At 37.4% G+C, this 72,089-nt stretch overlaps 1 protein-coding gene across 4 annotated transcripts; it reads right to left on the bottom strand.

Moving 5' to 3' along the window:
* Window positions 1–26,504: 26,504 nt before the first annotated feature.
* On the bottom strand, window positions 26,505–63,606 carry LOC149233796 (protein yippee-like At4g27745). 4 transcript variants are annotated; one of them, XM_089379851.1, is made up of 3 exons: window positions 63,352–63,495; window positions 63,079–63,252; window positions 26,505–27,132 (listed from the first exon to the last, which is right to left on the bottom strand). In XM_089379851.1, the coding sequence occupies exons 2-3, from the start codon at window positions 63,178–63,180 to the stop codon at window positions 26,905–26,907; spliced, it is 330 nt and encodes a 109-aa protein (XP_089235977.1). In that variant the 5' UTR covers window positions 63,181–63,252; window positions 63,352–63,495; the 3' UTR covers window positions 26,505–26,904. The 4 variants fall into 4 exon arrangements, with proteins under 4 accessions (XP_089235977.1, XP_089235976.1, XP_089235975.1 ...); XM_089379850.1 differs by having other exon boundaries at window positions 63,079–63,267; window positions 63,352–63,376; XM_089379849.1 differs by having other exon boundaries at window positions 63,079–63,473.
* Window positions 63,607–72,089: the final 8,483 nt, after the last annotated feature.

Below are 72,089 nucleotides of genomic sequence, written 5' to 3'. Positions count from 1 at the left end.
ATGCATTTATAATGGGTCTAGATAACATGTCTGAAACCTTGTTATGTATGCCCTTTTTATATCTGATGACTAAATGAAACTTTTGTAGAAAACCCATCCATATGTAATGTCTTGACAGTTGCAACTTAGTTTGAGAGTGTAGGTATTGAAGTGGCTGATGATCAGTATTTATTACTGTTTCTTTGCCCATTAAGTAATGTTTCCACTTTTTCACACTCTGAACTAATGCATATAATTCTTTATCATAGGTAGGATAGTTGACTACTGCAGGATTAAAAGTCTCAAAATGATAACATATGGGTTTACCGTGTTGTGTCAACACTGCTCCCATGGCATAGTCACTGGCATCAGTTTGGATCTCAAATGGTCTTTGTAGATCTAGCAGTGCTAGTACATGTGTTGTACTAATTTTTTCTTTCAAGGTGTCGAAGGCTTTCTGTTGTTTGCCTCCCCACTGAAACACCTTGTTCAATCCTGTCAAAGCATGTAAGGGAGCTGCAATTGAGGAAAATTTTGAAATGAACTTCCTCCAATATTGTGCTGCTCCTAAGAAGCTTCTCACTTCTGTAGCAGACTTGGGTTTAGGCCAGTTTACAATGACTGCCACTTTAGAGGGATCTATTTTCAATTCACCTCCCCCTACTATATGACCCAAATAATTTAGAGAGGTTTTGCCAAATTCACATTTTGAGAGTTTAACATAAAGTTTTTCTCTTTTCAAAACATCTAATGTCTGCTTAACATGCTTTAAATGTTCTTCCCACGTTTTACTAAAAATCAGAATGTCATCCAGATACACAATAACAAAATCATCAAGAAAAGGTCTGAGTACATCATTCATTAATCTCATGAAAGTAGCAGGGGCATTGGTCAAACCAAAAGGCATAACCAGCCACTCATACAATCCCTGCTTTGTTTTGAAAGCAGTCTTCCATGCATCTTGCTCTGCAACTCTGACCTGATGGTATCCACTGTGCAAATCCAGCTTGGTGAAATAAACAGCTTCCTTCAATTGATCTAAAAGATCATCTATGCGAGGAAGGGGATAACGATTTTTTATTGTTATCTTATTCAGTGCTCGGTAATCAATGCACATTCTCCACGAGCCATCTTTCTTTCTCACCAAAACGATTGGTGATCCACATGGTGATGTGCTAGGCCTGATGAACCCTTTCTCGAGCAACTCCTGCACCTGCTTCTTGATTTCAGCATTCTCTAAAGCAGATAACCTGTACATCCCAATGTTATGAAAAGGAACATCTTGCTGAAAAATAATATCATGTACTATTCCCTTTTTCGGTGGCAGACCTTGAGGTTCTTGAAACAAGACATCATACTCTGAAACAATATTTTCTATATCAGCTTGCTGATCAGAATTACAGCCCTCAAATACATTGGTTTTATCAGTTTTCTTTTCCTTTACAACCATTAGTAAGAACTGTTTGCATGAATTTATCATTCTTTTCATCTGTCCTGAGTTTATGAGAGTATAATTATTCTTGAGCTTATGAGTCTTACAAAGTATTCGATTCCATCTTTGACAAGTAGATACTTGTTCTCAGCTCTATAGAAAATAGCCTTTCTATTATACAAGTAAGGACTTCCTAAAACAATTCCACATATATCCAAAGGAATTATATCTAACTCAACCTCATCTACAAATGCTGACCCAAAAGAAAACTTGAGTTTGCACTGTCTAGTCACTTGCAGTTGTGCTTTATCATTCAACCATCCTAATGGGTATGGCTTCTTATGAGGTGTAGTTGCTAATCCCAATTTCTTTACAATTGCTTCAGAAATCAGATTTACTTGTGAGCCACTATCAAACAAAGTATCAATCTTTTGGTTTTTGGAAACAACTCGAATATGGAAAAGCTCATGCCTTTTTCTCTCATGTTCTTCATCAATGACAGATTGAGCATAATTACTAGTAGATGCTTCAGAATTCTTACCTTTTATACCTGTGGCTGCAATGATTGTTTCATCTCCCGAGTCTGACCCCAAATCCTTCTGAATAGCTGCAGCAATCTTCTTCTTCTTGCCCTCGGACTTCTTAGGTCTCAGCTTTGGATGAAAAATCCAACAGTGCTCATCATCATGCCCCTCCTTTTTACAGTGAGTGCATGAAGCTTTGCCTTTCTGTGCAGTGTTAGCCTTCCTTGCTTTCCACTTCTGCTTTCTTTTCTCCTTGCTCTTGCTTACAGTGGGTTGTGATGGTCCCCCAACTTCTGGATTTCCATTCTTTCCTCTAGCTTCTAGATGAGTAGCTTGTACAGATACCTCATCTATACTAGTGGGATTAAACATGAGGATGGTATGCCTCATGTAGCTGTGTAGACCACCAATGTACTTCAAAAGAGTTTCTGGTGAGTCTAATGAAATACCCAACATCAATGCTCTCTTTCTGAACTCTTGAGTATACCCTTGTACACTTTTCCCTTTCAACTGCCGAAGAGTTTTCCAACTCATCATGGCTTGTTGCATGTAGGCCAATGGATAGAACTGTTTTTTGATTGCAGTAACAAATTCACTCCAGACAGAGATGGTCTTACCATGCTTCCTCATATCAGCTTGGGTTCTGCCTTCCCACCAAACCAAGGCAATGCCCCCTAGGCGAAGGCTTGCCAGCTGAATCTTGCTCTTGTCTGAGTCTATATTTTGTACTCTGCAATACACATCAATTTTTCTTATCCAGTTGTCCAACTTTTTAGCATTTAGCTTTCCATCATATATAGGCAAATCAAATTTAACATCTAACTTAATCAAAGATGCTTTCTTATTATGCACAGGGCTACTAGGAGGTGTAGGGAAGCTTTCTTCTTTCCCCTTTCCTTTGGAGTGGTCATGGGAATGAGATTCATCTTCTTCTTTATCTTGCTTAGAGCCTGATGAATCTTCACCCTTATGCTTTCTAAAGTCCCTATACATTTCTTCTACCATAGACTTTATACTAGGAAACTTTCGATGAATTAAGAGTCTGGCCCTATAGAACCTTCTTCTGACATTGTCTTCCAAGAATAAACTCTCCCAATTTCAGGATTAGTTTCCACCAACTCTCCTTCTCCTAATTTGAGCTTTGATTTAGTGAGCATCCACAGCTAAACCAACACAAGCTTGTCTAACCTTACAGCCTAGAGCTCTGATACCACTTGATCTGATAATCACCCTATGAGTGACCTCAGTTGAAGATTTATTAAACAAAAGGTATTACAGACCCATGTGCTGGTGTGTGTGTTCTATGTTATTGAAACAACGGATCGATCAGATTGCCAAAACACATAAAATAAATGGAAAGACAGTAGAGAAATACAGTAAGCAACACAAAGACACAAACAGTTTTTAATAAGGAGTTCACCTTATTCTCTAGGGCTACATCTTCGGTCCAGCTTCAGTGGTGGCCTTGTTTTATTGTGTCTTTCAGCAGAGAAATTACAATACAGAGACTCAATATGAGTTCTCTTGTAGCAGATTTTTTTTGGCAGGGTGGTTCTTGGATTCCCCAAGCCACTCGGAGTACACAGACTCTTGTTCTTCCTACCAACTCTGTGACCCTTGGTCTACAGTGGAAAGAGCCAACCGTGATGCTCAATCCGGACAGATTCCTCTATGGGAAGGCTTGATTCTTCAAGCTCTTTGGTGCTCGATGCTGCCTGTGGTCAACTCGGCCCTCTGTCTCTTCTACTTGGCTTTACTGCTCTCTGTGCTCAGTCCTCCTCTCAGGTTTCACTATTCACTGTCTTTCTTGGTCACTTGGACTCTTCGCTCTCTCTCAATCTCTGTTCAATTGTCTCTGTTCACGGCTTTATCCATTTGGTCTCCATGCTCGTTCGGTTTCTCTCCTACCTGCATCGATTCTCCTTCCGCCTATGTGCTTGGAGTTCCTTTTTCAGCGTCAGCATGAACGCTCAGGAAGTAGCCACGTGTCCTCATTGGAACCGCGCCAGCCTGCTCGTCGATTCATTTCTTCCATTATGCCATGGATACGTTCTTTCTCCACCGTGGCGGTCAACAGATTCCAAATCCCCTTAAATGGCAGCTTAATTTCCTGTCGATTTCGCTTTTGTCTATCGGGCGCAATCTCAACTGTCCAATCTGGGCTCCTCCAGATCCAACGTCATACACACGTCGAGCGCGGTTGACTCACTTGACCGATAACGCGCGATCACGGCGGTTTTTCTCTCACCTCCGCTGCCATGCGCCGATCGTTGAGTGGGATTGCTCCGCCCTCCTCCAAAACCTCTTATCGTTCAAGGGCGCCCCGATCAAACCGCCAGTTTCCAGGTTGTGGGTCCCACCTTCATACGATGGCGCTTTTCATTTCTCCGCCCACGGTCCTCTGGCTCCCAACGTGGCCGAGTGCTTAAGGCTCTACCATTTCAGCCTTGTTCGCCCAGTGATCGCTAATCGCGCATCGAAAATCAACTCCTTTTCCCATTCCAGGGATCCCAGGGGCTACTCGACCTCCTGTGCAGTCTCCATGGGCCTCGGTCAGCGCGCTTTGACCGAGGTCCTCGCCGTTCCGCGCCGGCTGCCATGGCCACTGGTTTAAGGTGTTTTGGTTTGTTGTTTTGGATTCTTCAAGGATTTGTTTCGTCCCAATATAGTCATGGTTCTATGACAGTCGTTTATGGATCCGATTCGGATAAAAAATGGATAGCTTCCTTTTAGATACTGGCTTTTCTAGGTGTCATTCTGACAATATTGTCTACACCAAGAAAGTGGGTAAGTCTCTTATCATTCTTGTTCTTTATGTTGATGATATTATCCTTACTGGTAGTGATCCCAACCTTATAAACCATGTGAAGTCTAGCCTTAAAACGTAGTTTGAAATGACAAACTTAGGACACTTGCATTATTTTCTTGGTCTTTAAGTCTTGCAATCCAAGGAAGGTATTTCCCTTTCCCAATCTAAGTATGCCTGTGATCTTCTACGCCACTTTCACATGGAAGGTTGTAATCTAGCCCCTTCTCCCTTTCAATCTGGAGCCAAACTTTCATTCACTTGTACTTCCCCTAAAGTTGATGCTACCTTATATCGTTAGCATGTAGGAAAAGTTTTGTATCTGACACATACCCGTCCTGACCTTTCCTTTGTTGTTGGACTTATTGCCCGGTTTATCAAAACCCACGTGAAAGTCATTGGAAAGTAGCTAAAAGAATACTTCGTTATGTTCGAGGTACAGTTCAGTTTGGGATTCATTATAGTGCAGAAGCATCTCCTCTATTCTTTGGTTTCACTTATTTCGATTGGGTTGAATACCTTGATGATCATAAGTCTACTGTTGGTTATGTCTTCACTCTTGGTTCTGGACCTATTACATGGGCTTGCAAGAAACAAAGTGTCATTTCTCTTTCTTTAGCAGAAGCAGAGTATCATGGCACTGTAGAATCTAGTAAGGAAGCCCTATGGCTTCGTCATATCCTGTCAGGGTTTGTCTTTCAGCAGCAGCATCCAACTACACTTTGGTGTGATAATCAAAGTGCCATTCAACTATGCAAAGATCCAGTCCAACATCAGCGCAGCAAACACATTGAACTACACATGCACTTCATCAGAAAGCTCATTCATGACCATGTTCTTGAAGTGAAATATTGTTCAACCGATGATCAAGTTGCAGACATCTTCACAAAGGCTCTCACAGAGGCGAAGTTTACTAAACTTCGATTTATGGTTGGAGTTCAGGAAGTTGTCACTAAGGGGGGATAAGCTCTAATGCCTCCTTCCTTCTCCTATTGTTTCATATTTGTAGATCCTTCAATCCTATCCCAATTTGTTCTTAAGGGGGGATGTTAGGATATTATGACACATAGGAAATAGTTAAGTATAACTTGGTCTAGTGTAGAGTTAGGTAAAGTTTGTTTCTTTACTATGTACTTTTGTAACTTACAATTTGATGGTCATGATATGTTCTAAACATGAAGTGATCCAACGGTTCATTCTCTCCTCGGTATTACCGACACTTGATCAGTGGCTTAACACCTGATTGGTCCATGATCTCTATTTAAAGAGCATGGAGGGTCATCTGTAGGGTGACCATTCATGAGAGAAGCTTATGTAAATTTTCTTTCTTTTATTAATAAATTGCCTGAAGTGGCCACGTTGGCTCCGGCCGTGGACTGTTTCCCTCTTTGAGGGTTTTAACCACATCAAGAATACTGGTGTATTGATCTGTGATCTATTTGTGAGCGGTGTCCTTTGGTGTTCTATCTGAGGAACTTACCTTGTAAATTCCTACAAAAGAGACATGCAAGTAGTAGAGAGCTAGCTAAATCACTCTTGTATTAGTATATCCTAAACAACCAACTTAAATAGAGCTTAGTGCATCGATACTTATATCCCTTAATAGAAATTCACAAGAGTTTAATCATCTCAACAGACTTAAATAGATCAAATTGGTTATTCAACTTGACTAAGAATTTGACCGACTTACAATACATTTTTTGATGAGTCAACTCAAATGGGTTAGTCAACTATGTCAACTAGCCCCTCCAACATCTCCCCCATCCTCAATGGATTATTCATCACAAAGAAGGGGGAGACTTGGAAAATCAAAAAATTTGAAAGAAGTATACTAGAATAAAGAAAGAAAATAAGATCAGGTTGGTTGAATGTTGATTATCATTTTGTATTTGATGGATAAGGTTATGCCTTGTATGTTGTTGTGTTGGTTGTTCGAGTAATCTTGAAGTGATATCATCCTTTGTTCCTTGTACTCATTCCCAAGGGATAAAAATATGAATTCCTCTTCTTTGTATTTACCCCAACGACTAGTTGGAGCCCTTCACCTCTGATTTTGGAATATCTAATTGTTCATGTGGCATAGATGGGCCACATTCTAACATTCTTGGCTCAAAATTTTGATATTTAGGATGAGGTAGAGTCAGATGCACTGAAGTTGTTGGAACAAAAGTTTCTCCAAATGTCGTTTCATATATCATGGGTGCAAGTGTTTGAAGATATTGGTCAAATATTGACCAGGCTTTCATTAACTGTTGGGCATGCACTTCTAGGGCTTTCATATCTTCCAAATATTTTACTTTTTCAGACATTGAGCTCTCTTGGGTAACAAGCATGTCAAGAGTACCTTGTTGCTATAATTTCTATATTTTCTCATTAATACTCTATAAGTACTCGGTAGTATTGGAGAATTCCATTTAGGCTTTCTTGTCTTCTCTAAGCCATTTCCTCTCCTCGTGCATAAGTTTTATTTTATTTATTTTCTTGTACGATTTGATTTTCTAATGCAGTCTTGGCCCGACCTTCAAGTGTGATATGATGTTGTTTCGATAAGTCTCAAATTAGCATATATATTTCCTACATACAACTACATGCATTTGATAGATAAGTCCGCCAATTATTGAGAATAGTTCTAAGTGTGGAATCCATGTCCAATGTTCCTTCCATCTTGTGTAAAGGCCTTGTATTCTTGTTGTATAACAGTCAACAATTCTTGATTCCCTTGTTCTCTAGCCTTCTTTTGTAACTGGGAAATCTTTTCATTCATTTGTGCATGGTTATCGACTAATTGGTAGAACAATTTCTGAATGGTAGCAAGTGGATCATTAATTTCATCAAGGATGTTGATTCGAAGTTTTGTTGTTGTTAAGCTCATGCAATCCAACTAGATCTCCTCTCTTGATGCTTCCTCCACCATAACTTAACATTGTTAATTGACTTCTTCTTCCATATTCCTCCAGATTCTTTCACTATATATGATATACAACGAAAGACATGTTTGTTATATGCATATATTAAGTCATATGGAAAGGTATTCGTTTTAGACTCTCCATGCACTTTTTGTTTTTTTGGATTTTCTGCATCCTTATGCTCATTGTTCATTTTCAATGAACATATCCCCGTTTTCTAAGCAGATGTATCTATTGGGGTCGACTGAGTAATTTTTTCTGTACCTCCTTCAACCCTGGTTCTACTTTAACCATGGTATCCTTACTCATATATGTTCGTTCGACCTACTCTAATGAGATCACTTGGGTGTCTACTTATTTTTCCTTCTATATCTTCTTCCCACCATTCTCCCCTACAACATATGTTGGAGTGATTGGTGGTGATTTGATAATAAGGTCAATCTTGGAGGTATGTATTTTATGCTTTTGAACTCCACTAGACTAATCTTGCATCAATTTTTGTGGAGGTGATCCTATTGGTACACTTGTTTTGTCAGTTCATTGTGTTGATATTCCCATTCTCGGTCAGCCAACATATTTTTCCTTACAATTTCAATAAATATTTCTTTCACCTGGCCTAGGAACTACAAAATATCGAGACGAACTGATAACCCCATAAATTCATGTGGTTTTTTCTGATTCCTTATGAATTTCCCTTAAGAGTTGTTTCCTCCAATACCTATTTTTCTATTGCATCCAGGTGTTTCTACAGCGTAGTAGGATCGTCGAGGGTGATGTACTTTAACACTTATTACCAATTAATTCATATTTCTTCTTCCTCTACCATTCTTTCGGCCTCCTTACTCGTCAGATTCTTAGAAGTCTTTCGAAAGGGGGTCGATAGGTCAACCTTAAATGGTACTATATATTTATCGACTTCTTTTTCTTCTTCTTGTTCACAATATCTAAATGGAAAGAGAACTTCATTTTTAGGTTCTCGGGTAGCTTCTAGAATGGGGAAGATGATATTTGTTTGCTGACTATAATTCATAAAAAAAAAATTGTATCGAAGGTTGGTATGGTAATCCCTTGAGTTGTACATCATCGTAATTAACATAACATACCTTCATGATGTTGATACCTAATTGGATGTGCGATGTGCTAGGTAGCATCCGACAAATCTGCTGAGACACTCACCACATATTCGACACCAATTTCAAATTAATTAACTAGTTTCTAAAAAAAATCATGTGATGATACCGACTCAGGGTACCCGACAACCCATGTGAAAAATAATTGTATTTTTTCATCAAAGGGGCATATTTCTTTGTAAATTAAACTTCATGGACTGGTGAGACCTGCATCATAGCCAAATTAAAAGAGACAAGAAGTGAATCGCCTTACTAGAATTTGGACATTCCTGGCAAGGTCTTTAGCATGTTCGCTACATCGTCTGCCCAATTGTATTGTTTTTGTAACCTTGTTATCGACCAATGGTTTCCAACAGGTTCAATTAGACGTCAGATGCTCGACCTGCCAAAATATGGCATGATGAGACTATTATGAAAGCCCATTTCACTTTAGGGTCCTGGACCTTATTGATAATGAGTCATTTTGAGTTTTTTATTGTTATCCCACCAGTGAACTCTCTCATTCATGCATTGGAGTCTATTATTCTTGGGATTTTATCTTCGTTATGTGGAAACCCAGTGATTTTATAAATGGGATTAGTTGTAATGAGAGGTGCCTTCTCCAACCACAAAACTCTATCATGGTACCGACTAATTATATATTTTGCAGCTTCCTCCTTCAATCCCTGGAAATAGGTGACCAAGGGTGCACCCAAATAATAGTTAATTCCTACTTTGTGCAGCATCTGGACATCTGCAGTCAATTTCTTGTCATTAGTGCCCCATTTTTTAAAAGCTACATAGTGCTTTCCTAGGAGAGCTGGTCAATTTTTGCGTGTTTAATATTCTGAGAGCCAAACCTCCAACTCTCTCGCAGTTTTCTTATCAAATCGAGCCTTCACTCTGGCCTCGACAGGGGTTTATTTGACCTAAGAATGTACATATATCCTTGTCATTTTAAAATCGTCCTGGAATTATTTCCCTCTTAAACACTCAAGGATATCTAAGTCTGATATTTTTGGACTAAGGATGTCTGAAAATTCGGGGAGCTTGAGCTCTACAATACGTGAAATCTCAAGAACAATGGTGGGTAAGTTTACTGTCTAACTTGGTTTTATGTGAAGTGTATTAAGTGTGTTACTAATTTCATCTAAGGGTGGTTATTTTTCTTGTCCCGTCACATTAATACAGACGATTTCTATTACTCTGAGCTTGTGCAACGTGCGTGGCCAAGCTATCCTTTTGTTTTCGCAGTTGGTTCACTTTGTGAATGTTCCTAATCATCGAAATAATTAAAATTATATGTGATGTCTTCATCAGTTGTAGTATATAAGTCAAATATATCCGTTTGGTTGGTATGTGGCTTGTAATCAACTTGTGATTTTTCTTCTCGCTTTTGGTTGATTCAAGCAAGGTTGCCCACTGTCTCCTATCCTTTTTGGTTTATATATCGACAAGCTTGAGGAGTGGTTAAATTCGCAAGAGGGTGATGGTATCTATTTGTGCAAGTTTGTTATAAGGCTTCTTTTGTATGCAGATGACCTTATTCTGATTGCTAAATCGGCGCTTGGTTTGCAAGAACACTTACTATCCCTTGAGCATTTTTGTAGAAGTGTGGGGATGCAAGTCAATATCAGCAAAACGAAAGTAGTGGTCTTCTCTAAGAAAAGAAAACATAACCAACATAAGTTCTACTTTGAAGGCAACATTCTGGAAGAAGTTGCGGAATACAAATACCTCGGAGTTGACTTCAACAAAAATCTAAGCTGGAATGGTTGTAGAAAGAAAAGAACTTTGGGGGTTGGAAAGCATTTTATGCTTTTCAAAATAGGTGTAGAGAGGCAGAGTTATGGGACTGGAAGACCACTCAAACTCTTTTTGGGCTTCTAGTGATTCCAGTGATTCTATATGGTTGTGAACTGTGGGCTAGCAGTACTTCCGACATGCAGTGGAGACAAATTGAGAAAATTCAGAAGCGTTTGATTACAAACAAATTTAAGATTAAAAGTGCAGTGCCTTATGATATCTTGTTAAGTGAAATAGGGGCTGCTCCTATTGAAGCAATTGCTATGGTGCGAGTCATAAGTTATTTAAAAAAAATTGAGCAAATGGAAGAGGGTAGATGGCCTAAGGTTGTCTTTAATGATAGATTGTGTAAGAACAAAAAAACTTGGATGCAACAAAATAACAAATGGTTTAGTAAATGGGATATTTGCTTGAACGCGTGCCCCATAAACAGCAAAGAGATAAAAACTTTTGTTATGGAAAAGTTCCACAAACGTACTTGGGAGAAGGAGCCAGGAAGAAAGAAAAATTACTATATTGAAGTGTTTAATCACACTCATAATCATCAACCAAAAGCATACATAGAGGCCAATATCTCTTGGAGAGCCAAAATTCTTATTGCTCAGTTAAGGACTAATTCTCATCAACTCCGTTGTGAAACAGGGCGCTGGAAAAGGCCAAAGGAAGTGTGGGAGGAAAGGGTATGCATTTTTTGTTCTTCCGGAAAAGTGGAAACAGAAAAACATTTCATTTTAGAATGTGAGGCCTTCAAAGACAACAGGGAAAGTTATGCAGATACGCTGACAGCTAGCTCTTGGGATAATCTATTTAACGAGGGGTTTGTCGAGAAGACGGGAGCATTTATTGTGAAGCTTCACAAAAAAAGGGCCGAATACATCAAGCAGATGAAAAAGCAATCTGTCCCATAGGCTATCTTTAGCCTCGTGGACGTTAAAATAATTTCTTTCTTTCTTTCCTTCTCTCTTGAAATGTTCTCGAAACCTAAATCATTGGCCTTTCTTTCTTTCATTTTGTTGTGGTTTTCAGTGTCAATTTATGTCTTGATATGATTTATTATACAGAAATTTTCTTAGTTCATGGTCTTGCTACATTATTTTGTATTAGTTTTGATATGATGATTCCTTTTTAATGGTAATTATTTGACTGCATATTTGTTATTGTACTTATTTTTATAACTACTTGTAATCATAATATTATCTTATCTTAATGACTGAAATCAAACTTAAAGGTAGTGTACATATGGCCAATAAGATAGACTACCATGTGGTTTTCAGACTAGTCCATGTTCCTAGCGCCTTGAAGAGGTTTTCACTAGTAATATGTTGAAGTCATTATGTGATATAATTTTTTAGTTGGGCACCATTTACTAATGATTCAAGTAGGTTCCTTTAAAGCATCCTTAGTTGCACTACACCTAAACAGTGTATATCTTCTATTACAAACAGGTCTAACCATGCAATTTCCAATTTCCTTGACTCCCCCTTTATTCGACTATCATATAGTAATGCTAGATCTCCTACTTTCAATTTCTTTGTTTGTATATTTCTATCATGCCATGATTTTTGCTACTTTTTAATTGATGATGGTGAAGTGCATGCAATTTGTTTTCTTCTAATATGTGTAGTTGGTGAAGTTGATCTTTTTTGGCTTTCTTAATGTCGTACTTTAGTACAGATGATATGCTTGTTGCTTTTGTGGTGTCATGTAGTGGTACTGTTGCCCCTTGCCCATAGACTAACTTGAAAGGTGTATAACTAATTGATTGTTTATATGTTGTACGATATTCCCATAGGAATGTTGAGATGTTATCATCCCAGTCATATTTGTCGATGTTACATATCTTTGTGAGTCCTTTATGTAACTTCTTGTTAAAAGATTCTATTGCACCATTGGCCAATGGGTAATAAGTTGTCGTCTTCATATGCTCACTCATGAATTTTCGTAGAATTGTTTTGATTGTAGCATTAACTAAATGAGTACCCATGTCACTAATTATAGACAAGGGACAACCAAATCTTGTTACTATATTTTCATAAATAAATTTAGTGGCTACTTATTTTGTACATGACTCGACTAATTAACTTCTACCCACTTCGTCGGGTACTTGAATGTTTGATGGTGTATTTTACACCTGTCCTTTTGGTCCTTTTATGAAATGGAGCAACAAAGTCAATAGTCCAAATCTCAAATAGTAGGTTCAGTTTTATAGAGTGGCATGGAATTTCATTTATCAACAGTAGTTGGCCTATTCTTTGACAGATATCACCTTTCTAGACTTCTCTTCAATAAAATCAGAATAAGTGTGGCCACCATAATCGTTCTTGTAACATTTTCCTAGTTGTCATATCTCCTTGATAATGTCCACCAACTACTCCTTTATGATTTTCATATATAATATCCTTCTTTTCATGCTCCAAAACACACTTTTGAATTATTTCATCCATCCATATCTTGTATAATTTTCCATTAATTAGTGTGAATGGGGCTTCTTTTATTGCTAATATTTTCTTTTTCTTTCGAGATATCCCAACAGGTGTTCTTCCCCTGTGCAAAAACTAAACAATTTCCGCAAATGTTGTTGGAGTCTCTTTGACTTTAAATAGGTGTGCATCTATCAAGTCGTTGTCAAATTCTATCGATTTTCTTGTCAATATAAGTGGTTGTGTCCAGCATTCTTTTTCCCTGGTTGGACTATCACTTCGAATTCAAATTCCTAGAATGATAATAGCCATCAACAAATCTGTCCATGATGCACTGGTTTATTGACAAGATATCTTAAAGCTTGATAATATGTGAAGAATATAAAAGGATTAGCTAAAAGGTAGTAGCAAAATTTTTGTAAAGAAAAGATCATGGCAAGTGTTTCTCGTTTCTTCGTCAAGTAATTTTTTTTCCTTTGTTTAGATTTTGATTGGCATAGGAATTCGGATGGTCTATGGAATCATTATCAAGTTGCATTAATACAGCTCTGAATACCACCTTATATGCATCAACATGCACATGAAACTTCTTCGACCAATCTGGAAATTTCAATATAGGTGCTTTGACCAACTTCCTCTTAGGTAATTGAAATGATTCATCGCATTCCTTGGTAAAATTATACGGAACATCCTTCTTTAATAGTTCATCAATTGTGAAATTTATGTCAAAGTAATGTCGTATGAATTTTTTGTAGTATCTTGTGTGCCCCATAAAAATTTTGATCTACTTTTGGTTCACTAGGGGTTTTAATTCCAATATCACTTTAATTTTTTCCATGTATACCTTAATCTTGTATATACACACTACATGACCCAGCAGTTACCTATTGGTGTAGCAAAAATGCATTTCTTGATTTTAAGATATAATTGAATTTATCTAAATCTTTCCATCACAAGCCTCAGCCATTGGACACGATCTCTCAGCAGTTTATAGACGATCCAATCGTTGAAGTAGACTGTCATGGTTTTATATATGTATTCTTGAAATAATTTAACTATTATTCTAGAAAAGACTGTTGGTGTGGATTTTAGACTGAAAGGAATTATTTGTATGCAGAAGATCCAAATTTTGTAACAAATGTGGTTTTCTTTTTATGTTCTTTTCAATGGGTACATGATTGTACCATGAGAAGTTTTCTATAAATGAATAACATGTGTTCCCTACCACCTCATTTATGATTTTGTTGGCGAATGGAGTTGGAAATTGGTTAGTTATTGTCAATTTATTTAGGCCGCGAAAATAAACACAAATTCTTAATTTGGTTGGGTTGTGCTTTTTAGGTTGCAAAACCATGGGAACCCACTCTAGATTTTATATTAGTTAGATGATGATGGAAGCTAGTATCCCTTCTATTTATTTTTGGACGATCAGTGTATATTTATGAGCTTATTTATATGGGTTTTTCCTTATAAGCTTAGCTCCTTGAATGAGGTCAATTTTCGTCTCCCCCATTTCATTCACAAGTCCCTTCATATCTTTATAATCGCATGTAAACACATATTGATACTCTTTCAGTAAGTGAATGAATTACATAACGTGCTTGTCCAACTAATAGTTTCCAAGTCGAGATGTTTTTGGTCAATCGTCATTTGATGTATTGAATTCTTTAATTTTAATTTCGACATACATCGAGTTGCGCGCCTTCAACTTGACAAGATTTTGGTCCTTGATTTTTATCTCTTGGTAGGCAAGTGGAAAACCTAATTTATTGGCCTTCTTAATTCCTCTTTAGACACTTTAAGTCATTTGTTTTGATTTTTAAAAAGTTTTCTTGACGATCCTTTTTCTAGCGAAATCTTTGGCCTAGAATATGGGTTTTTTTATTTCCAAGTGATTATTTATCTTTTGTTGTAAGGAGCAGTGTGATACATAATTACATGTAGAAGTCAACAAGACATCTGCTGTTATTTGTCTTTTTTCTATTTGTTTAGTAGGAGTTTTTTTTCAAAAACTCTTTTATTTTTTGAGTCATTGTGAACAATTATTTCTCCTATGGTTGAAGTTCGAAGTCTTTAATAAAATTATTCTTTAATTCACTCCATTATAGTGAATCACATCGAGCTTCCTCGCTCTTATAGCATTTATTTGGAAAATCATCGTGAGGACTGGAAAACATGTGGAGTCATACTCTCTCATCCCTGTAGCCCAATATTATCCATTTCCCTTCGCTTAAATGAATATGTTCTGTAGGGTCTTGTCCTGGTTTGAATTTTGGAATGTTTGCTTGTGTCGATAACTTCCATCCTCCAAAACAGTCAACAAAAAAGGTTGTTATTTTTATCCAATTTTGGAGTTGTGATGTGTGGGTATCCCACCACCTTATCAGTTGTCCAATAAAAGTTTGGACTGGACTTTCCATTCTTCATTTCTCTCCTATTGCTTTAGTTACTTATCCAATGTGGTTTACAAGATATGCTTGCTCTTTGAATCTCAGTGAGGTACCACAATCCTTCGTTAAGTCAAATGGTAGCAGTGTAGGAGTTTATTTTAACTTTATTTCTTGAATGATGTGGACTGATTTTATTGTTAAATAAGGTCAGACATTTTTAGTCGACACGACTTCAACGACCAACATTATTTTTCTTTAGATTCACAATTCTTAATTTGTCATTCGTAAAGCTCAATGTCAAAATTTTAGCCCATGGAGAGGGGGGAGCCTGAGAGAATTTATCCAAATGCATTTATTTCCACTTGTTATTATCCCCATGCAATATTTGATATAGATTCCTTGTTTTTGTGTCATCATCCCAAAGTTTTCCTTCTCGAGGGTCAAGAGGATATAATTTTTTCTTGTTTCTTTTTAATTTTATTCTGTCTCTTTCTAAGGAAATTGTGAACTTCATTTTTCAACCGTAGCCTTCTGACCAAAGATGGATATGTTGGTATTCCATCGACTAAGTCAATTACCTCAAAGTCGATAAAATTTGAAACTCCCATTATTGATGTTTTTACTTTTCTTACCATTCTGATAGGTTCTATGAATCTCTAGTCTACTAATTTGAGATAGTTAGTCATTTGTTGTGGAGACAACCTTCTTAATTTTATCCATGTTTCTCTAGGAAGGATATTAACTTGCAATCCAAGTTCGACTGCGAATTTCTTTATGATATATCCATCTATCTCAAGGTCTATGAGGGTCATAAACATTAATATGTTCACCCTAAGATAATTGCACAAGTTCTTACTTTGATTTTCCCCTCAATACGTGGAGGAACTCGATCAAACATTTGACTGAATGTTTTTCTTTTAATAATTCCAAAAATTCCTCTAACATATTATCTTTCATCAACTTCTGTCGTCCAACCTCATTTTTTAAAAATCCAATTGCCTTTTCCATTGTATTACTATGTTGTTGTATTTTGGATATTAGGTAGTGCTTTTGGATGGTTGAAAATTTTGTTGATTTCTTAAATTGTTTTCTTGACTTGCTCCTGATATGATGATGACACAAAGGTTTTTGGATTTTGGAACCTCTTGCTTGGGATATACTGGAGGAGGCTTACAGCTCTTTTATTCATTATTTTGTGTACTATTTTAGGGCAATCTTCTTAGCAGTGATCGCTCGGTCTGCGCATATTGTAGAATCTTAGTTAAGATTTGTCCTTCAAGGAGGAAACTAAGCATAGCATGGCCCTCTTGCCATCATGTGAAGTAGTAAATTATTCTTTGACCTCGACCTTAGCCTCAACCCCATCCATTGTATCCACCTTGTATTCCTCCAAATCCTCCTCTATCGTTTCCTCATCCTCTTGTGTTGTTCGGTCGTTAAATTGATCATATGCCTGTGTATGATATACACTGTGATAATTAGGCTTTTTCTTCCCATTCAGATGACACTCTTATGTAGAATGAGTGTTATCTTCACATATGGCACACCATTTAGGATTTTCATTTCACATATGGCACTCTCTAGTAGTGTGCCTCAATGTAACTTGACATATGTCACAATATGTCTTCCTAAATGTGTTAGATGTCTTGATCAAAATAATACACAAATTTGCAATATCTTTTGTGTACCCTACAATTATGCATTTGAATATATGCATATTAGAAGACGGGTGCATATATTCAACCTTTTCTTCTAATATTTTGAATGTATGTTTATGGAAAGGGCATTTAACTGAATGGGAGTGATAAGGTGAAATTAAAACCGGGTTGGGATTGCAGGAAACTTTTAGTCATCAAATTTCAACAACGATTGTAAGTAAATGAACTTATGTGTGATCTAATTCCTTGTAGTTTTGATACTACTCCTGGAAGGCATAGACACACTAAGATGAGATGGACTTGTCAATTCCATGTTGTATCCATCAAAAGTAATCAACAAGGTGGTACTTGAAATCTTCAACTCTAGGATGGATAACATTGCAGGAGTTGTAGCAAGATATCCTTAAGTATATGATTATTAGTTGATTGGTTGCTAATATGATAATGTGTTTGATTTGATGAAGAAATTTCCTTTTATAGCTGATGAGGGCATGGTTACAAAAGTAATGTCATAGTCCTATGCAAATACGTCACTAGGTTATTCTCATGCAATTTTTCTTTTTTTAATTTTTATACAAATTTTGCTCAGTTGAATAAATGGTTAAAGTGTCAGGCATAAAAGTGCATTTTGTGAATGACTTGTGAATCTTCACATTGAGTTTTTAGAAAAACAAAAATGCAAAATCCATAGTTAATGTATTTCAGGAAAATTTTGCTCATTTGAATAAATGGTTAAAGTGTCACGCATAAAAGTGCATTTTGTGAATGACTTGTGAATCTTCACATTGAGTTTTTAGAAAAACAAAAATGCAAAATCCATAATTAATGTATTTCAGGAAGCATACGACCGTGAATCTATTTTTAGGATATTGAACACAACTGGAAGCATACTTCCATGTGTAGGGGATACATTTTGTACATTATTAAAGCCCCAAGGATGAGAATCCTCGGACCTGTCATTGCCACTATCAATTGAATAAATGATTAAGAGATGGGCATAAAAGTACACTTTATAAATGGCTTGTGAGTTTTTAGAAGACGGAAATGCAAAACATAGTTAGTGCATTTCAGGAAGACTGGGACCTTGAATCTATTTATGTGATGTCGAACGCAACTAGAAGCATACTTCCAAACATGTGGGATACATTTTGTACCTGTTATGTAGATTTTCCACGAAATTATGATCCTCTAGATGAACAATCTGAAAACAAGTTTTCTTTTCACATAGTTACAGAATTTCTCTACCAAACAGCAGCGAAATAACACAGAAATTATTTGCACAAATTCACAAAATAAACAACACAATTTTCTAGGGAACCCAATTGGGAAAACTCCCACTTGCTTTAGAATTTTATTGAGGAAAACTGAGCAACAGATCTCTTACAAATAAGTTAATAACCCTGCTTCAATAGAGATTACGATCTGATCTCTCAGCGTGAGTCTAGGTCCTCCTGCTATGTGCACTAGATGCTCATATTTCCTAGTGCAAATCCTTAGGAAATAGGCCCCTATTTCCTAGTGCTGGCTGAACTCCTATTAAATAGGTATTCCCCTACTTCTATGCACACTTCCAAGGAGAAATTCTCTCCACAATAACTTGCACAAGAAACTCTTGGCTCGTTCCTTTATTTATAGCAGTTTAATTGTCTCAAATGACTTGACCATATCAAATGGGTTGGTTGACTCGCCTAAGGAGACGACCGACTTATAGTACATTCTTTGGTGAGTTGACTAGCCCCTCCAACACCTCTCAACAAAGCATTTAAAGGGTAAAACTTGAATTCCAATCATACTTTGCATGCTTAACCTTATTTATTGAGGGTGCCTTGTTATTGGTGGGTTTTTCTATTGTATGAAAAAACCACAATTTTTACATATTAACATCTAGAGGTCACTCCTATGCCATTTGCTAAAATCCATACCCAAAAAGGAGGCATTCCTCACAACTATGGCATGTTTCTTATAAAAAGCAATAAGGAAAAAGATCATGGGTAATCCCTTGACACTTGCATAGTTCCTAAAGTGTGTCCCTACAAGTCACACTCCTATAACAACACTAAGAAAATTACTCATGGTTGCATGAGAATGTGTTAAGGAATTCAATACTGAAAACAAGTGATAACTCCTGAGAAGACCTAACGGACACATACTCATGTAAGAAGTTTTAAAGTGTCATGCTTTCTTACCGCTCAAATAAAGAAGTAAAAAAAAAACATGTTTCTCCATGTTTCCTATATAATATGCAAAATTATGCTATTAATTTATTGGTCCATTAGTATCTTGTGAGTGTTGTGCATTCTTGAACTCACTTTGCATGATTTGAACCTACGTTGGAAGGATAACAATTATTTTTCCCAACCACCTAAGTTAAACCCAATTGGCAATTTTCACCCAAAATCGTTGTTTAAATGAATGTCCATTATTTTTTTATGTATGGGGAGAATTGTTCCTGTTGCTTGTCGCCAATGAGGTTTAGGTTCGAGTTATATGGACTACCTTTATACTCATGAGCATAACGCAACCACCCAGAAGCCATGCTAGGAAAGTTAATCGAGTTTCGAACCTAAGCAAGGCCACAATATTGGTCAGCAAATGATTTCTTGGTGTGGGACATCCATCGTTCAACCTAGCCCAATGGGCTCAATTTTTGTTATTTCAGTAGATTGAATTTTAGAATGGACTCGTCTATTTCCAACATTTGATTACTGGCATTTTTTTTATTTTTCGAACAAATGAGTATGGATTTGGATGTTTCTTTGTATGCAAGTATGGAAGTGAATCCTATACACTCATCGTTGTGTCTCTTACTAATATTAAAGAATTAAACAGAAGAAGACCACTTTGACAACTTGTCCAAGGTTGGATCTTTTTTCTTCCTTTCCTTGATTCATAAGAACTATATATATATATATATATATATATATAAACAAAAACAACACCAACCCCTTGTTTAAGTAAGATTTAATTGTTTTGATCTGACTAAATTATGCCCATAACCATTGGAGTGAGACAATGTTACAAATCTTGTAATCCCGAAGAAGGATTAATTTATGAGAGATATAAACTAAACTTTAAAGTCCTTTGCCCAAAAAGACTAAGTCAATAGTATAAATAACATAAAGTTAAAAACTTACTAAAAATGGAGCCCAAAACTTAAAAGGTCAAAATATTATTATTATCAACGTGACAAATCTCCAAATCTATAAAAGGGTGTCATTTAACTACAAAGGTACCATTTTCAAAAGTGCATGGGTGAAGGTGAAAAAAAAATTTACAAATTATAATGGACATAAAATATAAAAATGGATCCAATAAATGAGTGGAGAAAAATATCTAATTTGTTATAAAATCATTTATATATTGATTTTATACATTGATTACATTTTTCCAATTGAGAGTAACCATTACATTCAAGATTGCTTTCATCAACTCATTAAACAATTAAAAAACATGTTAATGTTAATTTAGTGATTCATTTAAAATTTCAAATACAAAATATCAAGAAAATATGCATATTAGAGTCGAATATTTCCTAATGATCAACTTAGATTCCAAAATTTATGTTTCCCCAATGGACGTATGTGATTTATTACGCAAATCTTCTTGGTGAAAATTGCTTGGAGCTTTAAACATGAAATTAAACAATCATTTCAAAATATGATATTAAAGAAAAAACATAGTGATCCATGACATTATAATTGTGCACCAAAACCATATCAACCAAAATCTATAGATAGTGTGTTAAACCTCATTATGCAAGGAAATGAAGAATTACAGAAGATGAAACAAAATTACAAGGATATGCTACAAAACTTTATTGTTCAAATAAGAACAATGAATCACTCCTACAAAAACCTCATGCTCAATTTTTGTTTGTCAATGTTTGATAGTTAAAACATATGGATAGGTCAATCTGTCAATTAGGGTTATCCTGGATGGTTGGGAGGAAGGAGAGTAATCCTCCCCACCCAAGTTCAATTCCCGCAAGTGTGTGTGTGTGTGTGTGCGTAGACAACTCAGTCATAAATATTAACAAAGAAAACCTATTGTATCCATTAACTAAAATATATATATATATGGAAGTTGAAAACGTAGATAACAAGACCTTAATGAAATCAATCAAAAATGAAAGTTTCTCCGTTAGCAAAATATTGTTAATGACAAACAGTTTTCAAAAATCATCATAAAAAAGAATTATGAAAGAACGGTCTTATCATCATTTTTTTTTGTAAGCTTTCGGAATATATTTATATTACGAAGTAACTGAGGTTACATCCATAGCATTTGCTTCCCAAAATCTCTGTGAGATATAAACTATCTTGAAGAAACCGGATTGTTCAAAAAAGCTAGTAGACAAAACTAATCAACATTCAGACTACATAGCCCATTAGTAATGACATGCATAGGTGTGTACTGGGCATTCAAACAAAACTGTGTACACAGAGACCATAGTGAGACATGAGTTCATACAACCGTAAGAAAAGTTGACATATCATACACAAAAAGGAAAAACCCATTGCTAGAGAAGACTATTAGTCTACTATGATAACTGAAGAGATGTCAATAGAGTTGCCTTGTGACAAAACTTCCACTGACACATTGATAACAGCAAGGGTGTGAGGTTGCAAGTCTGAGCCAAAGTCTTGAGTCAAACACAACATAGCATTCCACCCATGTTAGTCTAGTAACAATGTCATCCAGATTGTACTTGATGTCCCAAAGGATCCTTTTAATCTCTTTTTGTCCTACAAATAACTAATAGTGATCAACTTGCTTGTCACGGATGACCATGTGAAACAAGGTTTCTACTTGACGATGTCGTGCCGCTGAGTGGAGAAAATGGAGTTGCCTTTTGCAAAATTTCCTAGGTCTAGAGTCCACCTGAAGGTGCTGCCACTAATTTCAATATCCAAGAAATAAACCTGATCGCCAAATTCCTTGGCTTCCAAGTGGAGGATATCATTCCTCACTTCCAGGGACACATAATCAAAGTGATAGGCCACTGAGTGCCAGCCAAATAATCGTCGACGATGAGAGGTGGAAGTTCCTGCAGCTCCACCCCATCAACTGAGTTGACGCATCCTTGGAGCCATAAAAATTACTAGAGCGGACAGACTTAATAGAATTGACTAGACAGTGTAAACAGACCCGATAATGAAACTGACTGTGTAAACATACCCAATTAACAAGACCAAAGGTGAAACTAAAGGACAACAAGAGTAGTAAAGTGGTAACCCTGTGATGTAGGCAGTGGAACAGGAGTGAATGTGAAATGTTAGCAACACGTCATCAACCAGAAAAAAGACAGAAGACAGGGGTACTCTGAACCCAATACCCTGGTAAAACCAAATCATGTGACTTTTTCGAAACCAGATTGAGAAAGTGCCTGAGTTCCAAACACCACATACAAGGACTGGACAGCTAAATGAAATGCTTGCAAAATCAGCCATCTATGAGGACATAGAGGGCAACATAGCAACCAATTCAAACAAAGAAGTTGTCATTGTGTTGTGTAGAAAAAGGACGAAAAAGATGGGCATCTGCAAGAAACAACCACACTCCCAAACTAGAACGATATACAATAACCCAAATACAACACTGTGATTGCAAAGAAGAATTAACTTACCCACATCAATATTACACAAAGCAAAACTCAATTCTAAAAAGAAATTGGCTAAGATAGATTCATCATTTTTCAATGTGACAATATTATTCAAAAGCTTCAATGATCATATCAACCCCTATTTTCGATCAAAAGTTACATCAAGCAAATCTTATTAAATAAACAAAAGTTGCTAAAAAGTAAAACTTTCTATCCAGCAAGATTCTCTACACATACCTAACAAAATTGATGAGGTCACAATATTTAAATGAAATAAATTTATAGTCTACTTAATATATATTACCAATTATATAATAATCATTATATTATAATTTCCTAACATTAAATTGTAATTATATAATTATTATGATTGCAAAGAAGAATTAACTTACCTACATCAATATTATTCAAAGCAAAACTCAATTCTAAAAAGAAATTGGCTAAAATAGATTCATCGTTTTTCAATGTGACAATATTATTAAAAAACTCCAATGATCATATCAACCCCTATTTTTTACCAAAAGTTGCATCAAAAAAATCTTATTAAATAAACAAAAGTTAATAAAAAATAAAACATTTTATCAATCAAGATTCTCTACACATACTCAACATGAAATCACGACATTTAAATAAAATAAACTTGTAATTTACTTAATATACATTACCAACTATATACATTACCAATTATATAATTATCAACTTGTCACGACGATGAATCACACTGGTTGGTTCGAAACGCGTCGAGAAAGGTCTCTATATATGATTTACGCCGAAATTCTACTTATAACTATATAATAATCATTATATTATAATTTCTTAACATTAAATTGTAATTATAAAATTATTCTTAAACTTTATATGAGAAATAAAACTTCCAACCTAAAAGTATTTATGCACAATATTATAATTGTATCAATGATCATGCTCCTTGATCATTTCAATATTAAACATATATATATATACACTCTGTTTTCCATGGTTTATACACCTTGAATGTCATGACATTTCAATGCCTTCTATGCAAATTGGATGTCATGACATTTCAATGCCTTCTATGCAAAATGAATGATAAGCCATCAAATTTATAATTGTATCAATGATCTTCATATACTTAATCATTTCAATATTAAACATATATTTATATATACGTACACTTTGTTTTCCATTATTAAACATATATTTATATATACGTACACTTTGTTTTCCATTATTTATACATCTCGGATGTAATGACATTTTGTTTTACATTATTTATACATCTCGGATCTAATGACATTTTAATGCCTTATATGCAAAATGGATTCTAAGCGATCAGGTTTATAACAAAGACTTTATTAAAATGTCCAAAACTCATTAAAAACACAATGAGAAATATAATAGATTTCATTTTTGAAAATGCCTTCTACATACGCTAGTAATAATAACGTAAAATTATGACTCTCTACATATAAAACTGTGCGCTTTTTGAAAAAAATGATTTTAATAAATTAAAAAAATAATCTCATGAACCAGCATTGGAAGTACATGTAAATAACAAGTTAAAAGCAGAATAAAAAAAATTCTAAGGAAATATATTACAAATATCATATTTTATTAAATATAATTGTATTCATAGTTTTTTACGTGTTTTTTACAACTAGGAGGCTGGTACCTATTTGTGGAATGCAGTCATCAGGATTGTGCGAGACCCAGTCGAGCCATGAGACATTTTTCTAGCCCTACAAGTAACTCTCCCACCCTCAACCTCTCCCCATGATATTTAAAGCAATAACTTGATGGAAACTAAACCCCGCACAAACTAACTAGTCTACAGCTCATGGGGAAAGTCTTCCATAATTATTAACCTTTCTAAAACAAAAAATAAACACCCATTAGATCCCAAAAGTCATCCATAATTATTAACATTTCTAAAACAATAGAAAAAATAAATTCCCATTAGATCCTAACAGCAAAGTGTCACCTCAAACTATCCAGGAAGACCAGCCAACTCACAAAGGAACATTTGGAAAATGACAATCAAAGCACAAGGGATTTCAGGAAGGTAATGAGATTGGCATGTCTTCACCCTCACAAGCAGCTGTCATTAGCAAAATTAATACAAAAACTAGCCAAAATTGTTTAGGACGCGCCAAATCAAAAGAAGAGTAGATCAAATTGCATCTCCTTTGTATTTGCAAATAAGGCGGCATTGCATAATGTTTTAGGAGGCGCCAAACCAAAAGAAGAGTAGGTCAAATTGCATATCCTTTGTATTTGCAAATAAGGCGGCATTGCATATGTTTTAGGACGCGCCAAAGCAAAAGAAGAGTAGATCAAATTGCATCTCCTTTGTATTTGCAAATAAGGCGGCATTGCATAATGTTCTGTAAAATTATGCAAATTGTAGACAAAAAGGATTACAATAATATATCACAGAAAATGTCAGAGTGAAATAAAACCTTCAAGTACCATGATACTGTTGGCTTATTTTATAACATATTTCATAAATTAGTATTTATGTGTACCATCAACTTTTATTGTTCAATATATTAGTATTTTAGCGGTCTTTTTATTGCACCAGTATAGGAATGAAGTACCAAATATTTCCTAGCAGTTTCTCATCAAATGTGTAGTACAGCACAAATGTGTGTAGTACAGCATGGGTGGGCCTAACAGTCAAGAAATGGGTTTTACCTCAGAGGTCACATGTTCAATTCCAATGAGGGATAAGGTATGTACATATGAACAAGTTGTTGCAAGCATTAGTTTGGGACTCGCAAAGTACCAGCATTCTCATTCTTGCTTATGAGCTGATGACTGGGATGAATTATATTCGCTGAACAAACCCCAAAGCCCAAAATTATCAGCAAAGAGTGTGTATATATATATATATACCCAACCAACAAAGGCACTACCATTCTCTTAAAAGATAAAAATAGTGCACAGCTTTTCCCAAAAATACTGCAAAACACCTTGTAAATGACTGAATCAGGGAAGTACAACCTGAGTAGCTCTAGAGGGAGAGAGTACAACCTGAGTGAGCCTAGAGAGAGAGATTGTACAACCTAAATAGGTCTAACGGTTAAGAACATGGGTTTTTTCCTCGAGGTTACAAGTTCAATTCCAAAGAGGGTAAAGCATGTACATGTGAGTAAAACCGTTGTTTGCATATATTAGTGTGGGCTTAACAAGATACCAGCACTCTCATTTTCACTTACAGAATAGAAAACAGAGCATCTTGTATTTCCTGGACAAATCCCCTATGCCCAAAATTACACACAACCAAGAAAGGCACGACAATTCTCTTCAAAGATTTAAAAAGTGTATAGCTTTTCCCAAAAATCCTACAAAACACCCTGAGAATGAATGAATCAACGATTAGATCAAGTCATATGAGAAGATAATGCATTCTAATCAATTTGTCCCATAGTTTATGGTGATCTGCTCATCTAGATTCTATTAAATTCTCTATCAAACAACTATTTGACACCGCTAAAAGCAAAAGTCTAAAATAAAATTCCTTATTTGCTTGTCTATTAATTCCCTTACAGCTTTAGGATATACAAGCTATCACTGCTATCTTGGGGAAAAAAATTCAACTGGAGTTAGCACGTCTATGAATGTTATGACCTCGGCAAGAATATCCTGATCTCCAAATGAAACTAAAGACTGAAAATTGTCATAAAATAGTGAAAATGAAAAAACATAATTGTGGGAATAGCTAAAGCTTCAACAAATTGAGATAAAGGTTTAAGTCCTAATCCGATAATTCTTCCGTAAATCAATATGTGAAATGAAGCTATACAAACCAGAAGGAAAAAACATGAGCATCCATCAATAGAAACTGTGAATTAAATAAACGACGGGGTAACATGAGGATATTTGAGCAATCATGACCCAGCAAAATAAGTGTAATAGTCAAAACCGTTGTTCAGCGGAACAGCCCCAAAAAGTAATTACATTTATTCCAGAGCCACTGACAAATGAATTACAAGTCCAAATGGTTGCATCTAGCAATATGCCAACCAACCATGGAAACCAATCTTCCACCACCCTATTTACAGCCCAATCACAGGCATCAATGCATGTTACCACAGCCCATATAATACACAATTGCTTAACCTCCATGAATGTTTCCACTTTGTACATGACAATAGCGGTCAAACCACATAATAAATCAGCCTAATATTTACATCTTGATTCTTCAAACCTTACAGACAAATGACCATGAAGCCAACTCAAACCTTCAATATGAGGAACCTAAAGACTTCAAAGTCACACCTGACTATTACATTACCAGTTTTCTTTCATGATTTTTGCTTTCTCAAGGATGTACTTGCCCTCCTTATACTTTTGGGATTCCTCGTAAGCTTTCTCGTACTTCCATCCCAGCACCTCCTGACACTGAAAACATGAGATATCGGCCACAGTATGAAGGCCTGTCATTAGTTGCCTGTCTTCCTTTGGACCTGTTAAAACATTGACAACACGGCCAAACAAGTATGCTCTGCCATTCCTTCCCTGCAAATAAATAAGTATGTTTTACAACGAAGCTTTTAAACTCATTTTTCGAAAAACTGGCAAATAAAATCATTTTAACAAGTAAACTGATAAGAGAAAAGAGAAAATGAATCCAGCATCTAAAAGTGCAATAAATGGCAATAAATGGCAAGTGTCAGAGTCTTGGAATGAATATATTCCCATCAATAACTAAATAAATAGCTGAACAACGTACTGCCTCAATGGTAAGAGTGTCTTTGTTGATACGTCTATGCTCAGAATTTGCCACGGACAATTCTAATAAAGATGGGAGCTGTGAGTGTTTCGTAGGACTCTCCACAAGGAAGGCTAGTTCTCAATTTCAGATCTACATAGGACCTAAAAGCAAGAACCAGACATTGTGGCAAGAATCTAAGCCAGTTCAAAACATTTATGTATAAAAGCCTGACTGAGCCCAAAAAATCAAGCAACCATTAAACTGTAAATTTATAATGGGAGTAACCAATGAAAGTTTTCTGGATAGAACAATATCAACGCTGAACTTTGGTGCTTTTATCAAGTTGAAGTATATATAAACTCCAACTCTACACACACCCTGTGTGTAAATAATTCCATACATCATCGCAAACTGTTACATGCACGCCACCAATATGAAAACATACATATTTAACATATCAAAAGAAAAGTTATCATAGAAGAACCCACGTTCCTCCTACTTGAGTGAACTATTATATAAAATTAAGTAAAGCCAATTTGACATGCCTGCAGCAGTTGCTTCCTCACTCAGGGTCCAGAGAATTTTATAACTTTTGCCCAGTTGACTTGGATAATGACACTCAGTCAGTTGTCCTGTCCACTCCCATTTGTTCAATTTGTTGTGACCTATACACAACATATGTTGTAAATGGGCTATCTAGTTTGTAAGTTCCTTAATGCGCCATCACTGAGTTAGTTGAGACTAGTCTATTGATGAGTCATCACTAAGTTGGTGAGTAGGTGTTCTTAGCACTAATGACCCACCACCTAAGTTGCACAAACAAAACGTGGAAATGTCTGGAAATTTCTGAAACAGGTATGGCTAGAAACATGACCACCCCAATATGGAAACATCGGGTAAAACATCATTTATTTGTGTGTGTGTGTGTGTGTCAATTGGGATTATCTTGAGTGGTTGGGAGGAATGATTGCCATCCTCCCCACCCAGGTTCAATTCCTGCAAGTGAGATGATGAGTTTGTTGTAACGGCTTTGAGCCTTGTTGTTGAGTCTGACCAGTCTATCGAGAATCAAAACATGTATATTCCTCAAATGGAATATAATGATATTTCTAATGAGAAAAATTATGTGTAATTTTTTTACAAATATGTTACGAACACATTATCTTGTAAGACAAAAAAAGAATGAGGAACATAAATGACATTTTAAAAGGAAAACCAAGTCTATATTATTAACTCTCATAAATAATAGACATGATGCAAAATCCAAAATTATCCTTTATAGATGAGGCTATACACCCAAGTTTACAAAATCAGACTCTATACATGAGGCTCCATATCCAAAATCAGCGTTTATACTGGCTATATGTGCTGAAAAATGAAATAAAACATGAGCTAAAGACGAGTACAATTACATATCCTTTTTTTTAACAGAAACGGTTGAATTTTATTTATAAGAAGAGGTTTGGCATGCCAAACAACCTCAATTACAGTCAATTGAGAGAATTCTGATTCTATAGAGTCCTCATATTCTGGCTTTGGTAACAAAGATTAGCTGCTGCATTTACGCATTTGGCATGGCTGAGAGATCCTTGCTATGCTTTGGCGTATTAGAGTCATGTCTTACATTTCCTCTCTTTTTTTTTGCTTTGGTATTTTCCTGGGTTAAGCAAATTCCCGAGTAAACTTTAATCCACAATCCAAATTAAACAAAACCCGCATATATTAAACTGTATTAATATATAACCTGTCCCCACCTCCGATATACCAAGGCTCTCATCTGAACCCGACCCCACTTCAAGGTTAATTCCCAGCCAAGTTTAGCTCGCGATTACCGTCAGATCCTCCTCTGTCCAGATCCGACGGTTATCGCATCCCTCTCTGTTCGGCCCTTAACACCTCAAGAGAACGCGATATGGGTTGTTTTGTCCTGCCACGCATCAGCCACTAAGTGGCATCGCGTCCGTTTCGTAGAAAACTGCCCAGCAACCAAGAGCGGGGCAATGAAATCCGCTTACCACTCCGAGCGTAGTTAACACCCCTCATTTTGGAAAGCGCGATGACCGTCAGATCAACCCCGCCCAGATCCAACGCTTGTCGCGTCCCTCGTTGTTTGATCCTTAACTTGATCCCACCTTCGTACCCGACCCTACAGCAAGGATAATACCCTTCCATGTACAATGCGCGATAAACGTCAGATCTTCCCTCGGCTAGATCCAACGCTTATCGCGTCCCTTGCTGTCCGACCCTTAACACCACAGGAGCGCGCGATATGGGCGATTTTGACCAACCATGCGTCGGCCCCTAAGGTACATCGCATCCAATTCATGAAATATTGCCCAACAGCCAGAAGTAGTGCGATGTAAACCGCTTACCACTCCCCGCGACTTTAACACCCCACCTTTTCCAACGCGCGATGACCGTGGATCATCCCCTGCCCAGATCCTACGCATCGCATCCTTCAAAACCGTCCTCTGATTGAATACAATTCTGCACCCTGTTAAAACACCCAAAAACTGTTGGCCCATGTGAAAACCTATAGCCTGTCGAGGAGTGGCCCACTCTTTCTCGACAGTGAAAGTCTGTCTGTGCCAGCCTTTGTTCTGCGGAATTCTGTCCTTGATCAGCTCTCCTTGTCTGTTAAGGAATTGGGTGCCTTTCAGGTTCTTCATCATTCTTAACCAGCATACCTTGAGCTAGAAGACATCCTTTGTTAGCCATTATATCAGCTTCCTTGTTCAGAGCTCGCATGACATGGTAGAATGAGCAAGATGTGAAGTTTTGAGCCATCTTTCTTATTCTTTCAAGGGTCTTGTTTAGAGCAGAGCTATTGAGTTGGTCGCCCGTGTTAAGGATTTTAATCAGGATTTCAAAATCCCCAAAGATTTGAAGGTTTTCCCCTCTGTTCCTCTGAGCCAGCTGACACACTTTGAGCAGTCCGAGGATCTCGGCCTGGTTGTTGGTGCTCTGACCAAGGCCCCAACTAAAGCTGTATTGTTTTTGTCCATCTGTGGAGTAAATTGTTCCTCCTGCCCCTGATATCCCCGGGTTTCCTTTGGAGGCTCTGTCGAAGAAAACCGTGACTTTGCCCTGATTTTTCCACCATTTTTTAAATTCCACCTCAGAGATCCGAAGACACCACTCTGGATTATGTCTAGACAAGAAGGTATTCTTCTTGATGCTAGCCCGTCTCAGGGATTCACCTAGCCAGCTGAGCTCTTCAAGGAGAAGGGAGTTGTCTGGCTTATGAGGTCTATTTTCAAAAGTTTCCAGCAGCAAAGCTTTGGCCTTGGCAGCCACTGTGTTGGTGGATTGAAGTCTGTTGTTGAAGATGGCTTCATTCCTAGCCAACCAGATTCCCCAACAAATATATTTTGGTATTGCATTCCAGATTTTAGTCCATGTTGAGTTGCTAACAACTGAAGACTGCTGAGGGATTTGAGCGTTGATCCCCATAATTGTTTGCAACCAAATCTCTTGAGAAAAGGGGCAGTCTATGAACAGGTGATCGATAGTTTCCTAATCCTTGCAGCAGAGAGGGCATTTGTGTGGACCCATGATTCCTCTTTTCGCTATGTTGTCCCCAGTGAGGGTCCTTCTTTGCATGAGAATCCGACATAAGAAGTTGATTTTTAGGAGACCAAATGGGTCCCAAACATGCTGCCAAAGCTTTGTAGTATGGATCTAACGTTGTTGTTCTTGTAGGGCTACAAAATCCAGTCAAGCTAAGTAAACTCCGAACTTCCCCAGCCCCACTTGTCCCTCGAATGGAGATGCACAGGGGCCAGACCAGTGAGTTTAGCTAATAATTGATGGAGTTGAGGGAGCATCCAATCAAGGGGGCGATGGAGGGCCCAGTTACTCCAGTTCCCTGCTGAATCCCATGTGCATATGTCAACAAGTTTGTGGATACCTTTTTGGATGAGCCAGTTACGCAAATCTGCTATTTCCGGAGCAAGATTTAGGGGATGGAGTCCCATGATCTTGTCATCCCACAATCTAATTCTTTTCCCATTTCCTGGAATTTTGTAGAGTTGTTCTTTGAAGAATTTCCAGCCTTGGCTGCACAACTTCCACAGCGTGGTTCCTTTGTGGGAAGCTCCTTCTTCCATATTCTTTATTGAGAGTCTGTGCAGATATTTTTTAATTAGAACTTGACTTACAGGGTTTCTTTGGTTTGAGAAGATTTTCCAGAGGATCTTCCCTCCCATCGCCAGATTGGCCAACACAGGATCTCTTACCTGAAGTCCACCTTCAAATATTGGCCTTTTCACTATGTCCCAGCTTACTATATGGAATTTTTTGGGTCCTGTTGACCTCTACTGGTCAACTACCCATGCAGTGCATCCCGTTTTTCTTGACAGAAAGAAGCAGCACCTGATCAGCATGTCCGTGCCATCCTGCCATCATCAGCAGCTTGATCGTTTTTGTTGTAAACCCAGTCTGCATGTATAAGTTGTAAATAATCTAAGCAGATCAGAGTCATGTATGTAAAGTTGCCTAGGTGGACCTAACTTTCTAATGATGATCTGCGTCCCGGGAGGTTTTTCGTCTCACCGATCTATGATCGGCAGAGTTTTCCTTCAAACCTGACCCTAAAGCCGGGATGGATTTCGTCATCAAAACTTTAGGAGAATCTTATATGTTAATCTGCTAGATTATAGTTGTGTCGCAGAACTGGGTGTTCTATGAGGGTCTGTATTAAGTGGGTTCATCCCTTTGAGATGTAAATTGTAAAAATCATGATGAAATGTGTCTTGAGGGTTGAAAATGTTGTAAATCCCCTCGTGAGTCCTAGGTCCTAGGTCCTAGGTGATGTTTCCAATGGCTTAGTTTGATGATCCATCTTAAAATGAATTAAAAATTTAAAAAATGAATAAAAATAATAAAATAATAAAATAATAAAAAATTAAAAAAAAAATAAAGCAAAAACCCTAAGCAATAAAATAATAATATTTTAAGTGAATAAATCGACGGATGAGATCAAGAGATGTCTTGATCCTCATCAACGGTCGAGATCATTTCTGCATGGATCACCCAAAACTAGCCGTTGGGATCATTTCCTTTATATAGGGTCTTAGGGGGTCATTTTTAGGCATCTGATCTGTGAATCTGTACTGAAAAGCTCTCTTGTAAATCTGATTTTCTGGTTAATAAAAAGACTTTGGGGTCCAGATCGTGTTGGTGTTGCTCTCTGGAATTGCTGTGAGATCTTTAATTTTCTGCATATTTCAGTTTTCAGCCATTAATCATAGCTTGTTTTTAGAGTAGTGTGAGCACAGGTATCTTGTTCACCTGCTAGGGTTTGAGGGCTGCTAGGGTTTCTGAAATAATGGCAGGTATCTCCATTATTTCCTGAGATCTAGCAGCTTTCTCTCTCTCTTTGCTGATGGTTGCTTGAGATGTGCAGGAGAACATTTTTTGAAGGAAATTTTGTGGGCGTTCGGGGAAGTTCTCGGCTGAACCAGCCAACTCCCGCAAGCATTTTCTGTGCAGAGCCCAGCTGATTGTTCCCTGGGTTAATCATTCAAAGTTTTCTTTTCTGTTTTACATTGAGAGATTTTCTTTCTGTTCATAGTGAAGTTCAAAATTTCTGATATACTGAAAACATTACTGCGATTATTGTCAAATCTGGCATTTCAGGGGCCAAAAAATCTGTAAATTAATTAGCTGATCTAGGGTTTCATATTTTGCTTTATGCAGTCTTCATTTAGGGTTTAGGGTTTTTAGTTTCTTTTCTGGCATACTTCATTAGGGTCTTTTTTTTTCCTTGAAATTGCAGGTATAGGGTTTTGAGGAACTCGTAAGGGTTTCTGGAGCTGGAAAGATCAAAAATTTTCTTTTCAAGTTATTGGATTACAGTTACTACAGCGCTCAAATCAAGCTTCAGTCCTTTCACACAGCTGCAGTCCAAACTCTCATTCAAAACTGTGCAACTGCAACGACAAGGGCAACGTTGAGATTCTCTGCCCATCCAGCGTCATTTTCCAGCTTATATTTCAAAATTATATTTGCAGCCATCCAGAGGCATTACACGCAGGCCAGACACTTCACGTGAGTAAATTTTCTGTGGGTTGTGCGGCATTCTGCGGATGGCTTCAGGTAAGACGTTCTCAGCTCTGATATGATTCAGAATTCTTTGAAGTGCTGGTGAGTTTTCTTCGTTCTTAAAGATTTTCGAATCATTGTTTGAATTTGCTATGCGTTGAGCTATTTTTCGTTCTGATTTCATTTGAAATATAAAAAGAAATATATCGATGCGCTGGTAAATTTAATGTATGTCGAGTTTCATTTAGCCCTATCTCTCTGCGCACGCATGAAGAATCGTTTTCAGTCCTTTTTTTAAAGGGTTATGGCTGTATGCGTCGGTCTCTTAAACTGAAATCTCTGCATCCCTTGCCAAGCCGCCGTCTTCACCAGGATCTTTTCGACCCTCATTCCTTTTCTTTCAGCCGCTTATATCTGCATTGCATATAAATCTTTTGATTTTTTCTTGCCCGAGCCAGCGATTGTCTGTTCCATCAAGCCGCAACCCAGCCAGCATCGCTGGCCTTTTCTCCTTTACGTTTTCTTTTTCCATGCCCCTTTGCCGGATCCGCGTAGCTCTCCTTGCAATCCCGTAAGATTTCTGGTTCACGTTTTGTTTTGTTCACCGCCGTCAAACTCAGGTTTAGTCAGATGCGAAGTGGAGTTTGGGCGTAGTCGTTGGCACAGCCAGTCACCAAGGGTTCAGCCATTCTCGTGCCACCGGTATCATTGCAGTCGACAGCTTAATGTTTACCTGGTTATGATTGCGGCTAGTTTTCTATTCCGTGCGTTTTCAACCTTTTTTTTATTTCATGTCATAAACTTTAGAAGTAGCGTAGTTTGATTTGTATTTTTTTTTTTTTTAGGTTCTAAAATTAGATCTAGTTTTATTCGTATAATTTTGTTGTGACCAGATTTTGATTTCTTTAATTTTAGTTTAGGTTTATAAATTGTAATTAGATTTCAATTTTGTTTTATTTTAGTTTTAAAATAAATAAATAAAAATTAAAAATTAAAAAGAAAATTAAAAAAAAAAACTTTTGTTATAGTGCTTCAGTTTGAATAGATTTTTAAAAAGTTTTGTAAATTTTAGATTTTTTTTAGGTTTTCTTTCTTTCTTTCTTTTCTTTTCTTCTTCTTTTTTTTTTTTTTTTTTTTTTTTCGAAAAGCATAAAAATTTCTCTTTTTTTTTGTGTGTGGAGAATTACTTTTACCGCATTCAGTCGTTTATCATTGCATATCTTTCATGCTGAGATCTGAAATTTTCAAGTCGAAACACGAAATCCAATGTCTGGTTAATAATTCATGATGCTCATGGTGGTTTAAGGCATTTATCTCTTCAAAGCTTTCAGTTGCCGGATATCGTTTTGGTCACATGATTTAGCTGATGATAGATGGTTGTTGTTCATGGTCGATGTTTCTTTATCATTTAAAAAGTAATCATTTAAACATTGACTCCACAAGGCACTGGTCTATTAAATCTCTAAATCCATCTAGTGCTTATCATATCGTGTATCGTGTCTCCCACCCAACTGTTTGGCAGTTGGTCTTCACTATCTCGCAGGGTCTACCCCCCTTAGCCGCGGGAGACGGGCTTAAACAGAGGGATCGGGGATCAGAGTGACAGCCCCCGGTCCGAGCGTTGTCGTGCCAATCTGCGCGACAACAGGTCCCCCTTTCCTCCTTGCCATAGAAAATTTCGAATCAACTTTGCTAATTGTTTGGTGATCATTTTTGGAGCCAAAAGGAAAGAAGCCTGGTAGATAGGAAGGGATGAGAGAACTGACTTGACCAAAGTGAGCTTCCCGGCTAAGGTAAGCCACTGTCCACACCAAGCAGTCATTTTAGCCTTAATTTTGCTAATAATTTCCATCCAATGAGGGGCCTTAGTGGAACCCAAGGTTAAAGGCAGGCCAAGATACTTGAATTTTTTCCAAGAGGCATATCCGGTGAAGCCCAGGGCTTGGGCAATCCTGAGTATAGATTGTTGGTCCTTCGCCCAACTGTACACTGCACCTTTTCTATTATTGATGATAGCTCCGAAGACTCTGCAAAAGCTTTGGATTACTCCACTGAAGGCTCTTGCTATTTTAATGGAGGCTCCTCCCATAAGGATAGAGTCATCGGCAAACAAGGCATGATTGATTGGGTTTGTTCCGGGAACCACCCTAATGCCAGGAAGAGTCCCATTGAGCTTCTCATCTATGAGCTTTCAGCTTAGAGAGTCTGCCATCAGAATATACAGGAAGGGGGACAGAGGGCAGCCTTGCCTGATTCCCCTTGAAGCTTTGAAGTAGTTTGTCGGCCTACCATTTACTAGAGGGGCTATCCAAGGTTCTCCAATGCATGCTTTAATCATTTTTACAAATTCAGAGCTGAAACCAAATGCAGAAAGAACTTGGAGGAGGAATGAGTGTCTTACTCTATCGAAGGCATTCGCCATGTCCAGTTTGATGAGCATACCTTTCTCTTTGCGTTGATGGCTGGAATGGATGATTTCCTGCACCAGTATCACATTGTCTAGGATGTGCCTGCCTTTGACAAACCCTCCTTGATTGGGAGAGATGAGTTTGTCCAGCAGAGGCTTTATTCTATTAGCAAGTAACTTGGTGAGAATTTTGTAGGACACATTGCAAAAGCAAGATTGGTTTGAATCTGTCGAATGTCTCCAAGTTCGCTTCTTTGAGAATTAGGGCTATGAAGGTGGAGTTTGTGTTTCCTCCCACTTTGGCTTTTCGTAGGAATCCTTTGATCATTCGGTACAAATCAGCCTTGATGATGTCCCAGCAGAGTCTATAGAAGTGTATTGAGAATCCATCAGGTCTTGGGGCTTTGTCTGGTTCCATCTTCCATATGACATTGCTAATTTCTTCTTCAGTGAATGGCTTCAGGAGAGTTGCATTGTCCTCCTCGTTAACCATCCTTGGAACGTGCTTGAGGAAGTCGTGAGCTTCCTCATCATCCTCTGCACCTTCTTCTTTGAACAACTGCTTAAAATGAGAGGTTGTCGCCTCTTTTATCAAAGTTGTGCCTTTAAGAACAGTCCCTTCTAGCGAGGTGATCTCAACAATGTGGTTTCTGGAGAGGCGGGTTCGAATTTGCTTGTGGAAGAAGGTTGTATTTTTGTCTCCAGACACAAGCCAGAGATTGCGTGACTTGAGCCTCAAATATTCTTCCTCTTCTCTAAATGTTTGGAGGGTGTTGATTTGGTGTTCTTGCTCCCTATGAATTTCTGCTCTGGTTATGTCTTGAGTCTCCAGGCCCATTTGGAGATCCAGCAACTGCTTTGTGCTCTGTTTTCGTTGGGTAGTGGGAGAGACTGTGGGCTTTTTTATCCATTGCTTCAGGGTTGTTTTGGTGGCTTTTATCTTTTGCTCCCAAACATAGCTGGGTGATCCAAGAACATGGATGGACCATGCCTTATTCACTGTATCCAAAAACCCTTCCCTATTTGCCCATAGAGGGCAGAACCAAAAGGGCAGGTCTGAGTTCCACTTTGGCAAAATTTTTGTGGAGATGATCATCTTCTCGGAGAGGAAGGAACTCTGAAGAAGGAATCTATCCAGCCTGGCTGAGATATGCTCCTCCCCTATTCTATTGTTAGTCCATGTGTATAATCCTTTTTTTGGCTTGAAATCCATTAAATCCCATTGTTGAATCAAGTTTTCCACTAAGGAAGGAAGCGATCCCTGTTGTTGGTTCCTCCTCTTTTTTCCTTTGGGTCTAGGATTAGATTTAGGTCTCCGGCAATAATTATATTATTGAGGGAGTATGCTTCCAAAAAATCAGTGAGAGTTTGCCAACATTGTTCCTTTTTTGCATAGAGGACAGGTACATAGAGATTAAAGAGTGCAATGTTTGTCTTACTTGATAGGTGTCGGAGTTCGGTGTGAATCCAGTGTTGCATCTGAAAGGAGCTCTCAAGCAGGAATTTGTCAGACTCCCAGAGAGTGGCTAACCCGCCGCATGTACCTCTAGCACTTACCGCTTTTCCAGCTTTTGTTTTCCATTTTGCTTTGTTGAGTTCCAGAAGGGCTTCGCCTTCTATTTTAGTCTCTTGGAGCATGAGGATCTCGGGAAGTTCTGATTTTAATAGGCTCTTGACTGCTTCAGCTTTTGATGGGTTCCCCAGTTCTTTGCAATTCCAAAAGACAAATCGCATTATTTACTGGTAGGGGTTGGGGCAACACCTCCCTTGGGGGGCCTAGTTCTAGTATTTCTGCCGATAGACATCTGTATAGTGGCCTGGCTGCCTTGCATTTTTTGTCTCTCTGCTTCTTCCTCTCTAGCCTCTCTGTGAGATTTCCTCCCCCCTCTTTTCAAGGGCCTCTCAAATGTTTCATCTTCCAAGGATCCCGATATCTCAAGGGTCTTCTTTCTTATCATATCTGCGTAGGTTGGGAAGCTAGAGGCACCTTTTGGGGATGTGATTTGGACTGATTCCTCTTGCGTTTTGTTTTCTTCCATGTTATATGCCTGTTGTTCATCCTCTTTATCTGCTGGGTCTGAGTTTTTCTGGTGTGTTGAGTGGTTTGTTGATATGTCTGATATTGGAGGGACTGAGCTTCCTTCTGCTTGAGTTTCAGGAGGAGCAACCCTCCTAGTAAATACGGCTTTCCCTTTATTCCTGTTGCTTTGCTTCGTTGGCCCTGATTTCTGAACCTGAGTCCATTGATCTCCTTTCTCCTTCTCACCTCCATCCTCTTATTTCTTTTTGCAATGCTTGGCAAAATGCCCATAGCCGTGGCAGTGTCGGCATTTAAATGGGAGTTGCTCGTAGTCTAGGACTTGTATGTGTGTCCAGTCAGCCACCGTGAGTTTAATGGCTTCAGGGAGACCTTCCTCCAGGTCTAATTCTACACAAATTCTCGCACAGGAGTACTGGTCCCTTCTTTTTGCTTAGTCGATGTATTTGCCTAGCTTGTTGCCTATGGTTTCTAAGGATTTAGGGTTCCAGCAGTGCAGAGGTAGGTGGGGCAATCGCACCCAGACCGGAACAGCCGAGGGCACATCCTGAGTCGGGTCGAAGTCTGGAGTCCATTGATTCAGATAGAGACCTGAGGCCCCATGAAATATGGGTCGTTTATGAATATGAGGTTCCTGTCTTCTGCTACTTCAAATACAAAACAAAGAAGCCTTTGCCGACGAAATGGTTTTTTATTCCTTTCCACCCAGGGTTCTACCGCTTTAGGCAATGGCCATAAGCCTGTGAACTGGCCAATAAGCCCTCGTTCGGCTAGCTTTAATGATGCTTTGTAGGGCTCTTCAGTCGGCAAAGCAACCGTGGGGATGGATACCATTTTTTTTACAAACTTCTGCTGGTTTTCGGTTGTTGGCCGTTTATTGCACGCTGCAACCAGATTCCAGAATGCAGCTAGCTTAGGTGGCAAGGGAGTTACCTTTTCGTGGCCCCCTCCTGGGACCATGACTCTGGAGCTTCAGGCAGACTCGTGGATGGTTGTGTATCTTTACGCGTTCCTCAGACTTCCTCCTACCAGCCTCGGAGGCTGCACCAGGCTCTCGCTATTTGGTTCTGAAAGGTGAGCAGGCTTGGCCCAAGAAACCAAGTACAATTACATATCCTAATAAGCCTCATCCTCGTCAATAAAAATATAATAAGGTGCTTATTCAGCAAAACAAGAGTGCGGATTGATTAGAGACAGATTTTAGTGGTAGATTAAAAAAAACTTGGCCATAGAAAGGGCCCCCACCCTTCTTGGGCACTTGAGTGAACCCACACAAGAAAAAACAGTTGTGGAAATGAGGCAGACTTTGGGCTGAAACGTTTCAGCTGCATTTCCAAATTAGGAAATGCCATACAAGTGCTTCGGTGTTTCCAGGCATTTTCAGTACAGGGACGCCAGGTTGGGAGCCATTTGTGAGCAAGAGAGCTTGTAGAGGAACGGGCCAAGAGTTTCCTGTGCGAGTTATTGTGGAGGGAATTTCTTCTTGGAAGTGCGCATAGAAATAGGGGAATCCCTATTTAATAGGAGTTCATCCAGCACTAGGAAATAGGGGCCTATTTCCTAAGGATTTGAACTAGGAAATAGGAGCATCTAGTGCGCATAGCAGGAGGACCTAGACTAACGCTGAGAGATCAGATCGTATTCTCTATTGAAGCAGGGTTATTAACTTATTTGTAAGAGATCTATTGCTCAGTTTTCCTCAATAAAATTCTAAAGCAAATGGGGGTTTTCCCAGTTGGGTTCCCTAGAAAATTGTGTTGTTTATTGTGTGAATTTGTGCAAATAATTTGTGTGTTATTTCGCTACTATTTGGTAGAGAAATTATGTATCTATGTCAAAAGAAAACTTGTTTTCAGATTGTTCATCTAATGGATCAGAATTTTGTGGAAAATCTACATAACAGGTACAAAATGTATCCCACATGCTTGGAAGTATGCTTCCAGTTGCGTTCAACATCACATAAATAAATTCAAGGTCCTAGTCTTCCTGAAATGATTAACTATGTTTTGCATTTCCGTCTTCTAAAAACTCACAAGCCATTTATAAAGTGTACTTTTATGCCCATCTCTTAATCATTTATTCAGCTGATAGTGCCAATGACAGGTCCGAGGATTCTCATCCTTGGGGCTTTAATAATGTAAAAATATATCACCCACACATGGAAGTATGCTTCCAGTTGTGTTCAATATCCTAAAAATAGATTCACGATCATAGTCTCCCTGAAATACATTAACTATGGATTTTGCATTTTTGTTTTTCTAAAAACTCAACATGAAGATTCACAAGTCATTCACAAAATGCACTTTTATCCCTGACACTTTAACCATTTATTCAACTGAGCAAAATGTAAATAAAAATTTAAAAAAGAAAAACTGCATGAGAATAACCTAGTGACATATTTGCATAGGACCATGACATTACTTCTGTAACCATGCCCTCATCAGCTATAAAAGAAAATTTCTTTATCAAATCAAACGCATTGTTATATTAGCAATTAGTCAACTACTAATCATATACTTAAGGATATCATCCATTTGTTATGGTGTTTATTTTTTGAAAACCAGCAAACAATCAAGGTATATTCTCTATTGCTGTCAAGTGGAACCACTTTCAATCTTTTTTCCTTTGTTTCTCAAGCGGTATGATAAGCAAAAGGAGGTTACAAGATAAACACAATCCCAAGCAACGTTTGGAGATTTTATGAACATGCTACATTTTTGGGCATCCATAAGTGATGAAAAATATGTGAGCATAGACACATTGCAAATCAGCATGGGTTCATACAAAAACTATATGCACTGATCTTGAGGGGTTTCCTAGGATTGGCCATGTTGAATGAGAAGCTTATGCAGACCTCTATCAAAAACCATCTTAGGAGATTCCAGATTATGAGTTATAAAGCAACAAGCCAGTTCTAGTTGAGCTATTTGGACTAGTACATCCTAAGATATAAGCTAGCAATCAATATGGATTTCCTTCTTACAATGTTTTGATCGGATTACCTTCTCTCACAGAGTCCCGAGGCCTTTCATAGGTGGACCCCTTACTAGCATAGCCCAATCTCAGCCAGATTAAGCAAAATGCACTTGAATGCCAGGCTATTAATTGTACATAACTGTAAGACCCCTTTGTTTTAGGGATGAAGCTACATTTTCTGTGTCATGTATTTGACATTTGTTTTGATTGTTTATCAGTATATTTAGTGTGTGCTAATGACAGAATGGTTAGCAGGGATGGTTCAAGTTTTAGCAAAGTAACCTTCTGAGGAGAACTCTAGGATCTGCAAAAGCAAGGTGACTTGTCAGAAGACTTGATAATTCTTGCAAACAGGTATTTCCTTTTTATTTTAAGGATGATATGCCATGGACAAAGGCCCTTAGGTGGGTAGATCCCTTATTAGCATAGCCTAATCTCAAACTCAAGAATAAGAATGATGCATTTGAATACCGTGTAATTAATTGTCCTAACATGTAAGAAACCTATCTTGGGAATGAGACCACATCATTGCCATTTGTTTTGAGTCTGGAGTGATGTATTTGGTGTGTGGTAATGATAGGATTGCTTGCAGGGAAATTAATAAAAATAAATAAAAAATGAGAGATCATTATGGTTGATTTGTCAGAGGATGGTCCAAATTTTGGCCAAGGACTTTTTGGTGGGAAATCTATGATCACCAAAAACAAGATGAGTTGTCAAAAGACTTGAGGATCCGTGCAACTGCGTATTTATTTTTCCTTTTTGAGGATGATATACAGTGGACAAAGATTGCACTGGTCTACGTGTGAATAGTTTCAAATATAGAGATCGCCATGAGTTCCATGATGTACCCATTTTCTCTAGTTACATGAAAAAGGAGAAGAGTTGTGAAGTTGCATACAGGGAAGATTATATCAAAATTTATATGACATGTTAAGTTAATAAAGCATGTAATAATTCTTCCATTGATTTGTCAATTCCTTTGCTCATTCTTCGAAATATACAGAAAAGGTTTCTACCGATATGGTGATATGCATGCATAAAATACCGGTATAGTATGATCGGGCATTGATAAGGTGGATAGATTTAACTACATGACCCCAAGTTTATCAATTAATATGTGAAACACAAGGGAAAGGAATAGAGCTCATACTTTGGTCGTTCAAGTGTTTCTGAAATCACAGGCCTCTTTGGCAAAAAAACCTTTCATAAAAGCTAGATGACAATATGTTACAAAACGTTGAGTTTCTCTGTATAGAGAATCCAATATATTTCAATTTTTTTGTTATATTCCTTTATCCAAACTTTTCTTCCCCGAGTCTAGAGTCTAGACTGACTTCTTTAAACAAATTTTATACAAAAATACGCAAAAAAACATTACATATTCACTTTAGATTTGCATCCCATATGAGAGGATTGTTATCATCAATACAAGCAAAAAGACACCATATCAAACCCAATGACATTAAACCTCCCTTCTTTAAGTCTTCATGAAAAGGTGGAAGGTACTTCTTGGAATTCCCAATCAATTCAGAAGGACAAGAGATCCAATAATTCAAACCTTTCACATTTTCTCCCAGATCCATGATGCAGCACTAACCTATCGCCTCAAATCTTCAGACCATATCATATAAAACCTGATAAACCACACTTCCTATTAGTATATATGTTGTAGCGGTCATATCATGTACATAGGAGATAGGCTGTCAAAGCAGGCCTTGGAAAACAAGAAGAATGACAGTTGGCTATGCAGTTCTTTGTTGGTATTGAGGGTCTTCCCCCTAAGCATGTGCCCATGTAAATTTTGTATGGATGTCAGTTTTCTGCTTTTGTCCATATTTTCCTCTTGAGGGATGACTGTTTGATTTCTGTGTTTATACAGTATATGCTGTGACTTTGTAGTAAAAGTTAATTAGATGGTCATAGGTTTTTTGCGTTTGATAATTTACACCCCTTCAGGTATAGATCATGATTCATCACACATGTATCTTTTTTTTATTTTCGATAATGGAAGCAGAGACGATTTTTTTTACTGAGGGCAAAAACAAAACAAAACAAAAAAATGCACATGAGGGTTTTAGTTAGGAGTACTTTATTTTTTAATAAAGCCCTCATATAATCAAGTAATATTATAAAGTTAAGTTGTCATGGTTTAACTTTAATTAAGTCGTTAGAAATGTGAAACTTATGAACACTCTTATTGAGGCGATGTAAAGACTCTTTGGAAAATGAATCAAATGGTTCGAATTGTTCTCTTCCAATTCAATGTTTTGTAAATATGCAATTGTAAATGCAAATTCTGATATGGTATCATAGTTACAGTAAAGCAAAGGACAAGGCAATCCAGAGGACACAGTGACGGACGGAAAGGAGGTGAAGAATTCTGTAGAATCATAACATGGAAAAAGAACAAGAAGATTGGTACATATTTGGAGCATATTCTAACAAAAGTAAAATTGCGTGCCAGAAATATAGGTTTCAGTATGTCTTGTTTTATAATTTTAAAAGAGAATTTCAATGCACTGGCAAAAAATTCAAGGAGCAAACCAAAGAACCCAAAATGTAGCAGACGGAATTTTAGGAGCAGTGCATAGAATTCAAAGACTAGCACAAAGAGAACTTGAGGAGCTCCACACACAATGTTAGCAACAGTTTAAATTCCACTAACATGCAGATGCAGTCCTCTGAAGCATGCATTCTGGCATATTTTCCAAGGGACATACAGGTGCAGAAATTGAAGAGCAAAACTCCAATGCACAATAAAGCGTGAATCTGAAGGCAAAGTCAGAGTCACCCAACGCACACAATACACATGCATGGCTAATCTGAGCAGAAATCCACAAATATTAGTGAAATGTACAACAACAGCATGGTGACATATACAGCAACACACACGAAAACAAGCTGTAAATTTCAAAATTGCACAAAATCTTTCTGGAATTTTTAAGCATAACTTTTACACAAAAATCTGATTCTTGAAAGAGTGTTGGGCAAACAAAATATTTATGTTACAGACAAGCAGGATGGTGGTCATGTTGGGTTGATGCCAGAGTGGCACAGTCGTGCTTATTGATATAGAGTGTGCATGCAGTAGAGTTTTGGAGGTAATTCTGAATAATTTTTAGGTTAATTGAAATGTGTAATTGGTACTTGGCATTTATTTGTTGACAGAAAGTGGAGTCTCTCAAATATAATGTTGGACCCCAGTCATAAGTTCAATGGTCATGATTTTAAGTCTGGAAGCAGTGCATGATTGCCATATCGAAGTACATGCATTTGGAATGGGCACAGGCAAGGACCAGGGAGACCCTGATGATATGATAAGGATTAACAGGAAGTCGTTGATGCCAAGACTAGAGAGTTCTCACATTGATAAAGTTGTCCATAATAAATGATAGTGCAAGATGCCACAGATGCTTTCATGCTGTGGACAAGGATGAAGTAGCTCCATGCAACTTCTCAAAAGGTAGAACAGTTTACCTTAAGAGTTTATTATTTATGGAAGAGGGTGATTCAATTTTATACCAATTGCTGAAATTAAAAGACGTGATCAAATGATGCCAATTGGCAAGAAATTGATGATGAAGATTTGGTAGTAATTACCCTGAAAGCCTACCCCATTCAATAAAAATTTGGTTTAAAGTGTGAATGTGACGGCGAAGTCTGCTGCAAAGAATTTGAGGAGTTATATAGTTAATTGTTTCAGAAAGACAGGAGGAGAATAGCAAGGCATCCAAGTGAGTCTTTGTAGCAAAGATTAAAGGTAAAGGAAAGCAGAAGAAAGGAGCCAACAAAAGCAGCAATGGTAAGCCAACAATTGTGTTTATTGTGGGAGATATGGTCACATGAAGGACTTCAGGAAGACATTGTGGGATGAGGGGCACAACCATTTAAAGTGTGAATGTGACTGCGAAGTCTGCTGCAAAGAATTTGAGGAGTTATATAGTTAATTGTTTCAGAAAGACAGGTGGAGAATAGCAAGGCATCCAAGTGAGTCTTTGTAGCAAAGATTAAAGGTAAAGGAAAGCAGAAGAACGGAGCCAACAAAAGCAGCAATGGTAAGCCAACAATTGTGTTTATTGTGGGAGATATGGTCACATGAAGGACTTCAGGAAGACATTGTGGGATGAGGGGCACAACCATGGACAGCCTGTAAATGGGCTAATGTTGCAGAACATGAAGAAGAAAAATTTTATGATTTTGTGGCTTCTCATATGGGAAATATGTCAGAAGATTGTTTTTTTACGGAGCATTTAAGGATATAACTAATAGAACTGACTAGTATGTTGAGTTTGTGAAGATAAAATTAAGTCAGAAATGATGATTTTGGGTGACAGGACAGCACTTTGTAGAAAGTCATGGAATTTGCTAGTCAAAATGAGAGGTATGACCCCTCATGTCTAAGAAAGTGAGAACATATTCCTGGTTTGAACACAAGTCCACTTCCAGAACGTGAGAACACAAAGCATAGTCTAAATGTGGATGTGATTTTCCATTGAGAATGATGTTCTGTAATTGAGAAACAGAGAAATAAGATAATTGCATTAGATGTGAAAGAACAAGATCTCAATAGACTTGTTGATTACGAAATGGCAGAATCACATGCTTTGACGTACAGAATTGAAAATAGCTGCAACAATGATCTGTGGTATCAAAGGTATGGCCATTTGAATTTTCAGTATCTTTCCTCACCAACAACAGGAAAAATGAGAAGACGTTCATGAGTAGATTCAAGGAGGAAGAAATTTATAATGCATGTCTAACAAAAAATTAGCAGACACCTGCCTTTGAAGAGGGAAGGCTTTGTCAGCCAAGGTAGTTTTTGATTTGGACAATGGTGACGTCTGTGGTCCTGTAAGGACAATTTCAGTCTCTAGTGCAAGGTCTTTCTTGTTGCAGATGAATGATTTTTCCTAGAAAACATGAGTCTAATTTCTCAAAACGAAGTCAGATGCCTTTGTTGAATATAAAGTTTTGGAAGTAATAGCAGAAAAGGAGACTAGTGGAAGCATTAAGACCCTCTAAACGTAAAATAAGACGTTCATGGGTAGATTCATGGAGGAAGAAATTTATGATGTGTGTGTAACAAAATATTAGCACACACTGACCTTTGAAGAGGGAAGACTTGAAAGGCCAAGGTGGTTTGGATTTGGTCCATAATGATATTTGTGGTCCTGCAAACACAATTTCGACTCTGGTGTCGGGTATTTTTTGTTGCTTATTGATGATTTTCCAAGAAAATGTGAGTCTAAATTCTAAAAAAGAAGTCAGATGCCTTTGTTGAATATAAAGTTTTTGAAGTAGCAGTAAAAAATGAGAATAGTAGAAGCATTAAGGCCCTCCAAACATATAATGGAGGTGAATTCTATTTTAATGAGTTTGCTGATTTTTGTAATAAAAGAGGTATCCAGAGGCAATTCATACACTCCCCAACAGAATGGGGAGGTTGAATGGAGAAACCGTAGAATTGTTGAGATGGTCATATGTATGTTGGAACTTGGAGTATAGGGCAGTTCCAAATAAATATTGGGCAGAAGAAGCATATATGTGATATCTCTTTTCTCGAATACATTTCCTACAAGAGTGGTGCCAGGGGTCACTTTAGGAGAGGTTTGATCAGGACGAAAGGCAGAAGCCAGACACCTTAAAATTTTGGGGTTTATTGCATACGTTCTAGTTCAGGAATAAAAAAAAACAAATTTGAATGCTGGATGTAAGAAACTAATGTTCGCTGGTTATAGTGACCAACATAAGGGTTACCAGTTGTTAGATGCAGTACTATCAAGGCAACAATCAATGGTGATGTCATAATTGATGAAAGTGTGATCATTTTTCAGCTTGGTTTGGATCTGATATCCAGTATCCTCCAATTGTGGCTGTTTTAAGGATGAAATTCAGACTAGTTGCATGGAAAGAACGTGCACTTTGAGGGAAGAAAGTGCAGGTTAAGGGAGAATGATCAGGAGTTAATGTGCATGAAGAGTACAACTATGGGGACAATGAAAATGTCCCCATTCAAGCAAAAGACAGTGTTGATTTGGAGGACAGAACAGATAAGAAAAGGCCCAACTGGTATTATAGCACTGTGGAGGATGTGCAGTTGGAGGAACTCTCTCAACCGAGAAAAGGATGGCCAATTAGGAGACCAAATAGTAAAGATAAGCAACAGGAGGAGGCTTATTTTCATCTCTATTGTGGGAAGTCTTTAAAGTTTAGACCAACATGATAAAAAAGTTTAGAAGAAATGACCCAAGGAGGGTCAAGGAAAAGTTGTTTCTGCAGCAAAGCAGGACAGCCTAACAGTGCAATGACAGCCATAGGAACTCAATTCGACTGGTGGAGTAGCAAAATGATTATCAAGAATGATGAAATCCAACTAAAAGAGGTGCAGTGGACAAGTTAAAAATGCTGCCAAGATGTATAAAGGATGTTTTTATTGGAGGACAAAGCAGGTTTTTAAGTAATGGCAGTTGCGCTCAATTTTTCATCCTTCATTGACTCCAATTTGGCTGGTGAGGCAGTGGGTGGTTAGATGCTTTATGACTTAGTATCAACCATGTCGGATACATGTATTGTGGTAGATGCAAGAACAGTCACTTATCAACAAGAAGTCTCGCTTTTTCCCAAGATCTCTGCCCTCACTGATTTAAATGCACAACCGGATTCACTTAATCCACAGTCCCAGCTCACTCTCTGAACTGTCCTTCGTGACCAAGTTCCTCTTCAATAGCCCCTGAAGTCAAGATTTGTTGGTTATCAGTATAGATAACTCACAGGATTCAAAATCCCTGCTATCAAATCTATTTTAATAGCTCCCAGAGCCAAGCTCTGGCACTATTACAGAATCACCGTGACCGACCCTTTCATCAGAAAATCATCTAAGGGAAGACACTAAGCCAAATTCCAAAGAACCACCATAGCCGAGATCTTGTCTCTGCCTTGGAGCCAAGTGCAATAACACAACCAACTCTATGTGAGTGGCAATGTTATATATGTAACACAATACAAAGCTCAAAGTCTTTGGAGCCAACACATAACTCAATTTCGTCGGCAGCCCCACTCTGCCACATGAGCCCATTCAAATAAGTCTGGCGCGTCGCCTGGGCGTTCCAAACTTCATTGTCAGGTTAGGCATCAGACGAGTGGGCTCCACCCAATGTTGTTAAAAGCGCGAGCGGGATTAAATCGGCACCAGGAATGAAGCGGAAAAAATCGGAAAAAGAGGAAAAAAAGCGGAAAAAAGCGGGAAAAAAGCGTTTGGTACAAAAATATTCATTTTTTTTCAATTTTTTTAATATCTAAACCATCTACAACATAAAATAAATACATTGACACATAAATATGATAAGAAAACTAATATATAAGATGTTTAATATCATTTCTAGCGCTAAAATCACACATAACATTGAATCATGTCCTGAATAATAAGTCCTGACTCCTGAGTCCCAGCGCGGCCTCAAAATATCAACAAAAAATATGATAATGTATCTCATCATGTCATAATGTCATAGACTCATATACAATAAAATGAAAGTCTAATCCTATTGATTTCCTCTGCCCCTCTTGCGAGAAAATGTCACAGCTTTCTCTTTCCCTCTAGATGTAGATGCTGGTGCCTGTGCTGGTGGAAATGGCAATGGAGTCTGATGTGCTCTAGAAGCTGAAGAACTAGAAGTATGAGCTACAGGAGGTAGACCACGTCCTCTACTGGTCCTAGTGGTAGCCCGGGTAGGCGGTGTCACCTCCTCCTCCTGCTCCTCCTCCTCCTCCTCCTCCTCCACCTGCTCCTCCTCCTGCTCCTCCTCCTCCTCCTCCTCCCCCTCATCCTGCACTAACCAATCATCAGTAGAATCCATGAGAGGCCTCTCGGCCTCAACCCTCCATGCAGCAGTGGTGTCAATCCCATCCAATGAGATGGCATCCACATCAGGTGTCCTCTCAAGTTGCCTCACCCACAATCGAAGATTGTAGTAGACGTAGACCATGTCATTAAGTCGTTGGGACTCCAACCTGTACAAAGATCATGAAATAATAATTAATAAATCCAAATTTTCATTATAAATCGTGCTGCCACGGACCCCCGAGCTTTTTTACAAAAAAAGCGCGCTTTTTCGAAAAAAAGCGGCAAAAAAAATTTTAGGCACTTTTTTCCCATAAAAAGCGCGATTAAATCGGCTTAGGGAAAAAATCGCGCTTTTAACAACACTGGCTCCACCCACTCTAAGCCAACCCAACGTTGCAACTATACATCCCATATAAAACCGTCAAGTATTCAAACCTCCAGGTGGGTCCCTAGTTCCGCCTATTAATGTTTCGGCCCAAATAAAGGCGTGCCTGCTAAGAGTCGTCGGGGTAAGCCCGACCTTTATCAATGATCAACTTAACAATGTTGTCGTCTAAAGACCTCCAAGCAAGGTCCATTGTCGCCTTGCTTCTGCTTGTAATATATAAAAGGCTCGCTTAGAGTCGGGGCTCGTGTAGAACCCAACACATGAAGGCCTGGCACCTAATCACATCTGACTTGGCCATGCCACGTCCGTCAACGCTCGCTCTTCCCAGTCGCTTAGACTTGGGGTCCCAAAAAATTCTTCTGGTCTATTGTATCCGAGATGACGTGGCCTGGTGCTTTCATTCTGTCTCCCAGCACCGTCTATTGTGAGTTCCCGGCACTTTCACTTGACAGACTCACTATAAATGCCAAATATGCTAAGTATTGGCTTCTCCCTCTCGGCTCTATGTTTGACTCCTCACTACTTTAACCTTACTCCCTCTGCACCATGCACATAGCATTACTCCGATCCTCCCACATCCCTTCTCAGTCATACTGTGCACGTATCACTACTCCAATCCTCCCACAATCCTTCTCGACTGTATTGTGCACATAGCACCGTCCTCTAATATGAACGTGCGAGTCCCTCCTGAGCTTTAGCACACCTGCAAATACATCAATTTGGCCCTCTCTGACCATATGGCCTCTCTCGGCCCTCAAACGCTCTCTGTACACACACTCTTTCATATCTCTCCCCTACATGCATTTTGGCTTACAAAATATATACAAAAGCGAATTTTGAACTAGAATTAGTTCAAATCCACAAATTATTCAACAAATCCCTATCTCTAGATCCACAAAATCCTCTCATGAATCCAACTAATTCTAAAATCTCTCTAACTCTCCCATTACTCTCGAGATCTCTGTTTTTAGAAGAGATATAATTACATTAATTCCTCACATTAAATCATTTATGTACAATTCTCTAATAAGCATAGAAAATACAATAAATTAAATAATTCCACACTTAGGGAACCAACTCCCTTGGTAAATGGAAGAACCCCTAGCCTAGTCAAAATACATTTTGACTTGGAGGTAAGATGCTCCTACATCATACTCCCAAGGTTCAAAAGCTTCATTGTCTCCTGACCATGTACTTTCATAAGCTGATGTAATCCTCCTGGATCCCAAACTTTGACTTGCAGTAAGTCAATTGTTCTGTCATGTTGTTGTCCCAATGTTGCCTCTTTCTTTCTCCCTGGTTTCCAGACTTTATGTTGTAGTTGCCCACTAATTTTGTTGATGCAAAGTTCTTCGATTAGCTACACTTTTACATGGTTTGTCTTCCTTTGTCTACTGCATCTTTTCTACCTCCTGGATGTTGTTCTCATCAACGTCCACAATTCTCCAATCTCTATCTAGCTTGTCCTCTGGCTTGTACTTGTTTTGCCAATCCTTGTTGTCACTGGTCTTCTTTCTTGATTGTTGCTGACTTCCACCAAGAATTCGTAGGGTTGTTGTCACTTCCAACTCCTTATTCCTTTGTTCAACATAACTGTATGTCTTTTGCTACATGCTTTTGAGTTGTAAACTTAAATTATTTACTTATTCCAATAACTCCATATCCTACATTTTGTTAAAATAACAAATTTTCCACAAGCAACTCATACCTCTATACAAAGTTTCTTCTAAATCTTTGTTCCAATTATCTTCTGCTATCATAACTTTCAATGCCATGCTTACTTCCTTGTAGCCTTGCACAACTTCTCCCAAAGTTCCTTGTGCTTCTTTAATCGAAGTATCTTTGAGCCAGCATATCCTTTTTTGCATACCTTCACTCTCTTCGCAGTTTTCTCCACTCGCATCTACACATTCTCCTATTGTTGTCTCCTCCTTTGAAATGACAAAGTTATAAGTTTGTTTTCCCTTGCATTTCTCATTTCCTGCAGTCACAAACCAATCATTAGTTTTAAAAACATGAGACTTTAGAGTCTCTGCAGATGCCTCCAATGCCTCCTCCTTATTCATTATTGAGAACATGAAATTGTTCATCAAGTTCTCATCTGCTTCTTCTACTACAACAACTTCTTCCTCTTCCTACTTGATCAAAGTTTCACCATCCTTGTCAATTTCATTGGAAAAGGTAAATGTCTCCATCTCAGACATCTCAAATAAAAATCCCTCTACCTTAGGGTTTTCTTTCACGACTGCATTCACCCACTGTTTGCAATCTCCACCTTGATTGTCTTCACGAGACAACATTGCCTTCTCTATAGCAGTACTTAATGACTGCTCTCTATCTTCACCTACAATACCTGCAATCATGCACCAATCATCAGATTTAAAAACATAAGGCTCTTTAGCCTCAATCTCAATGTCTTTATCGCTTTCTCCTCCAAGGATTGATCCTTGTTCTGGTTCACAGTAGTGAACTTCTTGCCCACACTCAACTGCTCTGAGCTTTCCCTTTATCCTGGCACATATTCTCTGCCTCAATTTCCTCTGCAATGAAGGCCATCTCACCTTCTTCTTCCTCACTATCCAGCCATATCTCTAGTCTCGCAATAGTTATCTCAAATGATTGAATTATGCCTTTAACTCAATCATCTCCCTCCCAAACTCTTCATCATTCATCCTCCTTATGCCAGCTGCTTTGCCATTTTGCTTTGACTGATTCAGATTTCTCTTCTCTAAATCCTTATCATAGCCATCAATAGCCATGCTTTCCTCTTTCTGTGAACACTCTTTGTCCACTTCTTGTGAGCTGCAACAAGCCTCCTCTCTTCCTCTATCTCTATCTTTGTCTCTATCTCTGGGCAATTCTACCCACAATCACTGTGGAACTACCTGCAACAACTTCTACCCAACTTCTATGTGTTGGAAGTTGTCCTGTTCCTCTGGTCCTCTGTAGTAGAACCTCTTCCTCTTCTTTCTTTGAGCATGTCTGCTCCTCAGCTTTCAAAGGTTGTCAGGCTACTACATCTCCAACTGCTCACTTCCTCCTTTGAGAACTTATGTTGTCCTTATCTTCAGCAATTCATCTGTTGTTGTTGAGTTTTGTCACAATTCTCCTTCCAAATATTTTGCTTGTTATATGGTTGCTACCTCTCCTTGTTCTGCTATCTGCAAACAAACTCACACAAATTTCATACATGTGACAAGATCTTCTTCAATCAATTATTTGAATCCATTCTCCCTGCTCCTACATCCTCAAAACATTTTCCTTTGTTTCTCAGGCCAATTCTACTCTACTTCTTCACAAGTAATCATCCTCTATGTCTTCACGATGCTTCATTCTCAATTATTAATTGAAATTTGAAAAACAAAAACTTTACCTCAACCAGATCCAATTCTGCCTCAACTCCCTTTTTCTTCTGATACCACTTTCCTTAGAAAATTTATCTAACCACTACTTTATTTCTTTGGTATCAGTTACTCTGATACCACCTAATGCAACACCAGTCGCTTATCAACGAGAAGTCTCGCTTTTTTCCACGATCTCTGCCTTCACTGATTTAAATCCACAACCAAATTCACTTAATCCACAGTCCCAACTCACTCTTTGAACTATCCTTCGCGGCCAAGTTCCTCCTCAATAGCCCCTGAAGTCAAGATTTATGGTTATCAATATAGATACCTTACGGGATTCAAAAACCCTACGATCAAATCTCTTTTAATAGCTCTGGGAGCCAAGCTCTGGCACTGTTATAGAACAACTGTAACCGACCCTTCCATCAAAAAATCATCTAAGGGAAGACGTTGAGCCAAATTCCAAAGAACCACCATAGCCGAGAACCTGACTCTACCTTGGAGCCAAGCGCAATAACACAACCAACTCTACGCAAGTGGCAATGTTACATATGTAACACAATCTAGAGCTCGGAGCCTTTGGAGCCAACACAGAACTCAATTCCATCGGTGGACCCACTTTGCCACGTGAGCCTATTCAAATAAGCCTAACAAGTAGCCTGGGCGTTGCAAACTTCATTGTCGGGTTAGGCATTAGTCGGGTGGGCTCCACCTACTTTGAGCCAGCCCAGCGTTGCAACTATGCATCTCATATAAAACCACCGGGCATTCAAACCTCCAAGCAGGTCCCCAGTTCTGCCTATCAATGTTCCGACAAAAATAAAGGCCACCTGCTAAGAGTCGTCAAGGTATACTCCTCCTATGTGGGGTCTGCCTCACCACATAAGCTCACTCTCCGTAGCCCGGCCTTTATTAATGATCGACTTAACAATGTCATCGAGTAAAGACCTTCAGGCAGGGTCCACTGCCACCTTGCTTCCACTTCTAATATATATAAGGCTCGCTTAGAGCCGGGGCTCGCGTAGAACCTGACACTTGAAGGCCTGGCGCCTAACCACATTCGACTTGGCCATGCCACGTCCATCGACACTCGCTCTTCTCGATCGCTTAGACTTGGGGTCCCAAACAATTCTTCTGGTCTATTGTCTCCAGGATGACGTGGCCCAATGCTTTCATTCCGTCTCTCGTCACCATCTATTGTTAGTTCTCGGCATTGTCTCTTGACGGACTCACTGTCAATGCCAATTACGCTAAGTATTGGCTTCTCCCTCTCGGCTTTGTGTTTGACTCCTCTCTGCTTTAACCTTACTTCCTTTGCACCATGCGCATAGCATTACTTCAGTTCTCCTGCAGCCCTTCTCCGTTGTACTTGTACGTAGCACTACTCCAATCCTCCCATAGTCCTTCTCGGTTGTACTGTGCATGTAGCATCATCCTCTGATATGAACGTGTGAGTCCCTCCTGAGCTTCAGAACACCTACTATACATAGCTATATAAGCAAATGTTTAGCATTCGTAGTGAACAGAGATTCATCCCCGGGATACACTCGAAACAAAGTGTTCTGCAATATATATATATATATATATATATATATAAAGAAACAAAGGCCTTGCCCTGAAATACATCAATTTGGTCTATTGTCTCCAGGATGAAGTGACCCAGTGCTTTCATTCTGTCTCCCGACGCCATCTATTGTTAGTTCCCGGCACTGTCTCTTTACGGACTCACTGTCAATGCCAATTACGCTAAGTATTGGCTTCTCCCTCTCGGCTTTGTGTTTGACTCCTCTCTGCTTTAACCTTACTCCCTTTGCACCATGCACATGGCATTACTTCGGTCCTCCCACAGCCCTTCTCGGTTGAACTTGTGCATAACACTACTCCAATCCTCCCACAGTCCTTCTCAGTTGTACTATGCACGTAACATCATCCTCTGATATGAACGTGTGAGTCCCTCCTGAGCTTCAGAACACCTACTATACATAGCTATATAAGCAAATGTTCAGCATTCGTAGTGAATAGAGATTCATCCCCGAGATACACTCGAAACAAAGTGTTTTGCAATATCTATATCTATATATATATATATATATATATATAAAGAAACAAAGGCCTTGCCCTAAAATACATCAATTTGGCCCTCTCTGGCCATATGGCCTCTCTCAGGCCTCAAAGCATTCTTCTCTCTGTACACACACTCTTTCCTATCTTGCCCCTACATGCATTTTGGCTTACAAAATATATACAAAAAGGAATTTCGAACTAGAATTAGTTCAGATCCACAAATTCTTCAACAAATCCAAATCTCTAAATCCACAAAATCCTCTTATGAATCCAACTAATTCTAACATCTCTCTAACTCTCCCATTACTCTCGAGATCTCTCTTTTTAAAAGAGATAATTACATCAATTCCTCAAATTAAATCATTTATGTACAATTCTCTAATAAGCATTAGAAAATACAATAAATTAAATAATTCCACACTTAGGGACTTGGATATTTCCACACTAAGGGAACCAAGTCCCTTGGTAAATGGAAGACCCCCCAACCTAGTCAAAATACATTTGACCTGGAGGTAAGATGCTCCTGCATCAACGGTCAACTTTGCAACATGATGCATTGACAAGACAGCAAAATGTTAAGTCGTGAACCACACTCTGCCACTGATTGCTTGCACTACTCGGAGATGAGTGGTGGACATCTTCTACAGCTTGCTTGGCCTGTAAGAAAGCAAAATTATAAAGTTAAGTGTCCCTGACTTAATATTGATTAAGTCACTGGGATTGTGAAACATACAACCACCCTTATTGAGGCTATATAAAAGTATTTGGAAAATTAATCAATCAATTCAAATTGTTCTCTGTTTGAATTTGCTATTGTGTGAATCTTACTTTGTATGTGACTTCTGATACTTTCTTCCTCAACATCCTTGAAAGCAGTTTTCATTTGTAACTGAACTGATATTCTCAAGTCCTCTTCAACCTACTTTTGAACCTAGTAGCACTAAGTTACACACAAATCAACCTGTTATCAACACGATGGAGTCCAAATCAATGATACCATGTATTGTGACTTGCACTAGGGCCAATCAAGTTACCACAAAGTCACAAAGCAGTAACCACCCTCAACAAGCCCTGCTTGATGATCTAACCTAGTCCAAGCCTCTATTGTGATATTTTTTCATCAACTATAGAGTTAGAAGAATCTCTCCTTGTAGCTCCTAGGCCATCCTGAGGTCTAGTCATAACCTCCTAGCCTTGGACTTTCTCTTGAGGGAATCATTAGACAATGCATCAGTGCCTTCTTATTGGCTATGGTCCACCAAGTTTTCGGGACTGAGCAGCGCATGAACAGTGAGACACACAAGGGGGATGTGCGGGAGCACCCCCAAATTTTAAGGAAATTCAGGGATATGAGGGGATGTTGGGGTCCCTAGTATAGTGGTCCTATCTTTGCAATTATAAAATATAAAAATAATAATGATAAAATCCCAACAATAACAATTCATCCCATGCAAATTCATCATAGTGCAATCCAAAAGAATTGTTATAATCATGTCAATCCTGAAAATTGTTAAGTCTATTAAATTCTAAATGGGGTATGAAATTCTACTTTCTCCATATAAAAGTATGATGAGGTCAAAACACTCTCAAACATCCTGAAACAATTAATGGGATATACATTCAGCAGGGGATACTGCATTCAGAATGGGCTATGGCATTCTCCTTTATCTTAAAATTTTCTATCCTTGTACTTTAAGAATTTAATGTTACCATTAATTACCAAGGTCGTAGAATTCGCAAAGCTTTATCCCGTTTTTTCTATCTTCATGGGTTGTTAGAAAAGAACCTAAGTAGAAGTGCTCAATTGCCCCCCTTCTAAGGAAGGAGGGATGTTCAGACATCCCCTTTTTGGGGAAAACGTGTCCCCCAAACAGAGGAAACATTTCCCCATGTGTTCCCCAAGTTTCCCCCAAAGGGGGATGTGGGGAAACATTTCCACAGGCATTCCCCATCCCCGGAGCATGGGAAATGTGGGGGCCACACCTCCCCCACTCCGGCCGTCCCCCACCATAAGTAGATGCATCCCCGTGGAACATTGCTTATTAGTGGATGACACAACAGAAACTTCTGCCTCACTTTCTACTTCCTCATCTTGACCTAATGACATTTTGACATTTTGTAGAGATTTCTTTGTCCTTTCTTTAGTGTAGTTCCTTTTTGCCAAATTCTAACATTTATCCATTTTAGTTTGCATTTGGAGCAACTGTTACAAAGGGAAATCCACTGTTGTCAACAGCATGATGTTGAAAAATATGGTATCCATGGTCGATATTTTCATCTTGAAAGATAAATGGAAATTTAAATTTTTCAGTTTGCCTCCAAATCTATTATAGTTCAACTGGGCCCCTAAGTGGCACCCATTCGACCCCCAATTGAAAGCTATATAAAGGAGATCATTTCTCTTCATTTGCACACATCAATTTTGTCTCATGCATCTTTGATCCAGCGAAATTACAGGATGGCCGAAATTTAAGGAGGCCGAAATTCTAGGGAGGGCTGAAATTTCATGAAATTGATTTTTGGCATAGCACTTGATCACAATCTTGGTTACTGGTTTGGCTATTATTTTCTTCTATGGTTATTTCTGATGTAATAATGAATCTAGAACTCTCTCTCTCACATAAGGAAAGATTTATGGGTTTTCCCCTTGTTGGTTTTGCCTTGGCTATGTGTCTAATTTTCTGGGTCTCTTGTCTCTTTGTTTCATGTTTACTTTACTACATTTTCATGTTTATTAGTTGATGTTTTTGTAGAAATTAGATTGTAGATTTGCAACTGCTCATGAAGTTTTAATCAAAATCACAAAACACAAACCTACTCTACTGTTCTGCGAATATTAATTTACAATTTAGAACAAAAATTTCAGACATGCAAAAATAAATAACACACATGCAACAAATATTTTTATTTGGGGAAAGAAAAATGCTAAAACGCCCAATGTCTGCTTGCATTAATCAAATGAATAGAGATGTATTACAATTGCTTTGCTCAACTGAGCTCACCCTACAAGTGCACAACCTATCTCTCTGCTCACTAAAGGCCTCTAACCCAGACTTAGTCAAATTTTTGCCTTGGCTTGAGCTCTTATTTCCTTGCATTGTTCCTTGAGGAATTAGCCCCTATTATTTAGGAAATTCCTCTAATTGAATTGCACAATTCCTTAGGCTGATCATCTGACTGCATGCAACACCTGTACACTCAAGACTAGTCTACAACTGATGTTACACTGCCTTGGAATCTCCACCTCAACTGGGTAACTCGAATTCTCTGCATGCACTAGCTATTTTGGGTTGATTGATCAGTTAACTGGATGATCACTAAGTTTGACTGAAGTCCCACTGCTTAACTGACCTTCCACTAGTTCCTCCAAAAGTTGGAACTAGTTTAACTGAAAACAACCTGAGATAACTAACCTTGATTACTACAAATTAGCAATCACACATGCAGAACTGAACTCTAACTCCTCCAACTCGAATTTACTGAGTAAACTAGGTGACACAAGCCATGTCACACAAGTTAACATCATCCAAGTTGTCTGCTGATGTGGAAATTCAAATTTTCTCAATTTAATCAAGGCAAAATCAAATTGGAAATTTCTTGCTGCATTTTTCAACAGTTTTTCTTCTGTATAACTGTCTAAATGATATTAGATTTAAATGCTATGTGAAACTAATGTTTAATTGATCATTGAAGTAGTTATCAGGTAAAGAAAAATTTTATTCGAGCAAGTGTCCTAGAAAATCAATCAGACACATTTACTTTTGTTTTGATGTGATTTTGTATCATCCTGTGAAAACTTATGACTCAGGACAAATATCGTATTTTCAGTATCAATGTATGATGTACCACTTGACATCTTAGACATCGTATGTATCAGTTTTATTTTCTTATTTATGTAGCAATGCATTTGATTGATGTTGATGTTGTTTTATATGTTCAAAAATTGAAAATAAATTATTTTTTTTTAAATTTAAGTTTCCCAATATTTTCTTATATTAATTTATTTTCCCTGTTATTGCCCATAAGTTATATTCCAGACCCTCAGTGATAAATTCGTCAAGACAACAAATGTAGCATATTTTCCAATCTGCATTTGTCCCTCCAAGACCATTATATGCATGCATGTACATGTCACATGAGCACAACCATACAGATGCACAGGCACACACAGAGTTAACTTTGAATTTTATATAAATAATAATAATAATATAATTTTATGGTCATGGCCAAGCTAAACACCAAATTGGTGTATCAGACCCCCTGGGTCTGTGGGACAAGGGACCCCCTCCATGTAGCAATTTTGACTGCTAAAGTCTACAGAGGTGTAAATACTCAACCCCCCTCTGGATTTAACCCGTGACTTCTCCTATATACTCCTAAATCTATTCTTGCTAGCCCATTGGGTTAAGTGCCTTGAACTTCATGCAGGAGGTCTTGAGTTCGATTTCTAAGCTGGCTGCATCTGTTGCATGCCTCTGTTGATGTCCCTGACCAGTGACAGGTCAGTTGCTGTAATCAGCGCCAACAGCTTTGCACTAGGTACCATCCACAAATGCAGGGATGTGCCCAGGAGTTTCCCTGCAAGGTTTTCCTAGGGGGAAAAGGAAATCTGTGCTTGCTGACATGAATCCTCTATAGCATCATGTCATACATGCGAACATGCACAACCATCAATGATGTGATCCAGTTAATAAGTAATGACTGTCATAGTAATTACAGGCATAATGTCAAAATTTTGGCATCGACCAATCAATATCCTCCACATTCTTTATTCCCACGCAAACCATTCCGCTTGATTGTTCTGGCAAGTGTGTATTTACTGCACTAGATGGAAAACTGCAGGAATGCAGTTACATGGGAATACACATAATATTGTAAATACAACAATGAGAACCAAGTTGAATAAAGCCAGCAAGAGAAAAGACAACTAGACACTTGAAATCAAAGTTGCCAGAAAGGATTAATCCTAGTAGCATTCTCAACCACCAGACCACAGCATCATCAATTGGAATAAATTTCATTTTGTTTTATAGGAAGTCCGAAGTATTCTAGGTCAAACATCACTAGGGTCATGAAAATTGTTGGTAATAGCTAAAAATATAAGTCACTCAAAGCAGAGAGAGGTTCTTTAATCTCTGAAAGTCATTACAATTATCATTTCCTTGATCTTCTTCACTGTCAGGTGAACCCAACTAAATGAAATGTGTAATGTAAATAAAACACTTTCCGATTATCAGGGCAAATCCTGTACTCTTGCACACCACTTCACCTCCAAATGTTTGATCTTTTGCATGGATATAAAGTTCAAGCAAAACTCAGTTGCAGCTATCATATGAATCATCAAAAAACAGTGTCCTGCCTAGACTGAAATTATGCAATTAAAGATAATTTTTTCATACTTATATAAGACTACCACAGCATCACTCAGTCGGATTACAGAGTATTAGTTTGAGACCTGAAATTTCCCACAATAAATGTGAAGTATTGACATATTAGACAATGCATATAAGAAAACCTGCACCATGTTTATTAACTTGCAGGAAGTGCAACAGCTGTGAAAAACAAGGTATTGAGCAAGCCAAAAGTACTACTAGAAATACTTAAGTCTAAATTCTAAATATGATGCACTACTATTAAACAAATCCAGTCTTTACTGTATAGCTTATTGGTTACTTGATGTCATACACATTTTTCACAATAATTGAAGTTTCTAGGAAAGGCGGCGCCATTGCCAGATTTACATAGTTAAGTAACCAAGAAAACCAAACATCTTCCGTCCAATCTAAAGCTTGTCTAATCTAAAGCTTAAAAGACTTAATTATACAAAGTTCTAAATCAAATGTCGTAAAACTGAAAGCACAGAGTTCTCTGCACCCTAATCTAACTAAAGCTGCAATGAAATGTATCATTAAGATTCATATCGATTGAAATGTCGTATAATAAACACCACTTAGAAACTTCACTCAATTTAGTAAATAACTCAAATTTCCTGCTAAATAAATGAACAACCTTTAATTAACATAGGCAGGTTGTTTGGCTACCATAATGTTGTTCTGAAGCTGATTTTGATGCAACCATCTACCATTGTGCCAACTTTCATTAATGTTGTTGTATACTAAACATATCCATATGTTGGGTTCCAGCAGAATCGTCATTTGCTTTTTGCAGGCAGTTTTGTGTATTCAAGAGCACATCATCAACAAGATAAAGAGCAATAGAGTGCAGCTAGTCAATCACAAAAATAGGCTTCTAGAAGAAGATTAGCTCCAAATGCCTGAAGAATAGTGAATGTCATCAACTGCCTCCAGTCTTTAACTCTAGAAAACATTACTAAGTTTAGTGAATGACTTAAACCCTTGCCAGTTATATCTGCCATTATTATTAGGAAAAGCAAGTCATTCAGTTGCATTAGCATTGTTTTGAAGCTTTTAAGACAATGTTGATGGAAATACCTAATGTTGTGTCATCCAAAATTGTTTTGGGCTATTGACATAAACTAAAATTAGGATTAACCGCAACTCTCACGAGTTTTTTCAACACAATTTTATGTATTTAAGAATATGTCAATAATATGATAATTTGCAATAGACTGTAGCTAGCTAATGACAAGCATTATTAGCTCCAAATTTCGGAAGGAGGGCGACTGTTTTCATTTTCAAAGACGTTGAGTTGCTGATCCATTTATCAGACTCAACTCATAAGAACCACAAACTTTATGAGGTAATTGGTCTGAAAGACGAGGCAAAAAATAAGGCTCGAGCTTTCACTAACTCATAGAAGTTACGTTGCTAACATCTCTATAACATTCTCGTTCAGACATAGGTTTTGACTTTTAGAATGCTCAAACACTTTATGATGATTAAACGCTATTATCGTTTGCTGTTTCCAACAAAACTTGGCTGCACTAATATATTTACGAAACTCGTAATATCAGTCTCCCAAATGCTGCATTTGATAAGATAGCATTACTTTGTAGGAACATTTTTTAGTTCCCGAAACGGGAGCATCCAACCTACAAGCAATATACTGCCAGGGTTACCCTTCTCCTTCCACCTGACTGCGTTGCTGTCCCTACCTAATTGTGGTGCTGTCATAGAACCAATCACCCAACTAGGTGGGCTGCCTCTAGGGACTCTGCCCCCAGCCTGGTGAGGCTAAGTTAATTCAAACGAAACATTACACAATGTTTGAGGAGGAGAAAGCTCACCCAAATGAACGTTTGGAAGTGACTAAAGTAGCTAGTAATGAATTAACCATCAATCCAGTCCCAAGTTCCCTAGATCTTAGATGCAGTATTATGCCTTCCATTTTGTATGAAACTTCTACAAAGATGAAACAGGACAAGTCTTTGAAAATATTGTACTTTCTCGTTTAAGAGCATCTTATTATAAATACGTTTTTCCAGCTAGAAGTACAGAAAAACTTACAGGTTGAAATTCTACATGGGCAAGTGATGGACATCTAAATGACATAAAGATCTCAAGACTCAATGGAGCGCTACAGATAGAAAATTCCCGGAAATTCCCCGACAATTGTTAACCAAAACAGCGCAAAAGGCCATGGCAATGAAACATAACACAAACCCTACACATACAACTAAAAACAGATTCACTAACTGCTGCAATCCAGCCTCAGTTCAAACCAACATTCAGAAACATGGATTGGCGAACGACTTGGCGAGGTTGGATTGTAGGAGTTCGACTAGGGCTCAGGAGCAGAAATCGTTGAAAATGAGGGTTTTTTCCCTTCCCCTTTTTGACATTTACATTTAACACCAACGGGTTTTTCTATCCGCCCACAAGTTCGACGCACCAGAGAGGATCTACCCTAGTCGGCTACTCAAAAGGTCCAAGAAGCAAGCAACTTACTAATTACTCGTGCGTCTGTCTCACTGCCAGGAAATTTGATTTGCCACCGGAGAGTCCGCCTCCTGACCAAGTTAATTCGCCTCGGCAGCCGAGCCAAACAGAGTTTGAGTCAGGGGTAACGGAAGACTCCATTTTTACAATTATAATTCCAACAATCAGTCGTATACAAAAGCTCTATAAATAAAATCAAAAGCTCATTCCAGACTAAAAATGAAGGATTCAAACATCTGTTCTATCCCAGGCAGATGTGATAACATCCTCCCACGTAAAGACATCTCAACAAAATTTTATCGCTTCCATTTCAAGCAGATGTGATAACATCCTCCGTCACTCGAGACCTAATAATCCCCAGTTTCGTTGTCAGGCCTTCTAAGCCCTCTCTGTGGCTTGTGGTCATGGTTGGTATTTATGTAATACCAATAAATTACAAGCAATACCTTCAGTGACATTTATCCCTATGGGATTTCGTGAATTGAAATCCCATTCACTCCGATACTTACTATTTAATCGATGAGTTCGGTATTCGGAAGATTGGATATAAGCACATGAATATCTAAATTCTTTCAATTTTTAGATATGAAAAAGGAAGTTTACGAAGTGGTGGCAAAATACCTGCTGCAGAATACAGAGGGAATCTCCCATGTGGGTGTCCTAAACCACAAATACTAAATTCGGACTTCCATATCATCCATCATCTATACTCACCAGAAATAAAATTATAAAAACAAAAACAAAAAATCTATGAAACCAAGGGACAGGAATTAATTGTTAAACCTGAAAGCATTTGGAGATGATATCATCGTGCTCGGCTATATGGCATCTACAATTACAGCAACTGTAAATGCGAGGGCCGAACACAAGCTCCCCCGTTCCCATTCCCTTAGTCACGATCCTTCTGTTTCTCCCTGCTCCTACGAGTCACTCGATTACCCTTCGCCTCTGGTCCCTCTGTCTCGGATATTACTAATAAGAAGGAATATGTAATAATAGCAAAGTCACAAGCAATGAATAACTTGCCAGAGATGAACACCTGAGTCGCCTCCTTACCTTGATATAAGCTGGAAGGCAAATCTAGCAAAGTCGCAAGCAATGAATAACTTGGCAGAGATGAACACCTGAGTCGCCTGGAAGGCAAATCTAGTAGCTATCTGTCCCTTCAAGGCATAAAATAACATATGATGTAATTCAGGACACTTGAAAGTGAGAGTTGTCTGCCTAACATTAAACTACCGGTCAATTTGGGGACAGCGGTTTTCCCCATAGATCAAAGTTTTTATTTTGAATGGTTTCCTCGTATATTCATATTCGATATTCATATCTATGGAATTTATTTTCTGGGGGATTGGTTTAAGGTTGAGTTTATAGTTGTAAGTTTTAAGAAAAATTATATATTCATATTCAATATTCATATCTATAGAATTTATTTTCTAGGGGATTGGTTTAAGGTTGAGTTTATAGTTGTAAGTTTTAAGAAAAATTATTTACTCAGTGAGATATCGTTGTAAGGATTTTATTTTTTTGATTTCTATCTTCATCTTTCTTATAAAATTTGAATTTTTAATTGTATTAAAAATAAATTTTATATAAATTAATTAATATGCATTTTATAAATATATTCATAATTTATTTATAAATATATTTTAAATCAAATTTAAAAGAAATTATATATATTCATCACTTATTTATAAATATGTTTTAAATCAAATTTTAAAAGAAATCATATATATATATATTCATAATTTATTTATAAATATATTTCAACTTAATTTTCAAAAATAATATAATAAATTAAAGAGTCAAAGGGTATTTGATACAATAATTTTAACGAGTTGAATAATTTTAAATATTTTATTTACGAACAAATTTTAAATATATTGGAGGAGATTTAGTATGGCAATTTTAACCAAATGCGTAATTATAAGTATTCTCCGCTCGAGGTGTGAGCAAGATTGAGCAGGTCTCGCTTCTACCAACCAATTAATTTGATGATGTTGACATGGTACTCTGCCACCCTCCACATGCATGAGGCATATGGAGCGGTGGCTTCTCGCATGCCTCTTCTTAATGGCATTCATGAAGGTGGCAACAACAACCTTGAAAGGAATGTTTTGGGTTTTCATGTTGGTAAGTTTGGTAATTTTTCTGTTAGTGGTCCTTGGTCGATTCTACCTCAGTCTGAGCATCTCTGCAGCTTGGGGAAGGTGCACTTCGCAGTCCTTCACCGAGTGTCAACCCAACCACCGTCGCCTCATACCAGCATTCACAGGTATGTTCTCGATTCTATTTTTTGTCTCTCTGCGACCATGGCTAATTCCCTAGTTTTGATGGTCTTTCAAACGAATGGAACTATGTTATATTGGATGGTTTGGAAGATGGTCCATTGGAAATCATATCTGGAAATTGCAGATTGATATGAGGGTTTCTCCTGTTGCATTTGGGTGTTTGGTGGGTAGGGCCTTTGTCTTTCTCTTGGACATCCTCCTGGTCATGGTGTCGTGGCGATGGTTTCCTTTCGAATGCTGGTAGAATAGGTTCTGAGACTTTTGGTTTTCAGCATGAGAGTGGCTCAGATTTTTCTCATGGCCTCAGTTACACCAAGCAGAGAGGGACCCTTGTTTTCTGGTTCCAAAACTCTTTAAACTTTTGGGTGGAAGTCTGCATTAGAGGGAGCCAATGGGTTTCGATTAAGATGAGTTTATTACATCGAGTTAATGTGGCAAATCCCCTGGTCCGATGCGACACATCGTCAAGTTGGCTAACAGGGTTTTCACCTTTTGTCACCACTCATCTTCGTAATCCTTGAACCATTGCTCGTGTCGCTACAAGAAAGGGCAAGGCCACTCAAGGCTCTCACGGTCGAGCCAAGAAATCCTGAGGTGCACTTGAGTCTTGTCTCACTAATGAACCTGAGGCTAAACCTCGTGGCCACAAATTTGTCTCCCGTATTATCAATGAAGTTGCCTCTTTGTACCATGAGGGTAGTTCATCCCAAGTCTGCTAGCTGATAGAAGCTTGGGAAGCCAAGCTTAACTAGCAAGTTGGCCTTATGGATAGTGATATGGAAGATTGGCAATCTCTGGTGCCGAACCCTGGACACTCACGGGGAAGAACTTCTCAGTATAAGCAAATTGTCCATCTATATTAGATGATGAAGAATCTCTTGGTGAAAGCTTTGGCACATATTCCTTCTGGTTCGACCTCATCTTCTCATAGACTATCGAATTACAGAAAAGATATCTAGCATATCCAATTTCAGCTCCAAAGGCAGAATGGTCGCCTCAGCCGCATTGAACAACATATCCCGTGTATCCACACTCTAAGCTTCAAGGCTTGAGTGCGAAGGATCATGCTCCCGTTGATTCAACTAATGATGAATAGTTTGATGTTTTCTGTTTACTTTTGTATGCAACATTCTTATATTTTATGTGCTTATGTTTATAGCTAACTAGAATCTAGGAAGTTTCAAGACATACAAGCTTATAGCTTGGATATACATACTCATACTATTTTGTTTTTGGATGGCTTCTCATGTTGTTAGGTGGCCAATAGATCTAGTTTCCCTCTGGGCAGGTTGAGGCCACCTAACCATGTAGTTTTCGGATGTAACATGCCTGCTTTTTGAAAGATAAAGAAAAGAACGGTCTTATCGAGCTTACAAAAAAATGTACAATTATAAGTATTAAACAAAAAAGAACAAAGTAATGGAGAAGAACATATATTTTGTCAATTGGGGTTATTTTGGATGATTGGGTATATCTTTCCCACTGAGATTCAATTTCCTACAAGAGACATGATGATAAAAAATATTGTTGTAATTGCTATATGCCTATAAATATTGTTTTATTGACCTTTTTTATCTTGCCCTCTAGTTAAAAGAAAAGGTAATTTTCTTTAATATATATATATATATATATATAAAGGTATATATATTGATTTATTAATTTGTTATGTATTTAGATCATAATTTCGAATTTTAATTATTAATATTATTTATTGTTATACAATTTAATAAAACAGAAAATATTACATAAAATAATAAGGATAATAGGATAAAAGAAAGGCATAATAGTATAATTGTATCAAATTATGTTTATAAAGAAAATGTGAGATTGACTTTAATCAAATTAGTTGCATAATGTCAATTGTTACATTTGAGACTTATATTTGATAATCAAAACTTTTAGAAGAGCACCTATCCCAATAGTATTCTAATTCCAATCTTTAGATTCAAAGTAGGGGGTTTCCTTAACAAGAAAGCATCAATCTTATTAATATATCAAGCCTCCTCCAATAACAAAGGGGTAGATGGTTGTAATCATGTCATTAATCCAAAGACGCCCTTAGTTCTTATACTTAGGTTAAAAAGTCTATAGCGACATGTTTTTGTGTTAGTTTGGCCAATATAGTGTATTATTCTAGCTACATAAAATAATAAGGATAATAGGATAAAAGAAAGGCATAACAGTATAATTGTATCAAATTGTGTTTATAAAGAAATTTTGGAGGCAAATTCTAACTAGGAAAACTAAAGATAATAATAAAATTGCTTTACACGACTGAAATTCCTATCTTAAAAAGCTTTATGAATCTCCAAATTTCATGGATAACTTTGAAACCCTGCTCATAACGAAAGAAGTTTTCTCATTAGAAGACATTGATTTTGGGGTTAATCGCTTGGCTAATGGGAAAGCTAAGGACATTGAAGGTTACCAGGCGGAAATCTTAAAAATTGGAGGTCCTATCCTCATCCCCCACATTCACAAGCTTTTCAATCAAGCGATCAAGCAAGGGTTCCCTAAACCATGGACTCAAAGCCTCATTATCCCTATTTTTAAAAGTGGGGATACAAATAACCCCTCTAATTATCGGACAATTATGATCAGCCCTCTCCTAGCCAAGTTATATGGTATTATTTTGGAAAGGAAGTTGAGCATATGGCTTGAAAGTGAAGGTAAGCGGGCTAAAGGCCAAGCGGGTTTTAGAAAGCAGCACTCAACAACAGACCACCTCGTTACGCTTAGGATCATTGTGGAGGAATGCCGCAATGATAAATCCAATCTCTTTTGTTGCTTTGTGGACTTTAGAAAGGCTTTCGATACGATTCCTAGAAACAACCTTTGGAACAGATTAGAAGAGCTAAAGGTTCCTTTTGAGTTGAGAGCTGTCGCTATAAGGTTATATGAGAATGTAATTGCCAAGTTAAAGAGCAATGAGGGGTGGTCGAAAGATATTAAGTGTAATATCGGAGTTAAACAAGGTTGCCCCCTCTCCCCTACCCTATTTGGCATTTACATCGACAAGCTAGAAGGTTGTTTAGAGGAAGCAGGATGTGCTAGCATGATCTTAGCTAGGATAGTCATCATCCTTCTTCTCTATGCTGACGATATTGTTCTTCTCGTAAGGTGCCCATCTGATCTTGATAAGCAACTTATATTTCTTAAGGATTTCTACTCTACCATGGGTATGATTGTTAACACTGACAAAACAAAAGTTATGATTATCAAATCCAAGAAGGACACTTACGCTAATTTTATGTATGACAATAGCAACTTGGAGGAAGTGTCTTCCTACAAGTACCTAGGAATTGATATCCATCACAAGCTCAACTGGTACTATAGCATTGAGAAAAGGATTAATGGGGGATGGAAAGCTTATTTTGGTCTTGAAAATAATTGTAAAATGGCAAACCTCGTAATGTGGGATAGAAAGAAGTTCCTCTTTGAAACTTTAGTCACTCTGGTTATCTTATATGGATGTGAGGTTTGGGGTTGTAGCATCTGTAGAGAATCCTGGAGAAAGATTGAGCAAATACATAAGCGTTTTATAACGTATAACCTCAAAATTAAAAGCAACACACCCTATCCTATTCTCCTTAGAGAAGTGGGTCTTTCCCCTATCGAGAGCCTAGCTATGACTAGGCTTCTGTTGTACAAGCACAAACTCAATAACATAGAAGACCATAGACTTCCTAAGCTAGCTTTAAATTCTAGCCAAAACCACCTAAGGCTCAAACGAGGTTGGTATAAAGACACCAAGGCCTGGTTAAACCATTGGGAGATCGACAAGAATGTTGCATTGCAAAACATTAATAACATTAAAAATATTGTTACTTCTAAATTCAAAGAAAAAATGTGGTGTGAAAAAGATTTAGCAGCTAAAATAAAATTAAGATATTATAAGGAGGTCATCAACCCCACCCTAGAAGATCAAAATCATCTCTCTGTTTTAACTAGCTCAAAGAAGAAAATTAATATAGCCAAGATTAGAACGAACTCTCATGAGTTCCATAGTGAAACAGGTCATTGGGCAGTTCCTAAAACACCATGGATGGAAAGGTTCTGCCATCTCTGTGAGAATACGAACATCGAGGATGAAAATCACTTCCTCTTAGAGTGCCTCGCTTACAACCACATTAGATCTCAGTTTCAAAAACTTTGTTGCAATACTGACCTTCCTAGCCTTTTACGTGTCAAAATTACAGTGAGCTCAGGAGGCTTCTCTCCAAGCTTTTTGAGCATAGGAATAAAATCTTAAATCAAACTAAATAATTCGTTTCTTTAGGTCCGATAGACCAAAGTTTGGTCTCAATGGATGTTAACCATCATCATCATCATCATCATCATCATAATGTCAATTGTTACATTTGAGACTTATATTTGATAACCAAAACTTTTAGAAGAGCACCTATCCCAATGGTATTCTAATTCCAATCTTTAGATCCAAAGTAGGGGGTTTCCTTAACAAGAAAGTATCAATCTTATAAATATATCAAGCCTCCTCCAATAACAAAGGGGTAGATGGTTGTAATCATGTCATTAATTCAAAGACACCCTTAGTTCTTATACTTAGGTTAAAAAATCTATAGCAACATGTTTTTGTGTTAGTTTGGCCAATATAGTGTATTATTCTAGCTCATATTTTATGGATGACATGATGGCTTTGATGACCTATACACACAACCTATTTCAATGAAAAGGTCTTAAAAGATATGGTGTTTTGTAGGGTTGTGATTTAGTGATTTGGAAGGAAATAAGCTAATCTTGTAATAAATTAACAGTTCTTTTTAGAAATCTAATAAAACTTAAGCAAAAAATGTAAGCAAAATTATACATGATTTAAAGGTGACATGTTTTTGTGTTAGTTTAGCCAATATAGTGTATCATTCTAGCTCATATTTTATGGATGACATGATGTCTTAGGTCATAGTGTATTATTCTAGCTCATATTTTATGGATAACATGATGACTTTGATGACCTATAGACACAACCTATTTCAATGAAAAAGTCTTAAAAGATATGGTGTTTTGTAGGGTTGTAATTTAGTGGTTGGAAAGGGAATAAGTTAATCTTGTAGTAAATTAACATTTTTTTTCTAGAAATCTAATAAAAATTAAGTAAAAGTTTTAAGTATAAACAAAATTATACCATGATTTAAGGCTTGTGCATAGTAAAACAATATCTTAAAAAAATTTGAATAATTTTAAAACAATCCAAATCATCAAAAAAATAATCAAAACTGTAATAAAAACTCTAACTTTTTATATCATCAAATACTAATTAAAAATAAAAATAATAATAATAACTTAAATTAAAAGAATATTATGATGTAATTTTTTTTTAAATTCAAGCAATAAAAAATATTTAATTTTATGAAATTTATTATTATCTTAAAAATATTACCTGGTACATATTAATAAATGGATATAAATAAAATATTTTACTTTATTTATTATAACTAACACAATTTAATAAAATTCTCAACCCCTTAATCATTTATATATATACACACACGATATTGTATTGTGGTGCTCGAACTAATTGCCTATTTGATGGTGATTTTAATAAAAGTCAGAACAACATTGATCAACCATACATGTAATGTGTACAAAGTCAAATGCTTATAAAATTGGACAACTAGAGCCCACTTCATTGACAAATGATGGTTTAAAAAGCAATTCAATTATTGATAGACTTTCAAATTGATATTAACAATTTGTTTATTAAAATTATGTCTTGGGTCGGAAACAATCCCTTCTCACGAACTTTACTTTTGCCGTGTGGAACAAGAAACTACTTATAAAGCAAAACCGTCCCTTAATAAGCGGAGATTGAGTGTCAAATTAAAATGCATAAGTATCCTGCATTATCTAAAGTCTCATTTTCATTGAGGTTTGAGTGTATAATTTAAATACATTAGATATGATCCTACATACATATATGCATGTGGGCCCTGTGCCCAATAAAATAAACAATTCAGCTGCACCAAGCACATAGAAAAGATGAAGCCACCATAGTAAAGGTCTATGTAAAGTTGTGGGTCATCTCTTGTTTTATTAGCTTAGTCTAATGCCTCTTGTCACTTTCTTGCAAACCTAGGTACCATGTAAGTCTTCCAATTTAATAAAGAAAATATGAGCATAATGTGCAATAGCATCATGAAGATCTGGCCTGTTGTTGGCCTTTGGTACATAGATTTGAGTTTATTATTAGCAACTCAATTTTGAATATTTATATACTTTTTATATGCTTTATTTAAAAATGACCAATAAATTTCAAAAGTATTCTAAGTCTTTCCTAGCTTTAAAAGACTCTTACCCAACAAAGAAAAAAATATCATTCCAATCTTAAGATATGTGGATTGTCCCTATGAAGATAAGATGGGTATCCTAACAACTTTCTACCCAATAAATTGATAAGATTTATTCTTATATATTTAAGATTTATTGATAAGATCAAATGCATTTTTATATTTGAAAGCAATTCGATGACTCATTGTTTAGTACTTCCCAAATTAGTTTTATATGAAATAAATGTATTGATAAATAAGAGCAATTCAATGTCTCTTTGTTTAGTCCTTTTCAAATAAGTTATATATATCAGTGGTACAAATAAGTTATATATATATATATAATTTAAGTTAAAAAAAAATTATCAAATGATATAAGAAATAATTATTTTATTATATATATTTATATAAATAATATTGTTTATATATTAAAGTAATGATTTTATATGTTTATTGGGTATAGAGTAGATAATGATAAGATGTTTTATTAAGTCACTATGGTGTAAAGGTCACTGGTTCAAAATTATGTGGGTAAAAATCTAGCCATGCTAAAGGTTGGTGTAGCCCAAGACGGGTGCGATCCCCGAATGATTTTAACCCGGGGGGTTAACTCAATTGGTCAAGTCCTTATCGTTAAAATACCTTTATTATTGATAGGTCACAGGTTCAATTCTCTTGATACTCTTGAGGGTTAACTCAATTGGTCAAGTCCTCGTTGTTAAAATACCTTTATTTTTGACAGGTCATAGGTTCAATTCTCTTGATACTCTGAAGGTCAAGCTCCGTGGTTAAGCCGATAGGAAGTGACTAAATAAATATTATGTGGATGTAATGATCACCCATCTCCAAGATCCATGAACCACATAAAACAACAACAACAATAACATTCATATATAAAAATAATATTAATTAATGATTTGATATAAAAACAATAAAACAATATGATGATTTGATAAAAAAACAACAAAATTAAATAACGATATTTTCAATTGTTTAAAATATAACTTTTAAATCTGAATTTTATTAATATTTTTTAAATAAAAATTATAAAATTTAAAAGAGTTATTAATTTGAATTATTAAATCTTATCCTAATATTACCTAATTTATTCAAATTTAATCTTACCATAATTTACCTAATAGGGTGAAAAACCTTTCCTTGAGGTAAAATAAATGAATAGATTTATATGATACATCTGTAAAATTATTCGTGAAATGAT

Source organism: Pinus tabuliformis, chromosome J (genome assembly GCF_031772625.1).
Source record: "Pinus tabuliformis cultivar Carrire ecotype Pingquan chromosome J, CPIR1, whole genome shotgun sequence".
Taxonomy (NCBI): Eukaryota; Viridiplantae; Streptophyta; class Pinopsida; order Pinales; family Pinaceae; genus Pinus; species Pinus tabuliformis.
The sequence above is the reverse complement of the archived record's forward strand: the minus strand, read 5'-3'. Positions and strand labels throughout refer to the sequence as shown.

Coding starts and splice junctions, on each gene's coding strand:
- LOC149233796 (XM_089379848.1), bottom strand. CDS start 36,993: ATGGATTTCAAGCCAAAAAAAGGATTATACACATGGACTAACAATAGA.